General features: G+C 39.0%; 1 protein-coding gene across 1 annotated transcript; it reads left to right on the top strand.

Annotated features, from left to right (window-relative positions):
* The first annotated feature begins 12,511 nt into the window (after positions 1-12,511).
* LOC126191011 (solute carrier family 35 member B1 homolog) lies at positions 12,512-32,914 on the top strand. Its single transcript, XM_049931696.1, has 4 exons — positions 12,512-12,955; positions 13,507-13,658; positions 31,747-31,887; positions 31,990-32,914. The coding sequence occupies exons 1-4, from the start codon at positions 12,614-12,616 to the stop codon at positions 32,327-32,329; spliced, it is 975 nt and encodes a 324-aa protein (XP_049787653.1). The 5' UTR covers positions 12,512-12,613; the 3' UTR covers positions 32,330-32,914.
* Positions 32,915-72,089: the final 39,175 nt, after the last annotated feature.

The raw sequence follows: 72,089 nt of genomic DNA, 5'->3' as shown, positions 1-72,089 counted from the left end.
TCTGCATTCGAATTCTGGAATATTTACTTCGTCTACCACGTGTTCTTTGGTGAAGGAATTTCGGTAGGCAGTGTTTAGTAGCTCTGCTTTGGCAGCACTGTCGTCTATAGTATTTCCATCGCTATCACATAGAGAAGGCATTGATTGTGTCTTGCCACTAGCATAGTTCACGTTCTCTTTGGATTTTCTGCCAGGTTTCGCGAGAGAGTTTCGTCGTGGAAACCATTATAAGCATCTCGCACTGAAGTCCTCGCTAAATTTTGAGCTTCTGTAAAAGATTGCCAATCTTCGAGATTTTGCGGCCGTTTAAATTTGGCAGGCTTTTTTCGTTGTTTCTGGAATGGTGTTCTGGTCCGTTTTGTGTACCAAGGAGGATCAGCTCCGTCGTTTCTTTATTTGGTATAAATCTCTCAACTGCTGCCGATACTAATTTTTGAATTCAAGCCACATATGGTCTACACTTACATTGTTAATTTGGAAAGAGTGGAGATTGTCTCTCAGGAAGGTGTCAACTGAATTTTTATCTGCTATTTTGAATGGGTATATTTTTCGTTTATTTTTAGAGGATTTGGGGGCTACAATATTCAATCCCACTACGACGACCCTGTGTTCACTAATCCCTGTATCCATTTTGATGCTTGTTATTAACTCCGGATTATTTGTTGCTAAGACGTCAAGTGTGTTTTCACAACCTTTTAATATTCACGTGAGCTTATGAACTAACTGCTAGAAATAATTTTCAGAGAATGCATTCAGCACAATTTTGGATGATGTTTTATGCGTATCTCTGGATTTAAACATGTACTTTCGCGAACATTGTTGTTGTTGTTGTTTTTGTTGTGGCCTTCAGCCCAGAGATTGGTTTGATGCAGCTCTCCATGCTACTCTGTCCTGTGCAAGCTTCTTCATCTCCGAGTAACTACTGCAATCTACATCCCTGTGATTCTATTTAGTTTATTCATGCCTTGGTCTTTCGCTACGATTTTTACCCTCCCTACTTCCCTCCAATACTAAACTGATGATCCCTGTATGCCTCAGAACATGGCCTACCAACCGATGCCTTCTTCTAGTCAAGTTGTGCCACTAATTACTCTTCTCCCCAATTCTATTCAGTACCTCCTCATTAGTTACGTGATCTACCCATCTAATCTTCAGTAATCTTCTCTAGTACCACATTTCGCCAACATATTGAGGGGAAATTAAATTTACCACTAACTATAATTGGATGAGTTGGGTAGATGTTTGAAATTAAACTCAAGTTTTCTTTGAACATTTCAGTAATTTTATCACCTGAATTGGGAGGTCAGTAAAAGGATCCAATTATTATGTTATTCCGGTTGCCAAGAATGATCTCTGCCCATACTAACTGACAGGATCTGTCTACTTCAATTTCGCCACAAGATAAACTGCTTCTAAAAACAAAACAAAACAAAAAACATGCCGCTGCCAACTGTGTTTAGCCTATCCTTTCGCAACACTGTTAGTTTTTTCGCAAAAATTTCGGCTGACCTTACGTCTGGCTGTAGCCAGCTTTCAGTGTCTATAACCCTTTGAGAATCAGTGCTTTCTATTACCACTTGACAGTCTGGTACTTTCCCAACACAGTTATGACAATTTACATCTGTTATACCAATGGTTCCTGTATTTACTTTCTTCCTGTGTTCGGCCTGCACCTGCACCTTTTGAGACTGAAGCCCTTTTTGTGTTTTCCCGAGACCCTCTAACCTACAAAACCATACAGTTCATCCCACACAGGACGTGCTACTCATATAGCCGCCTCCTGCATGTAGTGGACTCCTGACCTATTCACCAGAACCTGAAACCCAACCACCCTATGGCGCAAGTCAAGGAACCCATAGCCTACACAGTCGTAGAACCATCTGAGCCTCTGATTCAGACCCTCCACTCAGCTATGTACCAGAGGTTCGTAATCAGTCCTGTTGACTCTGCTGCTGATGGTGAACTCTGCTTTGATCCTCCAAGCAAGACTGGTAGCCTTTATACCACTTCTGTTAGCCTCTCGAAACCAGTGAGAGAATCTCTTCCGATCCAAAGCGACTCACATCATTGGTACCAATGTGAGCCACCACCTGCAGTCGGCTGCACCCTGTGCTCCTCATGGCATCAGGAAGGGCCCATTTCATGTCTCGAATGACTCCACTCAGTATGCACACAGAGTGCAAATTGGGTTTCTTCCCCTTCTTGGCAGCCATGTCCCTAAGGGGCCCCATAATGCGCCTAACATTGGAGCTCCCAACTACCAAAAATCTCACCCTCTGTGATTGTGTGGATCTTGCAGGCTGAGAGGTTTCCTCTTAAACAGGACAGGCTACTGCATCTGGCTGAGCGACAGTATCAGCACAGACAGCACCTGGAATCTGTTTGTCAAACTGATGGGGGAGGCCTTATGTGCTGCCTCCTGGGAAGTATTTCACCGCCAACCACTCTACAGGGTGACTTCCCACTCGATCATGGGTGAGGGGTCAACCTCAGTGCGAGCAGTGACTGGGATGGCTACTGGTGAGGACCAATCAAAAAACTCATATGTGCTGGACATCTGTAGGATCCCCACAGTATGTTAGCTTTCAGACGGTGGCGCCTTCTCGACTCCTGATGCTAACTGGTGGTGGGAGAAGGAAAGTGGAGACATATATTTAAAGTGTTTTTAACTATTGTGGCATTGCTATAAAGTGGCGCAACAGGAATTTGGGTGTTTCCATGTGCAATTTTGGTGGTACAACTCAAGTAGCGCCCAAGTGGCGTCAGTTTTGTTCTATTTAGAAACTCAAATATAAGCATTAACTTCCTCTGAATGATATATTCCTGAGGAGATTAACAAACACTCAATACATTTTGCCAGAACGTTAATGAAATGCAAATACACTTACGCAACGTATGTGGATGTGGAATGAAACTTTCCTAATATTTAGTCAGTTGTCCTATGCTAATTGGATGAGACTCAGTGTTGAAATGTGTTTTTCAATTTCATGCATTCCAGAAATTTATGTAATCAGTTTCAGCACATCATATAACCTCCACAATCAAGACACAATCTGTAAGATAAAATTCTAGTAGCTGCGTAAGGATGACTTTTTCGTTTCTGAAACTGAACAACGTGTATGTTAAAAATAACATGGAATTACAGTAAATTTGTTTCTATTGCTACTTCTTCTATACAGTTCATATTCTGTTATTTACTTCAGTAATATACAGATTATATCTGTGATAAATGTTACACTGTGAACATGTTAATTGAACGAAAACTTATGGAAACAGTTAAAGAAATACCAAAATTTATGTGGCTGCATGGTTGCCATTTATAGTTTTCTAATTCTTACTTATTATTATGATGTAGAAGTAACTGTTAAGTAGAAGCAGCTTTAATCTGCATTTGCAGTGGCCATCTATGAAGGCAATATTTCGTTTTCTGATTGTGTAAAGCATTTGGTATTGGTACAGACATAAGAAGTTTACAAATTTCTCAGGAAACATTCATAAAATGAAGAGAGGCTAAAAAAATAGCATAGTTTTCCAGAAATTAATTGTTAAAGTGGGATACTTTTCAGTTATTTTCATGAGGGTATATTATGTGGATGGGTTCTGGCCTGACTACCTACAGAGAACACTCCAGCCAGGCAAAGGCATACATTCACAAGCTGACTGTAACAGCTGCCAACAACAAATCCAATATGACGTGTGTATTCACAGGTAAATCAATTGAAGAAGGCAAGACAGAAACGAAAAGAACCTCCATGAAGCGAAAAATAACAGAGAAACAGACTTCTGAAATCTAGGATGAAATGACGGAAAGAAACAGCATAGTCTGTAGATTTGTGTTCACATTCACATCTATCTTGAAATTAGATAAAGGATCATGTATATGGTGTTTGACCAGTAATAAATATTTTTAGATTTCCGAATATTGTATGAGAAAAAGTATGCAACAGTTTCCATTCACAAACAACTTCATGTAGATCGACAGAGCAGATATAATAGATGTAAGATTTTTTTCTTTTTTTTTTAAGAAATAAATACGTAAATATTATATCCACAAAAGTAGCAGCGGCTACAGGTTTATGGCGCCTCATATTTAGGATGTAAGTTCCAAATTGTGTACAACGAAATACACTATTTGATAAAATATTCAACTGGAGGACAACACCATCAGTTCGATTCAGATGTAACATTTCCAAACACAATACTATGCCATCAAATGTAGCTGTATGGTAGATAGTGAATTGTAGTTAAGCATGTAATATAGAAGGAACTGTGAAATGCTGTATGTTTTCTGAAATAGTCGGTCTTTTCAGTCTCTCGAATAAAGAGTGACATCACAGACGTTATGGAGATTGATTTGGCTGAAAATTCTGAAAGACATTAGTGGCTATCTTGCTGTTCTATTTATGTCTTAGAGTGATTAATTCATTATAACAGCAGTGGCTGCTCTACTGAAAACACTCCTGCTGAATTACTGAACACTTTTTGTGCACCAAATTTGCCGTTCTCTACAATGTAAAAATCCTGTTTCCAAATAATTATACTGAAGGTATACGTGAAGAATAAGATGCCAGCATTGATAACAAGCAACCATTATCTTTCTCATAATCCTGGAGTAGAAATGTACCTATGGCACATATCAAACTGGAGGCTATTGTTATTGATCTCACCCTGTATGTTTGAGGAATAGTAACAATATTATACATAATTTGGCTTATGCAGACATCTATAGTAGCTATATGTTATCTGGGAGGAAAGGAAAGTAACTGCAGACGTGACACCTTCACTGTCTTCTTCCTTCTTTTCTACAATCATCTCAGCTTAGAACAGTCAGTTTTGTTTTCAGAATAAAAATACCTGTTCTCAAATGTGAAAGTATTAGAAAACTTGCAGATAGTGCTGCTTCGAAAGTAGCTTGACAAGAACCAGAGAACGGAGGAAGACCTGAGTTTATTTTTTTAAAAAAAGTGTAAAGCTCAAAATATGATCAGAAAATAAAAACTGAAACAAATTATTTCACAATAAAATATATTAATCCTTATACATTGGTTTATTTTATTTTCATTTAATTGCATCACAGAACTGAAATAACTAAAAAAAGTGTCTCTCATGTATGTTGTCCAGTCTTCTTAATAATTCTGCTGGCTGCCCCCTTGCCAATAACAATTAAGTCTCCACTGGACAGAAGGAAATCACCAGAGGCCAAATATCTGAGTGGCAGTAGTAGCTTGGTAGAACAGAGTTGGTACTGAAAGAAAGAAAAGAATGACCTGAGACAATTCAAAAGAAATTTAAAAACATAACTTCCCAGCCACCCCTTCCACTGTTCTGATTATTAGATATAATAACTAACAATTGCTGTTACCTGAATGGCAGGCGCCTATGTTCTTGTAGCACAAAGATAACAATTACTTTATGATAAATACGGATAGTTACATGGATAATACTAATAACTGAGAAGTACAAGCTATCTGCTATAACTTTCTTTAAAAAATGAGTTTACTGTTAATTTTACAGTCTTAAATTTAGCTTGAGTAAGCAAAAATAATGTACATGTTTGTGGCAATAATGCTAGGTGGTGGACAATTTTGTTGCTCTGAAGCATTCGTGAAAAGATGGGAAGTTGTTGTCCTAATGGGAGATAAGAGTGAATAATATTTTCTTCTATATATGTGGCTGTGTGAACCCAAGACATTAGTTGATTATCAAACTTTTTGTTTCATTAAACAATCATAATAAGCCATGAACTTCAGAAAAATGGTACTTCAGACAAGTAAAATACAAGTTATTTTGATTTAAGTTAGCTTCAACTAGCTACAGTTTGACATTAAGGAGGACACTGGAAATTGCTTGATATTTAAGGAAAGTTCAAAATGTAGCATTCCATGCACTCCTCTTACACGCTTCAACCATGCAGATTCAATGACCAGATTCCTGTTCTGCTCTTATAACATACATATATAGCTGTTATTTTATGATAAATGTGGGTGGGCATATGTGGATACCACTAATAACTGAAAAACGCGGCAGCTGTGTTATATACTGGGAAATAATCACCTTTTTTTTAAAAAAGAAGTAACTTTCCTCTTAATCCTACTGTGTTAAAGTTAGCATCACTAACCACAAATAGTTCACATGCTTCAGTGCTTTAGTGAATAATGGTAGGTGGAAGTCAATGTTGTTGCTTTGAAACATTAATTGGCCTGTGATCCCATTAGTTTGACTAAAAGGCGAAATGTTGTTCTGACACTGTAGTGGTGTTTCCAAAAAAGGGCATTCACAATAGAAAACTGAGTGGAACAATGTTTCTGCTATTGGCATAATGTAGTGGAGTGAAATTGGGACACTACTGATTTATCAAAACGTTTTCCAACACGAACATCGATGTTTTATCTAAAGCTGAAAAAGGTGTTAAAACAACACATAAAACGTGTGGTTTTTTGATTTGCTTAAGTCTCTTATGACACTGTTTGGTAATGGAACTGAACAGTCCTTTCCACTACTGCAGCAATTGTAACACATGCCAGATAAAACAATATTTTTGCAAGAATCGTCATTTTTATGTGCCTGATTTACATAAATAACGCGATGGAGTTAACTAAATACTGAAATTAAATGCATATTACTATAAGTAAACAGTATTATTGGTGAAAACAGAGAAATAGTCTTACCTGTCCCTCATGTGCTCCAGTTTCTCATGTACAAGACTGAAACCACGAAGCACACTAGAAGAGTACCATACTTATATGGAGAACAACAAATGCTTTGTGAAATTATGTGAATAGAAATCAGTAAACATCTTATTGTAATTTTGTTGTAAATTAATTACGTATTCAGAAGAATGTGTCTTGTACAAATAACTTTAATCATTACTGTTTCTTTGTGCATGTGCAGTGTACCATTTGATGTTGAATAAAGCTATTATTATTATTATTATTATTATTATTATTACTATTATTATTATTAAGCCTTTTCCCTTTGATAGATGAAATCATGGCTTCCTTTGATAAGTGAAGTCTGGATATAAATTTGGAATCAGCGTAGTCTCGTTTTGTTCTCCATCATTCTTATGAACACTACAGCCAAAATATCGTCATCGCTGTCTGCATCTGTCACAGTTCCTGCCATCTTGAAAACATATTCCCCGGGTAAGCTCGTTAACTGGCCAGAAATCGGCGGTTAAATTAATGCGAGTTTTTCTCTGGTTACGAGTTGTTACGGTTTTGTAGAAAGCGTTTCTAGAGCTATTCTGAGAATGGTTGCTAACCAGAGATTGTACAACTGGCCCCTAATCTTGTTGTCGTTATCCCTATGGAAGTGATACATATGGAGTTGTAGTATATTTCTAAATTCATAATTTAAATTTGGTTCTTGAAACTTTGTAAATAGCCTTTCTTAGGATAGTTTACTTCTGTCTGGAAGTTTTTGGCATTTCAGTTTCTTCAGCATCTATGACACTCTCCAACAGTTCAGCAAAACCTGTGATCATATATGCTGCAAATCTTTGACCATGTTAAATATCTCCTGTTAGTCTGATTTCGTATGGGTCACACATACTTAATCAATATTCTACGATGGGTCACACAAGTGGTTTATAGGCAAATTTTTTGTAGACTAATTAAGTTTCCTTAGTATTCTACCTATGAAATGACAACTTGCACCTGCTTTACACGTGACAGAGCCTACATGACTGTTCCATTTTTTTCGCCCTAGAGTTTTATACCCAGGTATTTGTATGAGTTGACCGATTTCAATTGTTAGTCATTGCTATTGTAATCATTACATACTGTATTTTTCGTTTTGTTAATTGGAAACCTTTACATTTCTGAACATTTAAAGCAAGTTGCCAAATCTTTGTGCCACTTTCATATCTTATCAACATCTGACTGAATATTTGTGCAGTTCTTTTCATACCATGTTTCATTACAGATAACTGCATTATCAGCAAAAAGTCTGATGTTACAATTAATATTGCCTGTGATGGTTACTAAAATACATCATGAGCATCAAATGTGTCAGTACACTACCCTGGGACACACCCAAAGTTACTTCTATATCTATGAATGACTCTCCATCAGAGACAACATACTGCTTCCTTCTTACTAAGAAATCCTCAATTTAGTCACAAATTTCACTTGATTCCCCATACAATCGTACTTTTGATAACAAGCGTAAGTGTGATACAGAGTCAAATGCTTTTCAGAAACCAAGAAAAACTGTATCAATCGGGCTGCCTTGTTCCATGGCTTTCTAGATCTCACATGAGGAAAGTGCGAGTTTGCTTTCTCATTATCGATATTTTTGGAATCAATGCTGGTTGATCTGGAGATGTGCCTTTATTTGCAAATACATCATGAGAGGTACTGTGGCTGTGTTTCTTTCGAAGATATAATTTTGTTTTCTTGAAGGCATTGATAGGTGTCTCTGTTGTGAAGGTATTCAACAGAAGCTCATTATATGTTCAGATGGTTCATCCATTACCAATCTGGGAACTTTTGCTGTCTTTTCTTTCTTTGAAAGTGAGAACCTATCAACTACGTGCTAGTTATTTGCGTAGTGATATGTATCACAAAAATTACTGAAGTAGAAGCTAAATAAATGTGCTCATTGTTGGAAGAATAATCTAACATCCGCAAAAAATTCTAATTCATTGCCAAGAAAGTAAACTTCTTCTGTCCTCTTGAAAGTAAGAGAAACAACTAGAAAAAACATCAGCAGAAATATGCTTGCACCATTACTAGAACATATTTCGTGCACATATGTGCTTAATTTGAAGATGTTCTTGTTTGGAAAAGAAGTCTCCTAAAATAACTAATTTCTAAATTTTCTTTTATACTTTATAGGTGGCTGACAGTGAGACTAAGTCACCTTTTAAATCTTTCTCACATGCGTCAGTCTTGTTTAAGTTTTTTTTCTGACGATGATTTGTAGTTTTTTAACCAGATAATCAATGTGTTTTGAATATTTACTCTCACTTGCGTATTTCACGCTTAATTTGTAAATGATTGGCAATGCCAAGCTACATAAGCTGTCAGAAATGTGAATATGAATGTTAAATTTTTTTGCGGATGGCAGGATGCGAACAAAAATTCTATACAAACAACTTCATCAGACGATATTTCGTTATCCTCAACACCACAGAGTTGATTTATTTATTTATTTATTTATCCATATTTAAGCATTTACATGCAATCGATGTCGTCATGAGTAATGTACAATTTACATATTATGAAATGTAACTATTGTGAGGTATCACACAAAGCTAAAGTATACATTTTAAAAGAACATACATAATAAAGGAATACATTTAATACATAAAGATATCCCACATAACTAAAGTGTGCATTTTAAAGAATGTGCATAATAAAAGAATACATTTCATACATAAGGATTTCTCCACATTTTTAACAGTTAAATGTGGAACTACAGAGACAAAAAAAAAAACTTAGGAAGAGGTACAAACTGAGTTGCAAGTTGTTTCGTAAGTCAGGTCTATTTTGAAGAGTTTTCAAATTCTATAACACTGTAAAAAGCTTTGTCTTTCAGCCATATTTTAGTCTTACTTCAAAATATATTAAGAGAGACACAATGTGCCTGCACAGGTAATGTGTTGAAAAGCCTTATTCCTATGTATTCATACCTGTCTTGTGTTTGCTTGAGTGGAGTTGTTGTTATGTCTATCTTAAATGTTTGACAAGTGTTATGGTTATGAACGGACTGCTTAAGGTTGTAACTGTTAAAGTTTTCTTTTAAGTACAAAAGGCAGTTGTATACAAAAAGAGAAGGGACTGTCATTATCTGTAATTCTTTGAAGTATGACCTACATGATATGTTATTTTTGGTAGTCCCAGACTGCTCCTGATGGCTTTCTTCTGCAAAATAAAAATTTTCCTGGACCATGGAGAATTACACCATAGAAGAATACCATAGCTAATATGGCAATGAAAGAATACATAATAGGAATTAATCAGCAGGCTTTCAGAAACACAGGTGCATAATTTTTTCAGTAGATAGATAACTCGTAAAAGCTTTCGAGATATGTTGTCTATGTGACTCTGCCAGGTTGATTTCGTATCTAAGTATATGCCAAGAAATTTGGTAGAAGTGTACTCAATATCAGCATTGGATAAGCTGAAGGATATATTTACAGTCTTTTCATAGTTAATAGCTAACTCGTTGGCTTCGAACCATATATTGGATAATCTGAGAAAATCTTTACTTTGCTCCTTCAGTTTATTTATGTCCTTCCCTGAATTGATGAAAGTTGTATCATCTGTGTAAAGCACAGATTTGCATGGCATATTGCTGGTCAGGTCATTTATAAATATTATAAACAGTAATGGCCCAAGCACTGATCTGTGGGTACACCTCTAGTGACATTCAGTAACTGTGACTTTCGACCGTTGTAGCTTACAGTTTGCTTTCTGTTACTGAGATATGATTTAATGAGGGAGAGTTCCAGGTCCCTAATGCCATGGTTTATCCAGCAGTATTGTGTGGTTTGCAGAATCAAATGCTTTGCTTAAGTCCACTAGTGTGGCTTCAGTAAATAATTTGGATTCAAAAGAAGATTGCACAATAGAAACAACATTTTCAACAACATTAATTGTTGATAACTGGGCTCTAAAACCATATTGAGACTTAGTCAGTATATTGTTTTTTGACAAATGCATATTAATTTCCTTTTGTATACAATATTCGATTATTTTTGAAAAAAATAGGTATCAGAGAAATTGGACAATAATTATTAGTGCAGGATTTATCACCCTTTTTGCGTAATGGAATTACTACTGTCTTCTTCAGACATTCTGGAAAAATACCACTGTCAAATATCCAGTTTATGAGTGTGCAGGGAGGGAATGATATCAAGTCGATTATTATTTTAATCACAAAATTTGAGAGGCTATAAATATCTTCTGATCTGGAGTCACTTAACTTTGCCACTGATTTAATTGCATCACTTATTTCCACATGTCCCCAATTACAGGTTTTCACAGTATCAACAAAGTTCTGTAAAAACTGGTTTATATAAGTATATTGTGAATTTGATATTGAACTCTTCTTATGAGGGGATGAGGGACTAGGGTTTGCTGCATTGATAAAAAAGAGGTTAAATTCATCTGGGGTGACATTAACATCAGTTGTAACTTTTACACTATGACTGCCTGTACCTAATTCTGCTTTAATGACCCTACACGCAGTACTCCTGATTTCACATGACTGCATACTTTCAGATCGTAATGGTATCGCAGTACTTCCGCCAGTCCACGTCCGTGGCTCTCTGAGTAGATATTAAACTCAGTGAGATTTCCTGAAGATTTCTTATTTATTCTTGGAGACAAATATTTCACTTCGGCACAGACTTTTGCTTCGCTGGTATGCATTTTCTGTTGAAATTCATCGATCTCAGCGTGTTTTCTATGTGAGGCGTGTCTTTGTAGTTCATTAGTTAATGAACATATTATTATTTTTGCTTCTTCCAGTTCGCTTTTATATTTTAATATATCAGTCTGTAGGTCTTCTTGTCTTAAGGCGTCATATTTACGTTTTAAAATGCAGATCTCAGTTAGCAACGTTGCAATCACTTCACTTTCGCATTCTGCACTGATCGTTTTTTTTTTTTTTTTTTTTTTTCAATGTCGTCTACATAACATTCCCGACAAGTCCAGAATTTTCGTTTCGGAATAGCACTTGCACAACTGTAATGGTGTAAAGTTTTGCATTTAACACACTTATACCTTTCGCCGCTCGCTTGTTGCAGTAGCACTTGTCTGAGTATACACGAGGTTGATCGGAAGACGATGTGGACGCCATACTCACGATTGCGTTAACGAAATTTCTCGATTTTCCCATCCTTTCTTCTGATATTTTTACAATAATATGGCATGTAACACATTTCTCTTCACCATAAATGTTTTTCACTTACAAGTTGTAGTCTTGTCTTGTGTCATGCAGCTACTGGAACCCTTAAACACTAATAACTCATTATTTGACATTATAAATAAATTGTACCTCTTCGAGAGGTCCTCAATGCGCTAGCATTTTGGAACAGTATTTATTTACAGAACATAAATTATAAGTTGGTTATAATATAAAACACGCCAAATATAAGATTGACGAAATCGAATATGGCCTTATGCAAGTGCTTCTGCCAAGGTATATCTTTGAAAGGAGCGCAGCCACAGTGCCTCCCGGCTCCCGCTATGTATATTTAAATAAAGGCAAGTAATCTGGAGGACCTTATTCTATTGCAGAGATATTACTACGTTCAACCTTAGAATATGGTGTAAGATTATACGACAAATTGATGTCAAGGTTATTAAATAGTAGGTTCATTAATCATTTCTACTGCCATTCATGAAGATGGGTGTGACCTATGCTTTATTTCAACTATTGGACATGGTGTTTTGTTCAAGGGATGTGTTTAGCTGGGGTGTTGTAATGTTGGTAGTTATGAAAGCTGACAGCAGAGTGTCTGGTCGGCTGTGATTGGAGTTTGCGATGTGACGTGGGTTCGTGGGAGTGAAATGAGTGTCTGCTGTGAAAGTTGTTTTGGTGGGAATGTTTATTGTTGATACGACGGTGCTGTTGGGGCAGTGGACATCAACAGCTGGAAATGACGATCTTTAACCTGGGACTCAATAGGAACACAAAGCTTATTTTATATTCTTTAGGGATTTTCGTGTGTTATTTTTACTATGGTATTATACAGGAAAAAATTACTAGAGGAACTTACGGTGAAGGCGACGAAAAAGAAAAGTTCACCTTTGCCTTGTCGCTCGTTTTCGTGCAGTGTGTTGTGAATTATGGCTTTGCCAACATTTTATTGGCAACAATAATGAAAAACCAGGGAGAAGACCATACCCGGACGATATATTACGCCTGCAGTGCTTTGACATATTTACTAGCAATGGTTTGCAGCAATATGGCATTGCAGTGGGTTAACTATCCGACACAGGTCTGTAATCACACAATTACTTCATGTATTGCTTGACTGAGTTTACTTGCCAGAAGTGCCATATGTCGTGACAGATCCCATGTTGTTAATATGTGGCTGCTCGTGACGTTAATAATTTGTAGTATTACTCGTTTTAAGAGAATCATTATGATGCCACAGGGCCCTTGATTACATTATATCGCTGTTAGAGTAGGATTTTGTGTGTAGGTCTTGAGGAGTACATTGGAGAGTCCACATTGGCATATAACATATTTCCACAGGAAATACTTTTGCCAAGTATTGCGTTACTATGATGCATTGCCTATATATTTTCATCCGTTTATGACGTTTTCAATTTCTGTAAAGTAATGAGTAAGCTGCTCCTATACATAGCTGTTGTTGGATTAACTATTCCGCTATTAATAGCCAGGGGTCAGTTCTTGTTCATAATCAAATGAGAAGATTTTTGTTGGTAAAAGTTAACTTGATTTGTATGTAACTCTCTCATAGTGACCTGCCTATGAGTATTCACCCATTATCCAGCAGTTTAACATTATTTTTATTCATCACAGGTCGTTGGAAAATCAGGAAAACCCATTCCTGTAATGGTTCTTGGTGTGTTGCTGGGAAGGAAGACATATCCACCACGTAAATATTTATTTGTGTTGTTGATTGTCATTGGTGTTGCGGCTTTCATGTACAAAGACAGTGCAGCAAAGAGTAGGTGAGTCAAAATAACAAATACAGTATCTTTTTTTTTTTTAAGTCCGTTATGTATTAGCAGGAAAATAATATTTGAAACTTTGTGGTAGATTAAAACTGCACTTAGCTGAGGCTTAAACACAGAATGTTGCCTTGTGTGAGCAATGCTGAGCAAGGTGAGGTTCAAGTCACTGCCCTGCACTCAGCTGTAGTCTGCTAGGAAGTTTCAAAAAGTGCACACAGAACTAAAGACTGAAAGTCTCATTATGCAATCAGTCTGGTAACCATGACTTAACCATATTTTATAATATATTTTTTTTCTTTCCAAATGTGCTGCGTCTGCAGGAGAGTGTCTATGGCATTTAGGAATGGTTGTGAGGGTTTTTTTTTTTTTTAAATAATGAGATTAAGATTGTCATTGCACATTCATTGCTTTGCAGCAATAGTGTGACAGTGGAAACCCCCTCCCCTCACTGAAATCTTCGTTGTGGTGACAGATAGTTCTGTTTAGTAGCACAAGGTCTAGGTTAGACTGGAAAGTGATAATAGGTTGAGAGGTGGTGAAGCCAACAAATACTACTGTAATACAAAATAAAGATTGTGGTAATGCACTTGAATGTCATGTAACCTGATGTCTATGTTCACATCATATTAAATGCCCTCATCATGTTTAATACAGTTTTTGCAATAAAAACTAAAACTGTAAGATCAGTTCAGTAAAGACCTATAATATATAATGTACAAATCTCTGATGAGTATTTTGCTGCATATTAGTTATGTATTGCGCTTGCACAAACAAACTACAAAAAAATTCAGGGTGTGGTGAGTCCACAGTGTGACTTTTATTGGTTTTGCTAACTAACAACCAAACTGTCACCTTCCATTATAACGTAGACTTGGGCTATGCTACAGATAAAGCGCTACAAGCATCATAAAAAAAGTTAATTTTTGTGACACGATCTATGCCACCTCGCAACTAAGTTATCACTTTCCAACCTAACCTAGACATCAACCTATGCTGTAGATCATCTGCCACTACAGCCTTTATTTTCTGAAGATAGCTTGTTGTTGTGGCATATTCACTGATTTGGCTAGTTTGCAACCAAGCTATAATCTTCGAAGCTATGCTACAGATCAGTCTGTCATCACAGCCTCCACTCATTATGGTCAAAGCAGAATGGCTGTATTGCAGCCTTCAGTATGTATCTTATAACAGTATTAATCCAGTTTTTCTTTACAAGTGGATTAAGAACAATCCCAGTAAAAGCTGAAATAAAAGGTGAGTAACATATGCTATCAAAGGAATCTGTGCCATGAGGAGAGAGATTTTATTTTACGCAGGTAGCTCTGATCAAAACTTAAAGGCAGAGTACAAGCAATATTGAAGTAGTCCACCGTGCCATAAAAGAAGCCCCAACAGTGCATTATAAATAAAAATTTGAAGAACAAATTAAAAGCAATTTGGAGGATTATTAGGCATGAAACAAATGGCATTAATCTGCTTGATGACAGTAGCAGTGATACAATCAATTTTGCCAAATCAGCTGGTTTCTTGTGGTTGTGATGGTATTTCAGCCAAAATGCTGTACTCTTATTCTGATTTGATATTGTTCTCATGAACTATCTTTGTGATTAGTCGATTAAAAGACTGAAATATGCAGTACTAATACTGATTTAGAAAACTGGAGATAACCAAATGACCTATAGGCCCTAAGTCTCTCTCTCTCTCTCTCTCTCTCAATGTTTGGGGTGGTAGCTTAGCATATTGAACCATCTCCATAACAATAACCTTTTAAAAACTGCTCACTTTGCATTACAAAATATTTTTTCTGCCTAGAAAAGAATATTACCCAGGCTCTTTGGTGATGGAACTCATCATCATCATCAGGATTTCCTTCATGCAAGCTGAGTAGGAACTTGGTGGACAATATGCCTCCATTGGTTTCTGTCCTGGTATAGCTTTTCCCTCTCCACTACATCCCATGTTACTCCTCTCCTCTTGAGATCTTCCTTAACTTGGTCTATCCATCTCTTTCTATGCCTCCCAATTGGTCTCCTTCCTGGTACCTCCATCTCCAGATACTGGCGTAGAGTCAGAGCCGGTGCATTCGTTTTACATGACCAAACCACTTCAATCTCAAAGCCCTCACCCTCTCCTCTGTAGTCAATGTCACCTGCAGGTCTCTCCTTACATAATCATTCCTGACTTTGTCTCTCCTAGTTTTTTGTAAAGCTGACCTGAGGAACTTCATTTCACATTCTTGTATTTGACTCTCTTTTCTCTTATTTATGACACAGGCCTCTAGACTATACATCATAATTGGCAGGAGATAAGTTTCATACATGGTCTGTTTGGCTCTTAGAGAGACTTCATCGTACCAGATTAGATTTCGTACTTGGTGGAAGAAGCTAGATCCTTTTGTTATTCTATTTAAGACTTCTAGTTTGGAACTTCCATCACATGATGTGATGCAACCCAGATAATTGAAGCTTTTCACGCATTCAACCTTCTCCCCCTCGAGTATGATGTTACAAGGTGTGGGTGTCCTGCTCTTCTTCATAGCCACTGTCTTATTCCTACTCACAGTTAACTTGAATGTATTAAATTTTGTGTTCCAGTAATCTAGTCTCCTCTGAACCTCCATTTCTGTCTCTCCCCAAATGGCAATGTCATCAGCAAAAGCAAAATCATTGAGATCTTCATTTTCTTCTTTCTTGATTTCTTTCATGATTGTGTCCATAAGTGTAATGAAGAGTAAAGGGAAGAGTGAACTGCCTTGCTGAACACCTCTCTTTGTCTTAAACCATTTTGATCTTCCACCTCCTACTTGTAGACTGCTCTCACAACCATCATACAGCATCTGGACTTTTTTAATTAATGAATCAAGAACATGATGTTTTCTCAAGCATTCCCATATTTTATCCCTTGGTACACTGTTATATGCTTTTTCCAAATCCGCGAATACTACTATCAAGTCCTTTCCTTTTTCCCAATATTGCTCCATTAACTGACAGAAGGAGAAAATGAGATCTATTGTTCCCGTATTACTTCTGGTCCATGCTGTTGTTCCTCTAATTGATGTTCTAGAATTTTCCGCAATCTTTTTTCTATGACCTTTTCCATTATCTTAAGGCAGTGTGATTCCTCAGTTGTTGATTACCCCTGGTGTAGATCATAAAATAATAAAATAAAAATGCAATAACACCAAAGGACCCAATTACATATGTATTAGACACAGCCAGGGCATTTGTGGGAACAGGCTTACAACTGCTTCACAGCAAATAGTCTTAATCTTACAAAAACTCATTATGGTATTTCGAGCAAATCAAAATGACTTAAAGGGTTCCAGACATAGAGAAAAGAGGCACACACTAAATGAAAAATTGTCTCTAAAATTACTAGGCATCCAGATTGATAAGCTGAGGTAGGTCGAGCACTTTGTTGACAAAAAGATGAATTCTGCTCACTGTCCACAAATAAATTTGTCTGCTTGTGTTGATCTGCAGGTGAGATTCCTAACACACTTTGCATTTCTTCACTTAGAATAGGCATGTGGTATGTCCATTCAGACCCTTGCAGCTAATATCAAAAAAGTATTTATTTTACTAAAGGTGATAATTAACCATACTGCAGAAGCCCCTTCAGTAATGTTGAGTCTTAATGTTTTGAACATGGCTGTGATCAGCAACCGTAATTAATTACAGTGTTACATATTTCCAGCCAACCGGTTGCAAATAGAATTCAAAATTCTGTCGCTGTTACTCACTTGTGTCCTATACCACTGTAGTGCCCTTAGTGCCATATCTACATATTGTTTTAAATTTTTGACTATACCTATTATGTATTCAGGTGGAAAATGTTTTAATTGTGGTTTTAATGTTTTGACTAGAGCGATGTCACTCAAATTTCCTTTTAACCACATGTAAGGCATCAGTTTCTTCTGAAGGAGGGCCCCTAGTTGGTGTTGAAAACTAGTTAAAGAATTTTGGTAAACATTATTGGAAACATTGATCAATAGAGTATTATATTCTAACTAAAGTTCAGTCTTGATCACAACACTGTTGTCTCAATAACATAGGTGACCGGTTTCGGTTATATGTATATAACCATCTTCAGACCCATGGCTTACTTGGAGGATGGTAGGCGGAGCTCTCCTCAGCTGCTACAAAGTCTGATCAGTTGCCTTCGTAGCAGCTGAGGAGAGCTCCACCTACCATCCTCCAAGGAAGCCATGGGTCTTAAGATGGTTATATAAATATAACCAAAACTGGTCACCTATGTTATTGAGACATAAGTGTTGTGATCAAGATTGAACTTTAGTTAGAATTTAAAATTCTTTAACTATATTCTATTTGCAACCGGTTTGCTGGAAATTTGTGACATTGTAATGTTGGGTCTCTTACACACAGGTGCCATTATACTTACAGCTTTTTGATATTTCTGTTTGGTAATAGCAATAAATTTAAGAAAAACTATTAAATTCCCAACCACTGTGCTAGAAGTAAAAGTATTTCCCATATGTTGTAGCCCTGCTTAGAACCCAGAATGAGGTTGTAATTTTGGTCAAACACATAGATTGCCAGTACACATCGGGCAGGGAACAAGAAATCTCAAGATATTCACAAACTAATTTTAAAAATCCCATGGCCATTCCTATAATCCACTGGAATATTTAGACTTGGGGGATGTAAATTCTGGGTACCATTAACATTCATGCTAAAGAATTTTTTTAATCTGTTACACTATATTCTCTGAAATCAGTAAATTTATAGAAATACTTAGTACAAAGCAATGATTAAAACAATTACTGACTAGTGTAAAAGGAAGGACAGTGCCCCTTTTTTTCTTTGAGTGAGTTTTTCTCCTTATATGCTGGGAAAGTTAAACGTTTTTGAAAGCTATTTGTTACTTTACAGAAATCGCCCATAGTGGCTGCTTTTGCCTGTTAATATATAGCCCTGACTTGTTCTGCATCCCTGGAGATTTTTCATGATGAAATTTGTGAACACAATGTTTGAGTGAGTGACTGAAGCTTTGATTGTTTGCTTTTAGTCAGCAAGTCTTTTGGATGTTTCATGTCAAACATTGTTGGACAACATGTGAACAGCTTCTTCACACCAGTCAAAGAAAAGACATCCCTGTACATTAAACAGACGTCAGTTCATAGTAGAAGTAGATTGTTTATATTGTATGTACTAATTGTGCATGCCAGGAAGACAGTTGGTATGGTGAGAAATGGGAGTATTAGAATCAGCAAAAGTTGCAAGACAGTGCATGGCTCAGGATCAATATTAATCTGTTTCTGGTCACTACCTACCTTAGCCAAGTTTATAGTGAAGTCTAAACTGACATTATTGTTGCCACTCTGTGCTGTCATCACTGTACTGAGTTTCGTTTCTTGTGTTGTTAACTCCAGGTGTCACATATGTTTTCATACACAAAAACAGCCAATGTTGTAAATTGAGTGTCATCTGCTAAGAAATTCAGGCTAGGTTGACAATAAGGTCAAGCTGTCAGTGCCAGTTGTGGGTACCTTAGATTTAAAATCGATTCAGCAATCCCCACTGCAGCAAATGTATTCAAGAAGTACACATATAATATCTGTGCCTGATGTGTGACAAAAGTATAATGTATATGTGTTGAATGTTGAGGTATAATCACAAAGTAATTTATTGAATTAAACAAAGGAAAATGCTGGATGCAATGTAACCATATAATGAGAAGGAAAGTTGCCACTAACCATATAGCGGAGATGCTGAGTCACAGATAGGCACAACAAAAAGACTCTCACAATTAAAGCTTTCGGCCATTAAGGCTCAAACACACACACACATATGTGCGCGCACGCATGTGACTGCAGTCTCAGGCAACTGAAACCACACTGCGAGCAGCAGCACCAGTGCATGATGGGAATGGCGACTGGGTGGGGGTAAGGAAGAGGCTGAGACAGGGAGGGGGAAGGATAGTATCGTGGGGGTGGCGGACAGTGAAGTGCTGCAGGTTAGATGGTGGGCAGGGGAGGGGGGGAGGAAGTAGTGGAAAACGAGAGAAATAAAAAGACCGGGCGTGGTGGTGGAATGACGGCTGTGTAGTGCTAGAATGAGAACAGGCAAGAGGCTGGATGGGTGAGGACAGTGACTGACAAAGGTTGAGGGAGGCCAGGAGGGTTATGGGCATGTAGGATGTATTGCAAGGAAAGTTCCCACCTGCGCAATTCAGGAAAGCTGGTGTTGGTGGGAAGGATCTATACGGCACAGACTGTGAATCAGTCATTGAAATGAAGGTTATCATATTTGGCAGTGTGTTAAGCAACAGGGTGATCCACTTGTTTCTTGGCCACAGTTTGTTGGTGGCCATACAGCTTTTTGGTTGTTGTGCCTACATAGAATGCAGCACTGTGGTTGTACCTACAAACCAGTCCGTGGTACGGCTTTGGGCACCTGCATGGCACCATTCTATGCCAACCTATCCATGGGCCATCTAGAGGAATGCTTCCTAAAAAGCGAGAATCCTAGACTGCTCACCTGATTCGTTGATGACATCTTTGCTATCTGGATAGAAGTGAGGACACCCTATCCACATTCCTCCGAAACCTCAACAACTTCTCTCTCATATTCTTCACCTGGTCCTACTCAACCCAACAAGCCACCTTCCCAGATGTTGACTCCCACCTCAAAGATGGCTACATCAGTACCCTCATCCATATCAAACTTACTAACCACCAGCAATACCTCCACTTCAACAGCTGCCACCCGTTCCATACCAAGAAGTCACTTCCGTACAGCCTAGCCACCCATGTTACTCACATCTGCAGTGACCAGCAGTCCCTCTCGAAATATACCGAGGGTCTCACTGAAGCCTTCACTGACCGTAATTATCCTCCCAACCTTGTACAAAAACAAATCTCCCATGCCTTATCTTTCCAGTCTCCCACCACCCCCAAATGTCTCACCGTCCAGCCACAGAGGAGCATTCCCCTCATAACTCAGTGTCACTCAGGACTGGTGCAACTGAATTACATTCTCCGCCAGGGTTCTGATTACCTCTCGTCATGCCCTGAAATGAGAAAAGTCGTGCCCACTATCCTTCCCATCCATCCCACAGTGGTATTCCCCCGTCCACTGAACCTACGCAATATACTCATCCTTCCTTGCACAATCCCTTACCCCATGGCTCATACCCCTGTAATAGACATAGATGCAAGACCTATCCCATACATCCTCCCACCACCACCTACTCCAAACTGGTCACTAACATCACCTATCCTGTCAAAGGCTCTCTCCTTTTCCACTACTTCCCCCCACCTCCTGCCCTCCATCTAACCTGCAGCACTTCACTGTCCGCCACCCCCACGATACTATCCTTTCCCCTCCCTGCCCCAGCCTCCTCCTCACCCCCACCCAGTCGCCACTCCCATCATGCACTGGTGCTGCTGCTCGCAGTGTGGTTTCAGATGCCCGAGCCTGCAGTCGTGCGTGTGTGTGTGTGTGTGTGTGTGTTGTGTTGTTGACAAAGGCCTTAATGGCCGAAAGCTTTAATTGTGAGAGTCTTTTTGTTGTGCCTATCTCTCACTCAGCATCTCTATATGGTTAGCGATGGCTTTCCTTACTATAATAATTTATTGGATTAAATACAGAAAAATATACAAGTCCCTTGAATAGGAAAAAGAATAGCTGAGACATTGGCAAGTCATCGTGAGCAAAGAGAAAGTATGTTTGGAGAACAGAACCAGTAAAGTCCAGAACCAGAGATTGTCAACAGTGCAGCAATAAAAGGCTACAGGACTTCAGGCAAATGACACCAAGCTGCAATAAGCAGTGCCTAAACACAGTATGTACTAGAAGAAGTGTCAGTGTCAGCACATACACTAGTCAAATGGCTGCCGATTTGGGTCAATGGAGGCGTCTGAACCAACCTGTCTGCTTTGATCCGTGACAAAAGGATGTTGTGGTGTGTGACATCATTAGGGTGCGGAGTTTAGTTTATGAGTTGGTTGTGTTCGTAGATGTCGTCTTGTTTTGGTTGATGGTGCCATCTGGTGGTTTGTAAGTGCTTGGCCTAAGTGTTATGTGGTGCATTGGGTTCATTTGAGCTTTGGTTGGCAGTGTCTGTAACTGAAGGATTGAAATTGGTTTGAGTGAGTTATATATATTTTTTTTTGGGGGGGGGGGGGGCATGTGTTATCGGTTTGCTGTTTGTGGTGTGGTAAGACATTTAATTTGTTGTGTGGCTTCTTTTGTTAGGTATGGATGTGACTATGAAGTTCAGTAGTGCGAGGTTGCAAGCAGAGATGGCAGAGGACATGATGTCATTGATTTAAATTTCTCCAGATGTTTGGATTGATAGCAGAGAAAATATGAGGGGGTGTGAGTTCCGCCGTCCCGGACCAGGGACAGGTACATGTGGTGGTGTCAAAAGGAAAACCTTTGGTGCTCTATTAGACGTGGTACCTACTTCGAGAAATATAGGTTGGCCATGAGAGAGATTGTTTTGATGACTTAGTATTTCTTTATAGGTCCTCTATCAGTTTTTGTGTGCCTGAGACTGGAGTGTTTGAGAGGATGGTGTTTTCGCTTTGTAGGGAAATGTGTTCTTAGTATGTGGAGTATAGGTATAAGTTGGGTGGGCCGGGGATGGTGGTTGAGATAGACGAATTGCAGTTTGAGAAGAGGAAGTATGAGAGGGGAAGTCTCCACTTGGTTTATGGGTGTGGGGGGGGGGGGGCTATTATTTCGGGGAGTGGGTATGCTGATTGTGTTTTCAGGGTTTTGGAGGGGTGTACTAAGAGGGAATTGGTGGGGTTAATTGAAGAGTATATAGAGGAGGGGAGTACTGTAGTGTCAGATGCTTTTTCATCATACAGATACAGGGGTTCGGGGAAGAGGGGTTATGATCATTTAGTTGTAAACCATAGTTTAAAGTTTAAAAACTATGAAACTGGAGCGTGTGCTAATACAATAGAGGGGTTTTGGGAGGTGGTTAAATCAGTCACAGGGATGGGGAAGAGGCGCTCTTCTAACCCGCAATCTCATTTAGATGAGTATCACTGGCAGAAGAGCATCCCTGGGGATTATTGTATTATTCACGTTTTTTTTATGGGAATGAGTAAGATGTACAGGCCAAGGGTGGTTAGTTGAGGGGGTTTGGTATATGTGTGTGTGGGTGGGGGGCAGGTTGTGGGTAATGGTTGTGGATTTAGATGGGTGGGAAGGGGGGGTTGCTTTACGATTATGTTGCAGAGGATCTTTTTTGTTGCAGTTGTTTTTTGAGTTGTACTCCACTGCAGAGTGAAAATCTCATTCTGGAAACATCCCCCAGGCTGTGGCTAGCCCATGTCTCCGCAATATCCTTTCTTTCAGGAGTGCTAGTTCTGCAAGGTTCGCAGGAGAACTTCTGGAAAGTTTGGGAGGCAGGAGGTGAGGTACTGGCAGAAGTAAAGCTGTGAGGACGGGGCGTGAGTCATGCTTGGGTAGCTCAGTTGGTAGAGCACTTGCCCGTGAAAGGCAGAGGTCCCGAGTCTGAGTCTCGGTCCGGCAAACAGTTTTAATCTGCCAGGAAGTTTCATATCAGCGCACACTCTGCTGCAGAGTGAAAATCTCATTCTGGATTCATATGACATAATCGAGAGGTCAGTTTGTGCATAAAATACTGCACTGCCAACACTTTCATAATTATGGATGGCTATAGAGGCAACATTGTTCAGTTTTTCTGCAAAAAACTTCCAACAACTTGTTGAGTCCATGCCACGTCGAGTTGCTACACTACACTGGGATAAAGGAGGCCCGACACGATATTAGGAGGTATCCCATGATTTCTTTCACCTTTGTGTATGTAGGGTTTGGTTTTAAAAGGTGCCAAAAGAATTTGGCCATCATGTGCGAACAAGAAGACACTTGCAAAAAGGGCATACTCCAGCAATTTTTGACAAAAACGTGCAACAGAATTAAAGCAACCAGTGCTTAATTATACAAAATGTGGATTCATAGGCATTACATTGTCAATAAATGTTGGCAAAGTCAGTTTGCGAGGAGTAATGCTAAAACAAAAGTGCTGTCATTTTACTGTGGTGCATGTAGGTTCTTATGTGACTATAGAAGCAAATCATTAGACCGTCACATAGAAATATATAGAAGAAAATTTTAAAATACTTAGATGCAAGGGAATCTTATATTTTGCCATTAATTAAGGAGCAGCAGTCTTCTCCTTTTTATTTTACTGACAAAATTCTGCAAGAAGACTGTTCCTGTCATACTGCTGCCATACTGCCTAGAGCTAAATCATATACACTGAAGCCCCAAAGAAACTGGTACAGGTATGCATATTCAAAATACAGAGATATGTAAACAAGCGGAATATGGCACTGCGGTTGGCAATGCCTATATAAGACAACAAGTGTCTGGTGCCGTTGTTAGGTTGGTTATTGCTGCTAGCTACAATGGCAGGTTATCAAGATTTGAGTGAGTTCGAATGTAGTGTTACAGTCTGCACACATGCGATGGTACACAACATCTTTGAGGTAGCAATGAAGTGGGGATTTTCCCATTGACCATTTAATGAGTGTACCATGAATATCAGGAATCCAATAAAACATCAAATCTCAGACATCGCTGCGGCCGGAAAAAGATCCTGCAAGAACTGGACCGACGACGACTGAAAAGAATTGTTCAATGTGACAGAAGTGCAACCATTCCACAAATTGCTGCGGATTTCAATGCTGGGCCATCAACAAGTGTCAGCATGCAAACCATTCACCACAACATCATTGATATGGGCTTTCGGAGCCAAAGGCCCACTCGTGTACCCTTGATGACTGCACGATGCAAAGCTTTATGCCTGGGCCTGTCAACACTGACAATGGACTGATGGTGACTGAAAACATGTTGTGTTGTTGGATTAATCTCATTTCAAATGGAATCGAGCGGATGGACATGAACGGGTATGGAGACAACCTCATGAAGCCATGGACCCTGCATTTCAGCAGTGGACTGTTCAAGCTGGTGGAAGTTCTGTAATAGTGTGGGGTTGTGCAGTTGGAGTGATATAGGACCCTTGATATGTCAAGATATGGCTCAGACAGGTTACACGTACGTAAGCATCCTGTCTGATCACCTGCATCCATTCACGTCCATTGTGCATTCTGATGGACTTGGGCAGTTCCAGCAGGACAGTGTGACACCACACATGTCCAGAATTGCTACAGAGTGGCTCCAGAAACACTCCTCTGAGTTTAAACGCTTCCACTGGTCACTAAACTCCCCACACATGAACATTATTGAGCACATCTGGGATGCCTTGTAATGTGCTGTTCTGAAGAGATCTCTATCCCCTCATACTCTCTCAAACTTATGGACAGCCCCGCATGATTCATAGTGTCAGTACCCTCCAGCACTACTTCAGACATTAGTAGAGTCCATGCCAAATTGTGTTATGGCACTTTAACGTGCTTGTGTGTGCTGTACAAGATATTAGGCAGGTGTGCCAGTTTCTTTGGCTCTTCAGTGTATCTGGAAATGTTATTTGCTACAATGCTGGAATGTGGGGCAAAAGTGATATTCACTGAAGCTTAATGTTTTCTGTGCAATATGGGCTGTTTTCCTTTCGTGAGAGGACTGCGACATGTACCTCTTCCCATGATAAGTTGTAGTTGTGGTTGCTTCCACAACTGACTGCTGGTTACAAGAATTTCCTCTTTGAACTAGATGAGGCATCACCTCATTTGAGCATAGTTGTTTTTTGTCACCTAAACAACAACCTTCTGCATTGTTGATTGAGCATAATGAAGAAGATGATATGGCTCTGTTCTCTTGGCCTACCAGGCTGTCCTATGTGGGCTATGTTTACATATCCCTACTGGCTGAAACAGCCCAGAGACCACATCACTGCTTCTGTGGTGACCATAGACAGGATGTTGGTACATAAGATATAGAATGAACTTTATTATTGCTGGGATGTGTGTTGTGTGACCAGAAGGGAACTCGTAGAACATGGAAAATTGGTGATTTGGCGGTTCTGTTCATGTATCAATCACATTTGTATATGTAATACTAGAGCGTTGAAATGAATGAATCATTTATAGTAGTCCTGAAGAATAAAATCAGTTGACGGTATTACTAAAGAATGTACTTTTACTGATACTGTGACCAAAGTACCACGAGCAGCAAAGGTGGAATGTACTGTATGTCCTGAAACTTTGTAGCAGTAACTTTGTGCTGGACCAGGACCAGGGCTTGAACCCAGGACCTTTACCTTTTGTTGGCAAGTACTCCAACAACTGAGCTACCCAAGCATGACTGAGAACCTATTCTCACAGCTTTCTCTTTGCCAGTATCTCATCTCCTACGTTCCAAGCTGTCTGACTTGTTTCCCTGTTTCTGTTGTTATTCTAAATAGTCTTTTCATTCAGTGTTGTGTACAGACATGTAGCACATGACAGCACTCCACTTCAAAGAATACTGCAATGTACCCTGTTACTGTGTCCATTCCCCACTTCTCAGATGTAAACACGATTGGTGATGCTGGCACCTTGACTTGTTTTTCAGTTCACTTTGCCAGGTACTAACTGGCGAGGATTTTCAGAAGTCCACCATTGATTGTTCTGCGAGATCATGCACCCATATAAATGCTGCTACACATATCTGAGGGAGTGGGAGAGGGAGGGGAGAAGCTAGACATGTGGCACCGGTTTGGTGAGAATATCTACAGCTTGCTTATTGCCCTGTACATGCTCAATGGCTAGCTGGCCTCCCCGAATTTTCTAACATATGTAGTGCATGCGAACATCAGTATGCTTTGATTTCGTATGAAATTCAGGATTTTTGACCAGTTACTAACAAGAACAACAGTGGCACTCTCCAGTGATGACATTTCTTAATGTAGCTTTGATATCCATATTCCTTCTCTTACCCATTCACTGACCGCCACATTTTCTGACTCATTTGTTGACAGTCATATAATTTTCATGTGTTGGTAGCCCAGGTAACTGCTACTCCACAAAATACTGCAGTCACTCTGCTAACTGAGGATATAGTTGCTGCATTACTGGAATAATCAGCATCAGTATATATCTTCAGTCTTCCATTTGCATGAGATATACTGTATACCCCATGATACTGAATCTTTTATATAATTTATAATTGTTTTTATCAAAGACCATGATTTTCTTGAGTATTCTTTAAAAGTTTTGACACACAGCTCACCATAAATGCTATATTGGGCCTTATACCAACAGATAAATACCTAAGACAGCCAACTGCTTCTTGATATGGAGCATTAGTTGGTCTACCCTTGTTCGACTCACCTGGCTGTAGACATTGCTCAACTGGAGGTGACACAGGATTTGCCTGTCTCCTGTTAAACTGTCAAAGAGTGTCTTTAGTAGCATAACTTTCTTGATTAATCTCTATTGATTCAGTCTTATGACATATAATATTAATATTTATAATAGAAGGAAACATTCCACGAAGGAAAAATATACCTAAAAACAAAGATGATGTGACTTACCAAATGAAAGTGCTGGCAGGTCGACAGACACACAAACGAACACAAACATACACACAAAATTCAAGCTTTTGCTTTGTTTTTAGGTATAATATTAATATTTAAGAATAATCCCACTAGCTGAACAGTAATCTTAAACTCATCTTGAATTTTCCTTAGGAAAAGTTCAGTGTCTCTGTGCTTACTTGCAAGTATTAATCTATAATTGACATACAGAACTACCAGTAACTTGTTGTTATAATCTTCTTGATAGAACAGGTACAGATTTGCCTTACTTTCCACAAGATTCATCAGGACATCCATGAACCACTGGTTCCACCACCTCGGTATCTGTTTTCATCCATATAAACTTAAATGAACCTTGTACACACACTCAGTCTCATCACTAATTTCCTCAGTTCAGAAAAGTATATTTTACATCGAACTGTGCCAACTGCAGGTGCTTACTAAGAGCAGTACTCGACATTGCTCTAATTGTATCATATCAAGCAACAGGACTAAATGTTTCATTATAGTCAATGCTTCCTTGTTGAACAAATCCATGAACAACCAGTCTTGCTTTATAGTCAGCTGTACGCTTAATTCTATAAACCCAACAGTTTGTAATGGGCTTATGATCTGATGGCAATGTTCCAAAGTCCATGTAGCATTTTTCTCCAATGAAGCCATTTCTTTCTCCACTGCTCTTCTCCAGTGTTCATGGTGTACTGAATAATAGCCACTGGAGAATTCATAGGCTCATTTATTTCAGCCAGCATCATTTCAGTAAGATGCTCTGGTTAGTTCAGTTGTTGCCACTTCTTCAATTCTCTTTCACTAGAACTTGCTTCTTAGTTTCTTTAAACAAACTTGCATCACCTTCATGATGACTTGTTGATTCTTCATTGCCAGTTTTACGTGAGAGTAATAACGTTGCCCTTCCATTTTTCTCGGGCTCAAAAACAACATCCTTTCTCCAAATAATCTGTTTTTCGGATTCAACCCACACTAAAAATCCATCAGTGCCTTCCTTTTGGATCACACTTCTTTCGCTTTCCCCTCAAAATATGAACAAAACACTACCCCCCCCCCCCCTCCCCCTCCCATAAAAATGGAGTTTAATTTCTTATTGTCTTTCCAGTGAATACCTTTTAGGGTGTACTCCATGACTTGTCATAGTCCTCTTTAACACACAAACAGCCGTGTTTACTGCTTCTGTCCCCAAAAACTTAGGCAGATCCTGAGCTAGCAATGTGGTTCGATCTAGTTCCACAACATTTTTGTTGGTAAGCACAGCACATCCGTTCTGCCCTGGATTGTAAGGATTTGTGATGGTTAGTTGTATACCATTGAATTTTGTCAAATCTTTAATTTCATTATTATTGGACTCTCATCCGCTATCACGTAGATATGGTTTTGGTAGTTGAACTCAAAACTTATTTACAATGCTCACCATTTCTGCAGTCTTCTCTGTAGTCTGAGACTTCTGCCTGAGACAATATACTGTTCATAATCTTGACAAATCACAAGTCAAACAGAAAATATTCAGCTTCTACCAATGATTTGCACTCCATAGGTCCACACAAATCAGCATGAATCACTTCTCCATTTGCGTGGCATGCTGCTGTTGTGACTGAAAACTGCTCCTATGCTGCTTCCCCTTAATCCATACCTCACAAAATTATTCCCCAAAAGTCTTCACTTCAGCACCGCATTACTTCAGGAATTGTTAGACATGGCCTTTGTTCTGATGACCAAAGCGTTCATACCATTTGCAGAGATTCCTTTGATGTATGATTTACCTCAGGAGTAAAAGGATTTATTTGTTTTGTCAAACAAATCAACATCTTCAGTAAGTTGGCACTGTATATGCCACATGTTTTTACAATGCCATTGTTCCAAAACTCAGGCTTGTCTTTCAGTGAATAAAACTCTAGTGCCTTGTCTGTGTTATCTATGATACATAAAAAAGATTTCTTTGCCCTCCTGGGGTATACAGAACAGTACCGATGTGGCGTAACTTCCGTTCTCCTTCAGCAAAAGTGTTAAATAAATAGTCCCATTTCGTAATGCATTCATAGTTGAATCATTGTCCATGCACATCTGCTGTGGTTTTGCAAACTTAATAAATGATGTCTACAACTCAGTTTTCTTGGCCATGTGATTAGTAGCTCCACAATCAATGATCCACAAGTCGTCATCCAATTCTTCGCTCATTACTTTACCAATGAAAGCCAGGTAGTTCACTTTTACTTTGATTATGGAGTTTTTTGTTTGTGTTTGACATTTGGACACTTTTTTTATATGATCAAATTCACCGCAAAAAAATTTCAGCTTCCTTTTGTTTGTCGACTTTTCATATTTATTTGGTGAAATAACATTCTTGCCAGTTGTGTTCTCTGCATTTTTTGTTTCTTGGATGTTTGCTTTGGTAGTGAACAATGCAACTAGCTCATCCCATTCCTCCCTCTGATAAGCATGACGTCTTTCATCAGATGTTAATACAGCCATTAAGTGTTTTAGTGTCTGTTGATCTTCAGATCTCGCCTAGCATGACTGTCGCAGACTTTCATAACTGTTAGGCAGTGTGTCGGGTAATCACACCACTAATGATGACTCATTAGTTTTCACAGTGAGCTGCTGCATTTGAAGAACCAAACTTTCAAATCATGCAAGATGTGTCACCATGTTATCACTTGAACTCATCTGAAAATTGAAGAATTCTAATTGAACAGAATGTCCAGCTTGCTTTGTTTTCTGTTGAAACACGGCATGTAGCATGTCCCACATATCTTGCACACTGTCACATGCAATCAGCAGTGCCATGACTTTTGCTTTGACAGTACTGACAATGATGTGACGCTCTACACGATCAGCTGTGTCCCATGTTTTTAGGTCAGCATTAAATGCATCTTTTTATGCTGATGTCACATTCATTGGTAAACCTGCTGGTCTTGCTACATCGCCAATATTCATTTCATATGCGTGGTCTGATGCACATAATAATATTTGTACTGTAGACTTCCGTATGGTCCAGCTTTCACCACCACACAGTTTCTTAATACCATGAAAATACATTGCAGTCCTGTAAAAAAGTGCAAATTAACAGCTGCAAAAATTCCACATGAGAACATGCAGCAATTGTTCACATATACTCAATATGAACTACACATGTCCCACAACATATGCTAATGCTTTTCTGGTGTCACAAAGTACAAATTTGCAGCTGCAAAGATTCTACATGAGAATGTGCAGCAATTGTTCACATATACACGATATGAACTACGTGTATTCCACAACACATGCTAATGCATTTCCGGTGTCACAAAATACAAAATTATGGTACCCAGTTTTTTCTTGATCTGTGGTCTGGGCCTGTAACCTATTGCAGAATGTTCAAGAAAAAGGGCACAATATAAAGCTTACTCTCAATCTGATTGCTACAACAAGACACACACGTTTTAGTACAATAACAAAAGACAGAGGTATGTTACATGGCATAGAGATTAACATAAACATTTCACATCTACATTAAGGTTTGAATCTGTTTACAACTCTGTAAGTATATGCTAGCAACACACCAGTCTGAAGTGCTAAATGGCACAGTGACTTTTCTGGATTTATTTGATGACCGCTCCAAACTCTTTTAGTTTATTTTGTTTTAACTCTGATACAACACCTGATGATGATGATGTTTGGTTTGCGGGGCGCTCAACGGCGTGGTTATCAGCGCCCATACAATTATCCAATCTTTGCTCAGTCCAATTTCGCCACTTTCCTGGATGATGATGAAATGATGGGGACAACACAAACACCCAGTCATCTCGAGGCAGGTGAAAATCCCTGACCCCGCCGGGAATCGAACCTGGGACCCCGTGCTCGGGAAGCGAGAACGCTACCGCGAGACCACGAGCGGCGGACTGATACAACACCTGACACATTGTCCAGTCAGTGGGCCAGAGTGCCTTTGCAATGATTGGAGCCTATCTACAAGTGTATTGGTTCTCATGCAATGCCAGAAATGGCACTTGTGACATACATCAAACATCCTTTATACGAATTGACAGAAGTGACTTCTAGAGGGTACTTTTATAAAGTGTACTGAAAACCACTTATGACCAGTGTTACTCTACCCACATTGATGATAATTTATGGGAATTACATTTAGATAATTTTGAATATAATCCATTTGAACAACTGGCCATAGAAGCCTAGGCACTTAATTTTAGATTATTTTATAAGCAGAAAAGTGACCATTTAAAAACTACTGTTTTTGCTCTTATACCGCTCAGCTGCTGTTTTTACCTAATCCCACAAGCTAAGCATTTGTCCAACTTTACACATAACACTATCAGCTGTTTATATACTGGCAAAGTTAAATCTTGTGTAATGTGACTGAGGGATATGAAGTTACACCCCATATTCCAAATATATTTAATATGAGGTTACATTTTAATTAGGATGTTGTGGATGATTAACTGTTCTTATTACTGTTCTGGGGAATGTTAATAGAAAGATCTCATTAATTAACACCAGCTGTAGTTCAACGTAATAGAAATATTCAATGACAGTTGTCCACATATTTCGCTCTACAGTAGTGTGACTTAATACTATTGGTTTTTCTCTTTTGTAGCCAGAGTGAAGGTGGAGGGCTAGGAGAGGTGCTGTTACTGTTGTCATTGACAATGGATGGGCTTACGGCAGCAGCACAAGAGCGAATGGCAGCTGAGCACGGAACAAAGTCAGGGCACATGATGCGTGGAATGAACCTGTGGTATGATTCAGAATTAATTGTAAACTGTTGTATTGGACGTAATGGATTTTGTAATCAGACATTTCACATTCTCATGTTGTTATCATTAACCTTCAATTCCAGGTCAACAATGTTCCTGAGTGTAGCTGTGTTGCTAACTGGTGACGGGCTGGCTGCTTTGCAGTTTTGCCAACGTCATCCAGCTGCTGCATCGCATTTGGCCACATTGGCACTTTCTTCTGCCCTTGGTCAGCTCTTCATCTTTCTAACTGTTACTGAATTTGGCCCACTAGCCTGCTCTGTAGCAACGACAACTCGAAAATTTTTCACGGTTTTGGCATCTGTGTTATTTTTTGGGAATCGTCTTGTGTGGCCACGTCAGTGGCTTGCAGCCATTCTTGTGTTTACTGGTTTAACATTAGATGCAATGTATGGGAAGTCACCAGCACCACGTAAAACGTAGCATCCTGGGTTACACATGGTGGCGTGCTGTGCATCCTCAGAATAACTTTTACTAATGTGATATGTAAAATGTACTGATAATGTGAAACCTATAACAAATACAGTCACATCTTACTCTCACATTAGCAGAAAACCATTCTGTCAAAGTATCCTAGGTGTTTTACACCAATGAAATGTATGTTTATATGAATATCTTACAACATGATTATGAATGTGTCAATCAAATAGATGACCTTGTTCATTTTGTATATGTTAGCTATAAATGGCACAATTTATGAATGTGTGCGAAATTTATGTTTGAATTTGATATCAGTGACTGACGATATTTAACTATTTGGCAAATTACACGTCCTTATGTATGTGCCAAAGTATGGAAAAGAATCAAAATAGGTTTTATGTTATTACTACAGGCAATTTTTCTGCAGTTTGTCATTATTTTTATGGTTTCTCATCCCATGCATAAAGGAACTTCATATTTACTTGTGTGCTGAAAAAATATCATACATATACCATGCATGAAAATAGAAACATTAAGAAAAAGTTGTACACTAGCAATAGCCATTTAATTTATTTTACAAAAAATAAACTGCAGAAAAATTTGAAATCTGTGAAATGTATTACCCTGTTATCCTTTTTTGCCTTGTAAAAATGTGTAAAACACTCATTTAGTATCATCTTTTGTAACTGTTTTGGATTTTGGTACCAGTCAGACTTACTATTTTAGCCCTTAGTCCCTTAGATGTTAAAATCTCTTGGCTTAATTCTTGACTTTTGGTAACTTTTTTTATCTGTGCTGTTTTCTTGTTTTTGTGTGTGTGTGTGTGTGTGTGTGTGTGTGTGTGTGTGTGTGTGTGTGTGTGGCGGGGGGGGGGGGGGTTCAGGTGGTACTTTACACTGATTACTGACAATATTGACATTTATGTTTGATTAATGTTGAGCTACACACATTTTCTTATACTATTTTTTTAAGAAAGTAAAATTGTCACCCTGAACAGTTGTCATGTCCTGAGAGGGCATGAGAAAGACACGTCATAATTAAAAGAGCTTACCTCGATCAACGTAATTGATGGGCTAATTTCGCATACGCAGCTTTCAGAACTCCACCCTGTAAAGAAATCTACAAGCTAAAGAGGGTGTTCAGGGACAGACACACAACTCGGTGTACAGCACAGGGAAACTCAGGTCTAATCAAACTCAGACTAATAAAGTTCATTGGAAGCTCACTTCTGGCACCACTGACTTTAGCTTCTTCTATTCAGTGCATAATGTTATGATGTACAGCTTCACATAACTGTCAGCTGCCTTCTATCTCACAGCCCTGAGACTAGCTTCCCAGTATTATCTTGATCCCGACATGACTCTAAGTATTCTAAGTCCTCAACTTGTTGACGCTCGGCACAGGGTTAGCAGCCCAAACGACTACCAACTGTGCTCTCCCTTGGGTTGGGGTAGGTTCCCTTTTTATAACACTGGTTGAGTTTCTAGAATATTCCCTCTGATGCACATCGTCAATGAGGAGTGTACATTACCATATATGGGAAACTCATGAGGCACTTGTGTCACTGTCACAAGTTGCTATACGGGACCTTGGTCACGCGCTGGCTGATCAGAGACTGTTTCCATGTGTACTTAGCCTGTGTACCAACTGTCGCCAATCTGTTGGTGTTAGAATACCCGATTGCAACGACTCCTCTGTTGTCTTCCCAAGTAGCCCCTCAGTTACAACTTTGAATTAAATGCCGTATTCGATACCTTAATAGTGGATTTCGGAACTCCTCCCATCCCCCTGGAAAATCTTTTATAGAATCTGTCCTCAGGTACTATAAAATTTTCTATTTGCATGATCACTAGTGCCACCAGATCACTGGTTCCGTTTATTACATTCATTCCATACTGTCAGCAGAATTATGCTTGACATACATCAGTACATGTGATCATCCATTTTTCTCATTATCAACAGGATTAGGCAACATTGCATACATTATTACATGTGACCATTCATTTTCTCATTGTCAACGAGATTAGACAACATTACGTACATCTTTCCATCATTACAAGTATAGCTGGTCTTATTTTTTTATTTACGATGTAGTTACACATTTATAAAATAATTCAACATCCAAATGCTGCAAGCATCATTGTCCAGTCTGTTTTGGGAATTTATCGTTTATTGATGCATAATTGTGGGGAATCTATTATAGGGGCAAGGGAGTCATTCTCCCTAATCCTCCCTGGCAGAGGACTGGTAGCCCTTCTTGGTCGTCATTCAGCTGACACAGGATACTGGATTGACCCAGTGTCATGAGTCCAACTCATTCTCCTCATAGTTCACATCAATTTGCCGAGCTAGGCTATATCAGACACGTGTGCCTGGGGCATGTTCATTTACAACGGTATTTGTTACACAAATTCTTGCACAACAATCTGTACTGGCTATTTGACAACATTTCTTACCACAAGTCCTACAACATCTACAATAAACACACAGAGAACACAAAATTGCAATTAAAATTAATTTAGTGGATCGTGAGTACCCCATGTGGAATACTCACTCATCAACCATCCCTTGAAAGACGTTCTTTGTTGGCAGTTAATTTCATCTTGCAACTCATCAATCTTATGCCCTGTAGCTTTAAAATTATCCAGCTGATGAACTACATCCTCTAAAGGCAACATTTCAGGTATTTCTGATATTTGCTGTTTTTCATCTTCTATAATACAATAGTCTACTTCAATGATTGAGGCAGGTACTATACCTGCATTACTTATATTGGTACGTAGCATACACTTTGTTTGTAGTGTGATTTGAGCTCCATAGCCCTTACATTTTCCTAGAAATGTTAACTTGCCAGTACCGTGTACTATGACATCGGTCATGTGCAACTCATTACACAGATCTGTTAATCCTTAATTCTTGGGAGCCACAAATAACCACTCATCTCCCATATCTGCATCCAGATAATTTCGTTCAGAATTATGTATTTTTTATTGCAATCCTTTGGTACCTCTCGAAACAGCTGCAGCATTCGTGCTTCGCATCTCTCATGATCGTAGGTAGACATAAGTACAAAGCTCTGCTTACATATGTGATGCTTATTATTAATGTGTTTACATTTTAATTATTCAAGAGACAGGTGCGCATTCTGCCTTTTGGCTTCATCGACTATTATGAATTCTGTTGTGGGAGTAATGTATGTAAACAATCTGTTAGTTGTATACATTTAGAACATAGCTTAAAGTACTGCTGGCTAAAAATACATGTAAAACAATAATACAAAGCAGTTGGTAACCCTGGTCCTCAATTAGTGCAATGGGGAACCTCTTGTCTTTAATATAATCTTAAATTAACTCTTTAAGTATCGCACTACCTGTACCGGGTTTATTACGTGAGGCTCTAACAATCCTTTCTGTGCATTCAATATGGCCTTAATTAGCAAATCATATTCCCTTTACAATTCATTAAGCTTTGCTGTTAATTGTACCAACTGTTCAGTCATCATTAACAGAACTGAGGCTTGCTGTAACTCTTTATGTGTACTATTTTCATAATCTGCCGCATGTTTACTTAGCTTTTGAATTCCTTCAGTGATTATTTTCTCATTCTTTGTAACCACATTGATTGTCTGATTAAAACTCACTAGGGAGGCCTGCACTACTGTCACTTGGTCCTTGGACAGCCTTAGTAATTCCCGTTTCTGTTCCTCCAGAACATCTGTCTTAGTGTTGAAAAATGACGCGTCCTCCTCATCTTAAGTGCCAAACAAAATCTTGCTTGCTTCCTGTATAAAATTCAAAATTCCTCTTTTCCATCTGACGTTTCATGTCTCGCTAACTGCCCTATCAATTCTTTCGCTCTACTTATTTTTTCTACATACCACCTTATGGCTTGCTGTGCATGTTCACACTTGACTGTGGCCAACTTCACTGTATGTAATCTTGTTATGCAGGTTCATGGCTTGGTGAGTCTTGTCAAACTTATCATGCAAGTCCTTCAAATTCAAATATGTCACTATGTGCTAAATAGTACTTTATAAACTAACCATTCCTTGGTTGTCATAATAAATCCCAGGTGCAGACTGGACTCATTGTAACTGTATGTCCCTTGCCATCCCCATTTCTCCTGCAATGCTGGTTACCATACTGCCGAAGATTAGCCATCTCCACAAGTCTCGTACTCCTGCCATCTGTAGTTAGAAGAATTCCTTCAGCCTATTTGCATGTATCTTCCTACATTTCTACCCCTTTATTCTAATTATTACATTTGGTCTATCCACAATGACCACTTGATAAGGTCCTCTCCATTGGCTATGTAATTTCCTCGATATACCCTTTCGTACGCTCTCCTCATAACATAACACCTGATCATTAACCTTAAATGTCTTGGGATTTTGTGTCCTATCGTATTGAATCTTATTCCTTTCTTTACTTTCTTGTGTGGCTGCCCAGGCCTCTTGGTGTAACAGTTGAATCCTCTGGCATATCTCTGTGATGTAATCATGGTAGTTATAGATAACATTCACCGGCTTCTTTTGCAGAAGTCAGGGTAGGTTGCATTTTCTGCCGAAGAATAATTCAAACAGCATATACCCTGTAGTACAATGGGGGGTAGTATTAAATATGAATGTTGCGAATGGCACCCACTTACCCGAAATTACTGTGCATATCACTCAGCAGTGCAGTTGGTATACTGAATTTTAGTGTAATGTTCTCTACCAACTTCCTCATGAAGGTATCTGTATCCTGTTCGTCCAGTGGCTCCGCCACAATGAATTTCGTCAGGGAATCTTGAAATGTCAAAAGGTACTTGCTACCAGTCTTTCTTGATTATAAATTCTGGGGTGGGCATTATCTTCAATGTTTGCTTAGTCTTAGCCTGTGTAATTGTTGTTCAAAATCTGGGTTCTGTAATGTAGGTGGACTAGTTATTTTCTCCTTAAACTGTTGAAAAGCTTCTTCCTGTTGTGTCCCCCAGCTATATGGAACTCCCTTCTTCAGCAATTCGCACGACAGTTTGGCTGTCTTACTGAAGTGGCTTGAAAAATGCCAGTAGTACCCCACCAGGCCTAAGTACGCTTTCAGCTGTGCTGTCATTTGTGGTTGTGGGTATTTCCTGATGGCTTACACTTTGGATAGATCTGGCTGAAGTCCCTTGACCGTCAACATATGACCCAAAAAAGTGACTTCTTTTCTCAGAAATTCGCACTTATCTATCTGTAGCTTTAAAGTGTTGCTGTCTCAGTCGTTCGAACACTGCCTCTAATTGAGCGTTATGTTCCTCGAGCAAAGTTCCCACGATGACTGTATTGTCTGAATATATGGAAACTTGGTTACCATGTATTCCTGTTGACACTGTGTTCATCAATCTTTGGAACGTGGATGGTGCAGTCTTCAATCCCATGGCCATTTTATTATATTCAAAGTGACCTGTGGGTGTGCTAAATGCGATTTTCTCATTATCTTTTTTGTCAATAAGCACTTGGTAGTATCCTTTTGTCAGGTCCAATGTGGAAAAGTATTTTGCTTTTCCGAAGCTGTCTAGTTTTTCACCGATATGGGGAAGAGGACACACCATGTTGAGTATTATCTCATTTAACTTTCTGTAGTCGACTACCACTCACCACTTTTGCTGTCTGCTCACATCTAATTTGTTTGGCAACATTATTAAAGAAAAGTTGTAAGGACTATTACTAGGGGATATTACTCCATCTGCTAACATACTGTCAACCTCCTTCTTCAGTGCCTCTTGCTGAGTGTGCAGAATTCTGTACTGCCTTTGATTGATTAGCCTGCCTGCTGCCTCTTTTAGTAGCAGTATCTGGTGCTTCACTACTGTCACAGGCGTTAGTTGATCACCAGGTAAATGGACTACATTGTTGTAAGCAACACACAATTCGGTAAACGATTAATTCTATTCACTATTAATACGACCTACTTGCATTTTCTTTAACAGAAGGCTTTTCCTAGACTTGAAAGTAGCGGTTGGGTCTCTTCATGTCTGATTTTGCAGTTGGTTGGTTGAGCCACAGGCTCCACAATTAACTCTGGTATTGGCATTCGCACTTCTTCGCTAGTGTTCATCACGCTCATAATACCGATTCCGTCCTTCAAGGTCACTATTGTGATTGGAGTGAACACAACCAGTCGTATTTCTTGTCTCAGAATAATAGTTCCGGTCCTTTTTATTCGAGTTAACCTTACTTTCACAAAATACTCTTCTCATGGACCTATCTGCACTTCTATGTTAATCGCTGCTTGCCTTTGCTGCTGGCTTCTTGTCATCCGACTACTGTGGTTCCTCTGCTGCTTGGCAACAAGTCACTCTGGCGAAATTTGCGGTTATAATTCTTTTCTTTTTTTGATGCTGATAGCCTTAGTTTGGTCAAGTACAACATGTGCTAATGGTCTGTTTGGCTGCTTCTGCCGGTGGCCCATATTTCTAGTTCCGTTTGTGTTTACTTGCTTGGTTAAACATACCCTCTTGACTGTGCGGCTGCTGGTTTCTGCACTATCACTTCCCTGTTTGTGTACCTGTGATTCCTTATAACTCTTGTGTTGGTACTTCTGTTTGGCAATCTTTCCAATTTAGCTATATTCGTCAGCCTCTTGCAACTTGACCCACTCATTCCACATCTTAAGTCTTTGGCTGGCATAGTCAACAATTACGCTGTGCTGGTTCAGGAAGTCCCTTCCCAATAGCCTATCAAACGGTAAATCATTGCTTGCCCCAATGACCTGGAAATTTTCTACACATTCTGTCATCTGTAGAGTGTAAGAGACTAATCTCGCTCTGCGTTCAGTTCCGATCTCCCCATTTGCAATTCTTCGAATAGTGACAGCTTTCCTTTTATTCCAGTTTTTCCTGGGCTTCAGTGCTTCTTCTTTTATTAAACTCACATGTGCCCCACTATCTATTAATAACTACGTGAAGGTTACACAAATCTGCACAGTTCAGTTGAATAAAATCATTCTTGCTGGTGCAGTCCGCGGCACATATAATGCCGGATGCAGCATAACGTGACTGCTCCATTAAGCATTGCATTCGTTTCCCTGCCCAATCTTCTTACGCATATTCAGCCATCGGCTCTCTCTACAGTCCCTGGCATAGTGTCCTGGACAGTGACAGGTAAAACACCTCCCTTGTTTTCGTTATGTACACGGAGTGGGAGGGGGTGGGGTGGGGGGGGGGGAAGTAGTATGTCCTATCAGGTTGCACTGACTGCACCATACTGCAGGTGGACACTGTGATTTGGACCCATGTCCTCTGAAGTGACGAATATCACACTCTTTAATGGGAATTCTATTCTAACGTTGTCTTGGTGGAGGCATCTGAGGTCTGATTGATTTGTCTTACTTGATATTTGCACCTACAATTGAGTGCCAAGTGACCTTCCCAACCACATGGAAAACACTTGGTACTCACTCCATGGCTGTGTTTTAGAGAGGGGCTGCCCCCTGGCACACTTTTCGATCTAAGGTCATGGCACTCTTTTCGATTGCTGCTAATTCGATGGCTTGTGACAATGTTAGACACTCTCCATTCTCATAGAATATAAACTGCTTGTCTGGGATTTCCGATCAATGCATTACTTCCCCAGACATCTTCTGCATTCATTATTCTTTTCATGGCCTCCCCTAAATGAAATTGCATTGCATCTATTCTGGTGCCCCATTGAGCCACACTCTCATCGCATGCTTGCTTACTGCCAAATAATTTGCAAACTTAACAGTCTAAAGTCTTATTTTCGTAACTTTCAATGAAAATCATACGAACTATGCACCAGGTTTCCATATGATCACATACTAATAATTTTCTATTAACTGATCCAGTGACTTGCCCTACAAACATTTTAAAAATAGTTTCTTACAACTAGGATCCACTAACTCATATGCATTATCACAGTTGTTTATGAATTTGGACAATTGTTCGTGATCATCATCAAATTTTCCTGGTACTAATTTGGTTGCCTCAGTAAAACTTGAAAATTCTCAGTCGCTATTGTGTGGGAAGTCACTCCCTGCCTCATTAGGTCGACTCATGTTCACTAACCTTCCATTACTGTCATTGTCGTTCTCTCTGTGTCTGCTTCCGAGTTAGCTGAGCCTTTTGCTCACGTTGTGTGTGTCAGCGGCGGCAGTCACAGCCCCTGTGGTATGGTGAGCCTCTAACTCACAGTGGTACATCTGTAGTGGCAGCAGTGCCCCCTTTGGTCTCGAAATTGTTCCCTCAACATGTTCCTAGTTGGCGATAGTGACCCACTGAGCTTACCTGCACCTATTCCAGTGCTCAGATTCACAAAAGTACTCGACTCAATTCATGTACTCAGTTCTCAAAACACACCCTACCCTACACCTGGCATCAAAAAGAGTTCACCATGCTTCTCGTGTCTTGAGGGAGTGAGGAGGACATGTTGTAATTGCAAGGGCTCACCTCGATCAATGTATTCGATGGGCGAATTTTGTATAGGCAGCTTGCAGAACTCCACCCTGTAACAAAACCAACAAGCTAAAGAGGGTGTTCTGTGACACAGAACTCAGTGTACAGCAGAAGGAAACTCAGGTCTAATCAAACTAAGACTAATAAAGTTCATTGGAAGTTCACTTCTGGCACTTTTGACTTTAGCTTCTTTTATTCATTGCATAATTTTACGATGTCTGGCTTCGTGTAACTCTGTTAGCTACCTTCTGTCTCATGGTCCTGAGATTTATCTTATCAATATTATCTTGATCCTGATGTGACTCTTTACTGTTCTAAGTCCTCAGCCTGGTGACACCCAGCACAGGGTTAGCGTTCCAGATGACTACCAACTGTTCTCCCCCTTCGCCTGGGGTGGGTCCTCTTTTTATAACGCTGGTTGAGTTTGTAGAACATTCCCCTGATGCACATTGCCAACAAGAAGTGTACATTACCACATATGGGAAACTCACGAGGCACTTGTGTCACTGTCACAAGCTGCTGTACGGGACCTCGGTCACGTGCTGGTTGATCGGAGGCTGTTTCCATGTGTACTTAGCCTGTGTACCAAATGTCACCATGCTGTTGTTGTTTGAGTACCTGATTGTGACAACTTCTCCGTCATCTTCCCGAGCAGCCCCTCAGTTACAATTGTGATTTGAACCCCATGTTCAATCCCTTAATATTGGATTTCATGACGCAGTGTTGCTGTCAATCTATGTCAATGTGGTGTCCAAACTAGGCTGATTTTGGCTTATGTGGAATTTGTGTGTCAAGGACAATGTGTGTCAAGGACAACAACTACCACTGACAAAAGATAGATTCCAAAATTTGATACAAGAATGCTTGGTGGCATTTGGTCTTCTAGTCATTTTAGACTACAGTGACATGCAAATTTTATGTAACTGATGTCATGAAACTTCTCAAAGTAAGAAACAATTTGTAGCATGTGGTTCTTTCTTCATGGGATCTTTCCCATACAGTTATCTCAGCCATTCTGAATCCACGGCTTCTGTTCAATGGAAGATCAATTTAGAAAAGTTATGGTTCCACAGAGGCTGTGTATTATTTCAATAAGATGCTTTATTCACCACTGTTGACCAATTTCAGCATAACAGTAGTTTTAAAGTCTACATAGTATTAACATTGGTCATGTATGATGGCATGAATGCGGAGAGATACCTGTGTACAAAGTCATAACCAAGAGGGGTATACAGTGTTGAGTATACTAAGAGAAATAACTGGTGCTTATGTGGAGATATGCTTGTATATATGCTACTGGTAGTGGTAATATGAAATCAAAAATAAAGAGAAAAACTTTGTAAAGCATAGATTAGTATTATGATGAGTACAGTATCTAAGCAAGCTAATACATAGCATCAAATTACACCAGCTGAATATTAATAACATTACAGAACATAATACTTGGTAACTGTGCTCATACTTGATGCGCAACAAACTATACAGCACAGATATGCTATCCTGCAGTCATGCGAGTCTATTGACAGTGTCGAGTTATTTCTTTGTCCTGTGTATGGGAATAGGCCTAAAGTGGTAGGTACACAGGAAAATGATGTCTTGGATAAAAATTACCTAATATTGCTGATGAAAGCACCTTATTCGAATAACATACAGAATCAAAAGAACTATAACTTATTCTTAATGAAGGTTTAATGGTTGTGGACCTGAGCATAAGGAAAACTAATGCAGAAGTTTTTATTGGAACCGTTATTATGCACAATTTTTGATGAAGAAATGTTACAATTTAGATTGTATTCTTCCCCTATTCTTCGTAGAACAGAATATTTTTTTCCCCCACTCTCTTACAGACAAACTTGATGTTTTGCAGCATTATTAGCAGTAGTCCTACTGCCACTACGCAATTGTCCGAGAACTCACGCTTTCAGATACAAATTATTGTATACATTTTTATTGCTTTCATCTTCTTTTGAGTTGTAAATGCTTATTATACAGCTATAGATAGTATTGATTCTCTCCTTAAAATCCATTCTGGCATCCCTCACATCAGCTCAGTAGAAGTATTATTCTTCATAGATACAGCAATATGCAGGTTAAAAGTTTATCCTTTACCAACAACTTTTTTGTACTGTGTGCACTATACAGGTATCAAATTTTGGCCTGTGTGAATAATTTACAGCCATTTAGAGAATTCCAGTGTCACCAGGCTAAGGACTTGCATATTTCCAGAGACATAAGATGGAAGAAAAAACAAATATTGGTTATCAAGATTTAATATTTTATTCCTGTTATTTATTGTCCTTGATATTTATTATCGACCAGAAGTCTGTGACTGACTAATTTTTGCAGTTTGGTGTAAACTTCATCGGAAGTGTACTGATCTTTCTGTTCAGAATAATTTACACTAATGTTTTCAAACTAGGAGAGTTGCATAAAGATTTTTGCTCACATTTTTAGTTTATAAGTAAACCAGGAACAGTGTACGGAAATAACCATTGCTAATAACCTATTTTCCTTGAGTGGATAGCATGGACTCCTCGTCACAGCTACTACACTAATGAGGACCATTATAATTTCATTCATTTTTTCTGTTGGACATGTGCAATAGATTCATATAGTGAATTGTTTTAGGTTAAATGTACAGATGAATAAAAATCTGTAGACACATAGTACAATAATCACACATTCCATATTGAAGTTCTTGGCAATAGACTTGTCACAAGGTTATTGAAATATCAATAAAAGATTAAAAATGTGTTGGTCAATAATATTTCCAATTAGTTGTTGTTCAGGTATTAACAGTGCCTGTGTCTATTGTTGTACAAACATGTCGTCCATGTCCTCCAAAACTGTGTCAAGTGTCCTAACTCTTACATTTTTTTCCCTATAAAATTACTTGTATAATACAGAGACAGTGAAATTGCTGCCACTTTCATCAGTTTCTTCTGAGAGAGATAAAACATAAAATCCTTTTGTTCACTACATTTGCAGTTTTGAAATCTGCAGGAGAATCCCAGCTTTAATTTGATACCTTCTCTTTGTAGATGTGAGCTGCTCGTAGACATAGAGATTTGTGGAATTTGAACATAATTTTGCTAATACAAGATAAAGAAACAAATATTTCCCAACTCAGAAAGATGTCTTTGTTATCTGGAGCTGTACACACTAGATATGTTTTACTCAGCATATGTGGACTTTTGTTGAGCTTAGATGCTTTGCACTTCTTAATAAATTTATCATTTGTAAATCACGTAAATAGTCACAGATTTCTTGCCATTGTTATTTATTAATAATACATTACTATTTTGTGAGGGAATCTCAAAGTGCTAATAATAGAATTGAAACAACCTTCATTACTATCAACATTATTTATGTTTCAGTTTCATCTGCATCACTAAAAATTCAGATAATTAATTGTTTAAAACATCCTCAATTATGGATAACAGTGCAGCATGTCAACAGTAGGTAGCAGATAAGAAAAGAATGAATATGAATAAACGATTCTCATTTAATGTAAAGATACCTCCACAAAAAATTATAAATTGCTTTCCCGGACTTTCTCCCTGCAATAGTTTCACATTTTGCAATACTTATTTAGAACACTATTGGAATGAACATAATGCTTAACAGAAATGCTGTTGATCCTAATCCCTCCCTCCTAACACTTTACTGGCAACTTAATTTATAGATTGACTTTTTCCTTTAATATTTACATTATGTGGTGATGTAGAATGCAGTGAAGAAGAAAGATTAGTGTGCACTTTTGTTGTTACTTGTCCAATTTTTGTGCTTTGGATCTTTTAGTTTCACAAATTGTGCTCAGCTACCTGAGCTTTCCAAATCTGTCACTTACTGCTTCTGTGCATCAAACTGACAGTCTGGTCATACAAACTCGGCATAGCCACTAAAAAAAGTAGCAAATGTGTTTCCAAATGAGATGTTGCTAAGCAAGGACCCAGAAAAGTAGCCTGTGTGTGTGTGTGTGTGTGAGGGGGGAGGGGGAGGGAAAGGGAGGGAAGGAGAGAGAGAGAGAGAGAGAGAGAGAGAGAGAGAGAGAGAGGAGGGGGGGGGGGGGAAGGTGTGTTCATGTGTTGCATAAATTCATTTCTTCCTGCTATTATAAAATGCCTTTTTTTTTAACACATTCTTTGTACAGTGGTTAAGGCACTGGATTCATATTTGAAAAGAGCAATGCAAAAATAGTGTTTCTGTGAATTGCCTAAGCCAATAGGTACTGAAACTGTTCCTTGAAAAGGACACTTCCCCATTCATGTTCACGTAGAGAATGTACTCAGCATCTAATGACCCTATCATCCATGCAATGCTAAACTCTTGATCTTCCTTTCTTCTCATGGTACCTATTGTCTAGAATTTTAGTGCAATTCTACATGTCAGTATTTTATGCACAATATTATTACAGTTCCTTATGTACAAATTATTCAGTTTTTGTATCTTTATTTCTGAAAAATTTAAGTGAACCATTTTACGTTAGTTAATTTTATATCTCTTTGCCAATTGTACAAAAACCCTACACAAAATGTTGTAAAACATAATTTTTATATTACTGCATTTCCATGTGGATATGCAAAATACATGTATTTTAATTGTAAGTTGATTCCATAAAATATATACGCTTTTGGTCTTCCATTTTCAGTCGTACCATCGTTTGTAGGGAATAAAGTGCATAGGAGAGCAAAATACCTTCTGAACTAGAATCTGTTGGCTTAGAATTATATTTATTTTTTTAGAATATAATAATTTATTTTTGAAAGTATAGTCACTGCACAGGAAAACCTGTTCTTCTTGTGAAGTGCACTGACTGCTGTGGCCACTCAAACTGCTGAAGTCAAATGGTGAATTACATTCTTAGTTTAACTGTTTGTTTCATATTTGCAATATATGTTATATGCGTGACTTATATTACTGAACATAGATTAGGGATCTAAGCAGTGTGAATGGCAAGTAACCATTTATCCCTACCTCACTGTTTATTCAAACAATTATCAATGCTCCTTAAATGGAAGCAAATAAAGGTAAACCATGTGTCACTTGGGGAACTGCAGTGCCACTAACAGCAGAACACAAAAGAACAGACAATGTAAAGTATCAAGACAGACTTTCCTTTTAGAGAGGAAAATGTGAGATAAAAAAAATAGTACATCATGAGGTGATTTTTGTACCCTCTGATTTATACGTTGTGTTTTGTCTGTTATTTTCGTTAATTTCAGTTTTGATTTTAAAATTGTTTATGAAAATATCTCTGTGATATCAAGTTACCATGTCCATTAACTGGTTTCATGAAATATGTTCAAGAATTTTTCTAAGTTATCAAGTCATAAATTAAGACAGCACACTAAAGACTAAAGAGCTAGTGAATTCTGTAGGCCACAAATTGGAGGTATTTGAACTTTCAGTTATGGTTTTTGGATTCACAATTATTCTTCAGATGACAGTGAACAAAACTCATTAATCTACTATACTGTTGTTTTGATGTGGTTGTTGTAAATAATTAATTATGTTGTTGAATTTTATTTCAATTTTCAAAAATGCAGTTGTTTCTTGTGCAAGTTTTTTATGTGAAAAATTCTTAAAATTCAATCATTGGTTTCATTTGTCAATACTTATGGGTGTGTGGTTCCTGTGAAAAATAAAATTATATTCTTTCTGTATTTACACATTTTGCTGTATAAAATAGTGTGATAAATAATTTTTTATTTTGTTTCTTGTAATCATCAATTTTATATCCCAATCACTGTTTTTCCTTAAGATTAGAAACAGTTTGTTAAGCAGCTAAATTTTTCAGCGTTTCATGACACTTTTGTTTCCCATTGGAAATGAATATTTATAAAAAGTTTTTCACTCTTATTGCAACAGCTTTTTTTCTGTTGTCAGTTACGTTGATTGATGATTGTTATGCAGAACTATTGCTATTAACAATGCATTGGAATTCTGGAACATACTTTCTCTAGTTTTCATTTTAGGTGGTCAGTGTATTTGCTGCACAGTCCAGTTTGATCCATTTATTCGCTCATTGTATTATTACAAGCTATCACTATGCAGTGCTGTATGTACAATTAGAAGGCTAAAATGGTCACAAATTTTTAGTTGCAGGTTGTCTGTCTAATGGCTTCCACAGGAAACAAAAATTTGTTTTTCAGTATTTCATATAATTATTTACTGAAGTAAAAAGATTAAGATGCTATCATAATCTACTCATTAAGAGGTATTATCATGTGCTAATGGTTTAATGCAGTAAGTATTAAATTTAGAAACTTTATATGTCTTGTGGCCACATAATTCAGGACTTGCAAATCATCCAGTCTTTGAGACTGTAAACACTTAGCAATTTCAAAAAACTTTACACATAATTCAAAAAACTTTTTGTTACTTATTCTCACTAACATCACCCAAAAAATAACAAAAAGGGAAAAAGTTTATCAGTTACTGTATTTTCACTGTTTGTTTAGAAAGACTTCAGCTTGTGGCATGACAATTTATTATTTCTTTACTACTAATTCTATTTGCAACACATTTTGCAGACTATATCCAAATATGCCACTGAATATACCTGCAAAATTATACAACTATAGGACACTTTGTTCTGTAGATATGAAGCAATAAACACTGTGATGCATGAAATGCTGGACTTCCTTAAAATGGAGAGCAGACTGCCCAGATTGTACTCATCCAGTACATCATACAGAGAGCACTCGGTGACTTTGTTTTAGGGCATGGAGGTTTGATTCTTTAAACAATCAGAGATGGGTTGGGGGGGGGGGGGGGGTTACTGGTGGCGTCACAAAGCTGTACAATCTAAAATCAGAATTCTACATCTACATTTATACTCCGCAAGCCACCCAACGGTGTGTGGCGGAGGGCACTTTGCGTGCCACTGTCATTACCTCCCTTTTCTGTTCCAGTCGCGTATGGTGTGCGGGAAGAACGACTGTCGGAAATCCTCCGTGCACGCTCAAATCTCTCTAATTTTACATTCGTGATCTCCTCGGGAGGTATAAGTAGGGGGAAGCAATATATTCAATACTTCATCCAGAAACACACCCTCTCGAAACCTGGCGAGCAAGCTACACCGCGATGCAGAGCGCCTCTCTTGCAGAGTCTGCCACTTGAGTTTGCTAAACATGTCCGTAACGCTAACACAGTTACCAAATATCCCTGTGACGAAACGCGCCGCTCTTCTTTAGATCTTCTCTATCTCCTCCGTCAACCCGATCTGGTACGGATCCCACACTGATGAGCAATACTCAAGTATAGGTCAAACGAGTGTTTTGTAAGCCACCTCCTTTGTTGATGGACTACATTTTCTAAGGACTCTCCCAATGAATCTCAACCTGGTATCCGCCTTACCAACAATTAATTTTATATGATCATTTCACTTCATTCCGTACACATACTCCCAGATATTTTACAGAAGTAACTGCTACCAGTGTTTGTTCCGCTATCATATAATCATGCAATAAAGGATCCTTCTTTCTATGTATTCGCAATACATTACATTTGTCTATGTTAAGGGTCAGTTTCCACTCCCTGCACCAAGTGCCTATCTGCTGCAGATCTTCCTGCATTTCGCTGCAACTTCTCTGTATACTACAGCATCACCCGCGAAAAGCCGCATGGAACTTTTGACACTATCTACTAGATCATTCATATATATTGTGAAGAGCAATGGTCCCATAACACTCCCCTGTGGCACGCCATAGGTTACTTTAACGTCTATAGAAGTCTCTCCATTGATAACAACATGCTGTGTTCTGTTTGCTAAAAACTCTTCAATCCAGCCACACAGCTGGTCTGATATTCCGTAGGCTCTTACATTGTTTATCAGACGACAGTGCGGAACTGTATCGAACGCCTTCCGGAAGTCAAGGAAAATAGCATCTACCTGGGAGCCTGTATCTAATATTTGCTGGGTCTCATGAACAAATAAAGCGAGTTGGGTCTCACGTGATCGCTGTTTCTGGAATCCATGTTGACTCCTACAGAGTAGATTCTGGGTTTCCAAAAACGACATGATACGCGAGCAAAAAACATGTTCTAAAATTCTACAACAGATGAACATCAGAGATATAGGTCTATAGTTTTGCGCATCTGCTCAACGACCCTTCTTGAAGACTGGGACTACCTGTGCTCTTTTCCAATCATTTGGAACCTTCCGTTCCTCTAGGGACTTGCGGTACACCGCTGTTAGAAGGGGGGCAAGTTCTTTCGCGTACCCTGTGTAGAATCGAATTGGTATCCCGTCAGGTCCAGTGGACTTTCCTCTGTTGAGTGATTCCAGTTGCTTTTCTATTCCTTGGACACTTATTTCGATGTCAGCCATTTTTTAGTTTGTGCGAGGATTTAGAGAAGGAACTGCAGTGCGGTCTTCCTCTGTGAAACAGCTTTGGAAAAAGGTTTTTAGTATTTCAGCTTTACACGTGTCATCCTCTGTTTCAGTGCCATTATCATCCCGGAGTGTCTGGATATGCTGTTTCGAGCCACTTACTGATTTAATGTAAGACCAGAACTTGCTAGGATTTCCTGTCAAGTCGGTACATAGAATTTTACTTTCGAATTCACTGAACGCTTCACGCATAGCCCTCCTTATGCTAACTTTGACATCATTTAGCTTCTGTTTGTCTGATAGGTTTTGGCTGCGTTTAAACTTTGAGTGAAGCTCTCTTTGCTTTCGCAGTAGTTTCCTAACTCTGTTGTTGAACCACGGTGGGTTTTTCCCGTCCCTCACAGTTTTACACGGCACGTACCTGTCTAAAACGCATTTTATGATTGCCTTGAACTTTTTCCATAAACACTCAACATTGTCAGTGTAGGGACAGAAATTTTTGTTTTGATCTGTTAGGTAGTCTGAAATCTGCCTTCTATTACTCTTGCTAAACAGATACACCTTCCTCCCTTTTTTTATATTCCTATTAACTTCCATATTCAGGGATGCTGCAATGGCCTTATGATCACTGATTCCCTGTTCTGCACTTATAGAGTCAAAACTTTCAGGTCTGTTTGTTATCATTAGTTCCAAGATGTTATCTCCACGAGTCGGTTCTCTGTTTAATTGCTTGAGGTAATTTTCGGATAGTGCACTCAGTATAATGTCACTCGATGCTCTGTCCCTACCACCCATCCTAAACATCTGAGTGTCCCAGTCTATATCTGGTAAATTGAAATCTCCACCTAAGACTATAACATGCTGAGAAAATTTATGTGAAATGTATTCCAAATTTTCTCTCAGTTGTTCTGCCACTAATGCTGCTGAGTCGGGAGGTCGGTAAAAGGAGCCAATTATTAACCTAACTCGGTTGTTGAGTGTAACCTCCACCCGTAATAATTCACAGGAACTATCCACTTCTACTTCACTACAGGATAAACTACTACTAACAGCGACAAATACACCACCACCAGTTGCATGCAATCTATCCTTTCTAAACACCGTCTGTGCCTTTTTAAAAATTTTGGCAGAATTTATCTCTGGCTTCAGCCAGCTTTCTGTACCTATAACGATTTCAGCTTTGGTGCTTTCTATCAGCGCTTGAAGTTCTGGTACTTTACCAATGCAGCTTCGACAGTTTACAATTACAATACCGATTGCCGCTTGGTCCCCACATGTCCTGACTTTGCCCCGCACCCTTTGAGGCTGTTGCACTTTCTGTACTTGCCCGAGGCCATCCAACCTAAAAAACCGCCCAGTCCACGCCACACAACCCCTGCTACCCGTGTAGCCGCTTGCTGCATGTAATGGACTCCTGACCTATCCAGCGGAACCCGAAACCCCACCACCCTATGGCGCAAGTCGAGGAATCTGCAGCCCACACGGTTGCAGAACTGTCTCGGCCTCTAATTCAGACCCTCCACTCGGCTCTGTACCAAAGGTCCGCAGTCAGTCCTGTCGACGATGCTGCAGATGGTGAGCTCTGCTTTCATCCCACTAGCTAGATTGGCTGTCTTCACCAAATCAGATAGCCGCTGGAAGCCAGAGAGGATTTCCTCCAATCCATAGTGACACACATCATTGGTGCCGACATGAGCGACCCCACCTGCAGATGGGGCCACCCTGTACCCTTCATGGCATCCGGAAGGACCCTTTCCACATCTGGAATGACTCCCCCCGGTATGCACACGGAGTGCACATTGGTTTTCTTCCCCTCTCTTGCTGCGATATCCCTAAGGGGCCCCATTACGCGCCTGACATTGGAACTCCCAACTACCAGTAAGCCCACCCTCTGCGACTGCCCGGATCTTGCAGACTGAGGGGTAACCTCTGGAACAGGACAAGCAGCCATGTCCAGCCAAAGATCAGTATCAGCCTGAGACAGTGCCTGAAACCGGTTCGTCAGACAAACTGGAGAAGCCTTCCGTTCAGCCCTCCGGAATGTCTTTCGCCTCCTGCCACACCTCGAGACGACCTCCCACTCTACCACAGGTGAGGGGTCAGCCTCAATGTGGGCAGTATCCCAGGCAGCCACAGTCGTAGTCCGATCGGGGGATGCGTGGGACGAGCTGGCCGTCCCCGACAAACCCCCATCCGGACCCCCACAGTGATGCCCATTGACAACAGCCTCAAGCTGTGTGACCGAAGCCAACACTGCCTGAAGCTGGGAACGAAGGGATGCCAACTCAGCCTGCATCTGAACACAGCAGTTGCAGTCCCTATCCATGCTAAAAACTGTTGTGCAAAGAACGTCTGAACTAATCTACAGAGAGCACAAACAATTTGACACAAAAGTTAAACAGTTATTAAAATACAAGATTGCCTAGTAAATGCAGTAATGCTGCTACTTGTGCACTGCTGACACACTCTTCGGCGGCGGAAGGAGACTACGCGATTTTACACTATTCAGGTACTAAAACGCGATGCTACAACTCTCAAATACTATAATACGCCCGAAATTTATGAATTAAACAATGCATGTACCCAAAAACACGCAAAGAAATTAAGAATTAAACTATGTAACAAATAAGTGAGCTAAGAGTATACGACTTGCTGCTGGCAGCAGCTTATCCAACGGCAGCAGGGAGCACACTGAGTAATTAATTCTGAACACTCAAAAAGCACCTTGTCGTTGATGTGTATGTCATAGGTGCACTGTTTCAGTTTATAGTTGCTGTCAAACAATAATTTTAATGTTGCTGGTAGACCTCTGGGGATATGAGGTCGTGGTCCAAGAAACTCTTCTGTTCCTAATGTTTCATCCAGGACTGCGCTGGACATCTTCAGAGACACTCCTCCGCTGAGTCTTGCCGACTGACTGGTCAGACATCCGAGAGTGACATATATACTGTAGGAAAGGGGGTGTAATTGAAGTAACACATGATGAGCAGAGAGAATCCTTGTCAAAGATAAAACTTAACCATCTTTCTCAAGACAACAATCGATAGTTAAGCTTTATCTTTGACAAGGATTATCTCTGCTCATCACATGTTACTTCGACCACGCCCCCTTTCCTACAGTATATATGTCGCTCTCGGATGTCCGACCTATCAGTCGGCAAGACTCAGCAGAGGAGCGCCTCTGAAGATGTCCAGCATAGTCCTGGAAAAAACGTTAGGAACAGAAGAGTTTCTTCGACCACGACCTCACTGATCAGTAATTTTAATGTTCATTTAGTTGGTCCAGATTACATACTTCCATCTAATTCATTGGTGTTCAGAATTATTTAAATCATTATAATGATATAATCATTACAAGTTTGTAAATGAACAGTTCTGAATACACTTCCGTATTTTAATACAATTTATGCTGATTGTTCATTCCACTAAGCTGTGACATAGTTCCTTCCACTGACTACTTCCATCTTTTATTCTTTGTCTTCATACAGTTCTGATCCTGCTGTAGCTTTTCTGCCTCCAGTGAGGCAACCAAAACATTCTCCTTTTTTATATAAAAACAATTTGTGAACCTTTTAATTTATCTTGCTGTTTTTATAATTATTTTAGAAATGTTGAATATATAAAAAAGCTGTAAACTGTGGTACTGTAATGTTTTACTTTACTAGTCCCTTATTGTGCATCAAATTATATGGTGACCCTCCTGATCTATCTGTTGTAATGATTGCTCATTGCCAGACCACTGTAGATTTTATTACATAGATCACCTTAAAAATAAAGAACAGTTGGCTTGGAAGTGCCCCACACAATTCTCTCTCCCCCCCCCCCCCTCCTCCCCCCTCCCCTCCGCAATGTCATTGGCATGTCACAGACCTTTCTAGTTGTTGACTCCAGTGTGATGCTAACAGTAAGTAAGAATATCCCTTTACTGTTAATTTTGCACTTTTAAAATGTGTGACCAAATTAACGATCCTACCAGGTGCAAGGTTCCTAGTGCAATACAGTTTCTGAATGCATGAGGAATCTGCTCTATTGAAATTTACTGACAGATAATTGAAATATGAAACATAATGAAAGAAGCTTCAGTTTGTAAATCATCTTCTTCTTTCTCACCCTTGCTTTTTCTCGTTTTTCCACAGGGACTGCATTTACTATATGGGTTGTAGCATTCCTCCAGGACAGAATCTGTGTACCCCACCAGTCTGCATCTAGAGTCAACCCCTGTTTGAGTATGAGGATGATTTTCAAATGTTCATGTAGATTGTACCCAAGGCGGTATGTGGATATGAGCCCAGTATTTACGTAGTGGGTATGGGAAACAGCAAGTGACAGAGGAACCAAAAGCAATGAAAGAATGTATTGGTACAAGTCAAATATCCCAGGAGTCTGAAGTGTCTTGTGGCTTACAACACTAGCACATAAACTCCTGTTTGATGTCACCTGATGGTAGTAATGAGTTTCGAGTTTTATGGGCTATTGTAGTGGGCCACTTGTGGCTTGAGACTACAGGCGTATTTAGGCTTGTACCAACATATTTGTTTGTAGGCTTGGGTTCCTCCATCACTTGCTCTGTTTTGAGTAATGTTGTTCCACTCCATGATTAGTTTATAATATGATGCCATTTAATAAACCATTTTTGCCCACAATTATTGCCCCCTTTTTGTGTGCAAGTTTGTTACTTAATTAGTGGGCTTATACTTTGGTGTTTTGTTAGTCATCGCACACTTACCTATCTTTTCAGCTTTATCCATCCCTGCATTATCTATCAGGATACAACTTGCTATGTGTATGATACCATATACTCCCAGGGAAATATTTGACCTTGTCAGCTGAGATTTTGGAGGACTCCCCTTATTAAATAGGGATTGAGCCCCTTATTTGTTCCACGTTTGTATTGCCAGCTTGTTAAGTAATGTATAAGATGCCAAGTATTTTTACTTTGATTTGGTATATAACATATGCCCTCAAGGTGTTTTTTAGTATTATTCGCATGTTCTTTGCATTCCATTTTTCACTTAATATGTTGTCCATCCTTGGGTTTTGCACCAGGTTGCAGTCTTGATGTTGTGACAACTAATGATGGAATATCACCAGTTGTGATAATACTTAGGCTGTAGATATGAACACTGTTTCATACTTTATAGATTATAGTGTGACATTTTACTTCGAATGAGGATAGGACCTCATATGAACTAGGGTTTTTCTCATCTATAAGAATTATGTATGTTTTTATATTTAAGAAATTGACCGGCTTTGTTTGGTTGAGCTTCTGATTGTATATCGTCTATTTTTGGCTTTTTTAATGTTGGGGATTTTCTCTTATAACTCTATGATGCTAAAATAGTTTGACTTCTGACCAGTATGTTCACACATTCTATTTGGTGGTGCCGTATGTATACAGGGATTTGTCTTAACATTGCTACTTGCATTTTGTAGTTTTTAAGCACTTTTATTAATTCTGTCATGTTCAGTAAGTCTTGCTGCGGTACAACTTGGTATACACTACATGTATAGAGGGGCCTGAAGATAGCATGTTGAATTGCCAAAACTGGTAGTGAAAGTAAAATAAAATAACTTCTAAATCAGCATGGCATTCAGCAAATTTATTTATTAACTATCTGACCATCTGCTGCCCCCCATCCACAATGTATCAACAGATATGTTGCTACTAGTGGGCAAGAACTATGTTTCACATAAAAGAAATAAAGTCCTGTCAGTAGAATAACAATATACACAATGACCCAAAAAAGTCAAACAAATTCTGAGCATCAAAAATATGTTTTGAGATCCAAAGGGCATCGTACCTAACAACTTCATACCTAAAGGAGAAACCCTTAGTGCAGTGGACTAGTGTCAGACTCTTCAGTGACAACACTGTGCCACTCAAAACAATTGGCATGGATTGTTGCCCAGTGGTACTGTGTTTCTTTACAATAATGCTCACCAGCTTTCTGTTGTGTTGACAAATGACTTGCCTCAGCAGTTTAAGTGTGAAATTTTGGAAAATCCATGCGTAGCTTAGACTTGGACCTAGTGATTATCGTCTTTTTCCCAAACTGAAGGAACTGCAGGGCTGGATGTACAATGGCAATGGCAAGAATCTGAAAGAGAATGTTAGTTATCCGACACAATAACTTAGTAGCAACTGATATGGAGAATGCGTAGGAAAGCAAATTTTGAGTGCCAGCTACATAGAAAAATAGCTAAGATATAAAAATATGTTGCAGAATAAACTTACATTTGTTATCTTGAATAAAATTCTTTGAGAAATGGACTCTCTTTTTTTTAACCCTCACAATTTATATTTTCAATGAAATGAGGAAATTATATTTGCCTTGTACATTTCAAAGCACACGATCTTGATGGAACATAAATCATTTATTGTGTATGTGATTTTTTTGTGATATATATTATTAATGCTCAGTGGGCTGCTAAGTGAGGTGTCACTCATGATGAAGGTCAGAAATTCTTCTGTCATGGTTGTATCAGACAACCTTATTTTCCTAGCTGTTCATATAGGTTTTGGATGCCATTAAGATATTAATTAGGTAGTGGATGGCCGACCACATGGTGTATTGATGAGATCTGTGTCCATGGAATGTCATAGGTACATCTGCACTATACTCCACAAGCCACTTCACAGTGTGTGTGCTGGGTTATTTGTACAAATAATAGTGATTTAATATCCTACTTTACTTTGCACATTAAACAAGGGAAAAATATATGTTTGCCTCTATGTATATACCAATCTCTCTTATTTTCTTCATTATTCCTGCATAGGATATAAAGATATATGGGTGAGTCATGTAAGACATAACACCCCTTTAATTTCATAACGGTTGCACATACCAAAACACAGTTTTTGGCAAATGTTAGAGCATCGAGGGGCATGTACTTTTTTGTTTAGTTAATGTTTTTATTACTGGTATAAATGGAGACATTGAAGCAAATAGTTTTTTTAAATGGAATTGTATACTTTTTGTAACTGCATTCAGTGTCTCTTAAGAAGACAATTACAGTGATCTTGTTGTTGTTGTGGTCTTCAGTCCTGAGACTGGTTTGATGCAGCTCTCCATGCTACTCTATGCTGTGCAAGCTTCTTCATCTCCCAGTACCTACTGCAGCCTACATCCTTCTGAATCAGCTTAGTGTATTCATCTCTTGGTCTCCCTCTACGATTTTTACCCTCCACTCTGCCCTCCAGCACAAAATTGGTGATTCCTTGATGCCTCAGAACATGTCCTACCAACCGATCCCTTCTTCTAGTCAAGTTGTGCCACAAACTCCTCTTCTCCCCAATTCTATTCAATACCTCCTCATTAGTTATGTGATCTACCCATCTAGTCTTCAGCATTCTTCTGTAGCACCACATTTCGAAAGCTTCTATTCTCTTCTTGTCTAAACTATTTATCATCCATGTTTCACTTCCATACATGGCTACACTCCATACAAATACTTTCAGAAACGACTTCCTGACACTTAAATCAATACTCGATGTTAAGAAATCTCTCTTCTTAAAAAACGCTTTCCTTGTTGTTGCCAGTCTACATTTTATATCCTCTCTACTCCAACAATCATCAGTTATTTTGCTCCCCAAATAGCAAAACTCCTTTACTACTTTAAGTATCTCGTTTCCTAATCTAATTCCCTCAGCATTACTCGACTTAATTTGACTACATTCCATTATCCTTGTTTTGCTTTTTTTGATGTTCATCTTACACCCTCGCTTCAAGACACTGTCCATTCCGTTCAACTGCTCTTCCAAGTCCTTTGCTGTCTCTGACATAATTACAATGTCATCGGCGAACCTCAAAGTTTTTATTTCTTCTCCATGGATTTTAATACCTACTCCGAACTTTTCTTTTGTTTCCTTTACTGCTTGCTCAATATACTGATTGAATAGCATAGGTGAGAGGCTACAATCCTGTCTCACTCCCTTCCCAACCACTGCTTTCCTTTCATGTCTCTCGACTCTCATAACTGCCATCTGGTTTCTGTACAAATTGTAAATAGCCTTTCGCTCCCTGTATTTTACCCCTGCCACCTTTAGAATTGGAAAGAGAGTATTCCAGTCAACATTGTCAAAAGCTATCTCTAAGTCTACAAATGCTAGAAATGTAGGTTTGCCTTTCCTTAATCTTTCTTCTAAGATAAGTCGTAGGGTCAGTATTGCCTCACATGTTCCAACATTTCTACGGAATCCAAACTGATCTTCCCCGAGGTCGGCTTCTACCAGTTTTTTCATTCGTCTGTAAAGAATTCGCGTTAGTATTTTGCAGCTGTGACTTATTAAGCTGATAGTTTGGTAATTTTCACATCTGCCAACACCTGCTTTCCTTGGGATTGGAATTATTATATTCTTCTTGAAGTCTGAGGGAATTTCGCCTGTCTCATACATCTTTCTCACCAGATGGTAGAGTTTTGTCAGGACTGGTTCTCCCAAGGCTGTCAGTAGTTCTAATGGAATGTTGTCTACTCCAGGGGCCTTGTTTCGACTTAAGTCTTTCAGTGCTCTATCAAACTCTTCACGCAGTATCATATCTCCCATTTCATCTTCATCTACATCCTCTTCCATTTCTATAACATTGCCCTCAAGTACATCGCCCCTGTATAGACCCTCTATATACTCCTTCCACCTTTCTGCTTTCCCTTCTTCACTTAGAACTGGGTTTCAACCTGAGCTCTTGATATTCATGCAAGTGGTTCTATTTTCTCCGAAGGTCTCTTTAATTTTCCTGTAGGCAGTATCTATCTTACCCCTCATGAGATAAGCCTCTACATCTTTACATTTGTCCTCTAGCCATCCCTGCTTAGCCATTTTGCACTTCCTGTCGATCTCATTTTTGAGATGTTTGTATTCCTTTTTGCCTGCTTCATTTATTGCATTTTTGTATTCTCTCCTTTAATCAATTAAATTCAATATCTCTTCTGTTACCCACGGATTTCTACTAGCCCTCGTCTTTTTACCTACTTGATCCTCTGCTGCCTTCACTATTTCATCCCTCAAAGCTACCCATTCTTCTTCTACTGTATTTTTCCCCCATTCCTGTCAATTGTTCCCTTATGCTCTCCCTGAAACTCTGTACAACCTGTGGTTCTTCGGTTTATCCGGGTCCCATATCCTTAAATTCCCACCTTTTTGCAGTTTCTTCAGTTTTAATTTACAGTTCATAACCAATAGATTGTGGTCAGAGTCCACATCTGCCCCTGGAAATGTCTTACAATTTAAAACCTGGTTCCTAAATCTCTGTCTTACCATTACATAATTTATCTGAAACCTTCTAGTATCTCCAGGGTTCATCCAAGTGTACAACCTTCTTTCATGATTCTTGAACCAAGTGTTAGCTATGATTAAGTTATGCTCTGTGCAAAATTCTACCAGGCGGCTTCCTCGTTCATTTCTTAGCCCCAATCCATATTCACCTACTACGTTTCCTTCTCTTCCTTTTCCTATTGTCGAATTCCAGTCACCCATGACTATTAAATTTTCATCTCCCTTCACTTCCTGATCTAGCAAATGTTAATGTTTACGTAGAAATCCGTCATAAGGAAATTCGAGAAATGTCATAGAATCTGAGAGCGTGGTGTCTGGTATCGACATTACTGGTGCAAATTGCACCAAGCACAGTTCTTATGCTATGTTGTGTCAGAATGTCAACACATTTTACTGTTTACTTGTGTGCTGTGCAGGCTGCTCATTTCTGCATCAACATTTTTTGCATGCAAACATGTGCACCAATGAGGAGAAGTTACATATATTGCTTTTATGTGGTGAATGTAAAAAAATGCTGTAAAAACAGAACAGCATTATAGGGCTATCTGTCCAGATTGCCATTGTCCAATGTGTCAGGTAATTACACGAATTATTAAGATGCTAGTGCATACAGGCTGCTTACAGAGAACACAGAGAAGTTGTTCTGGCTATGACACTAATGAATCAGGATAGTGGTATGAGACAGGTTGTCAAGGAATGTGGAATCAGCCAGACAAGTGTGATTCACATCCTGCATTGACAGAATTTGCTTCCCTATCATCTGTCGCTATGTCAGGCACTTGATGACCATTAGTTTAAACGTTGTACAGAATTTTGTCAGTCTGCTCTTCAGCAACTGATAAACGACCCTACGCTTTTCCGATATGCGCTCTTTACCAATGAAGCAATGTTTACTAACCACAATAATGTAAATTAGCATTACAGGCACTACTCGGCAGCCTAAATTCTACACTGCCACGTACAGGAAGAGCTAGGTCAAATCTTCCTTCTAATATTTATATATTTAATACTGCAGTTGCTTTTTGCATTGTATTAGATCTTTTTATTTTTGAAGAATGAATGATTGATTTCTGTGTTTCAGCTCACGTAAATCTGGAAGGACACACATATGTGAATAGTTTTCCTAAGCCCTTTGTGGTATGCTAGATTCTATCCTATGTCACATTTCCATATACTGTACAACATTTGTAGGTGACCCTACATCTAGATCTTAAGTTGGTTGAAGGGGAAATAAAGCTTTGTTTTTGTAGCACAGGCCTACCTTACGGTATACAACTATGTAGCCTGGTTTGAGAAGCCCGCTGCACAATGTTCACCCAGCAAATGCCATTTTCAGCCACCGTGCTCTCACATTCTAGGACATTTCTCAAAATTTTTTTTATTAGAGGTATCAAAATCAATATTAACAAAAGCTATACTGCTGTAATTGTCTTCTCAAGAGCTATCGAATACAGTTATAAAAGGTATATAGTTCTATTGAAAAAAACCTATCTGCTTCAATACCTCCCTTGATACCAGTTCTAGAAACATTAACAAAATAAATAAATAAATAAATAAAAATAAAAACATACATTTCCCTTGACAGTCTTAACATTTGATGAAAACCAGTTTTCGATATGTTTAACTGTTCACAAAATAAAGGGGGTGTTATCTTACATGACTTACCCTGTATATTGGGTGTTTCAGCAGGATGGTCACATGGTTTTCCTCAAATACTTTACCCATTAGGACATTGCAAAAATAGTGCCATCTTTCTTACAAAGATTCCCCATTACATTTCCCGAGTAACTGTGTTACACTTTTGTATGGGCTATACTGAGCAACAAGTTTATGAGTTTGTTCAATGTCTGTTGCTACATGCTTGCTTGATAAGAACTTATTGACGCAATACTCTAGAATTGATCACCCTAGTATATTGCGTACAATTTACTTTACAGAAGCATTACACTTCACTAAAAATGTTTCAACAATTCTAATCCCGTTTTCTTTACTTAGTACTGATTGTGTGTATTAGCAATGCTTTCTTGTAGACAACAGTGTTGCCAGTGAACAATTTTATAGTGCTGCTGACCCTGTCTTCTAAATAATTTATGTATTAGGTTGCTGCATAAGTTTGTAGGTTTGTGTGTTGGTATTCCAATTGCTAGGGATTTGGCTATCAATTGTCATTTTTTATTTGTAGTTCTCTGAAGCTATTTGTGTTCACATGTTGTCACTGTGTCATTTGGAGATAGTGAGTGGATCTGTGGATGCCAGGGAATGGAATGCCAAGTGTAGAAATCTGAACATTTCCGAAATATTCTTCTGTTTAAGTTCAGTAGAGGGATAATAGCAGCAGAGGCAGACAGAAACATTTAGGGATAATGCCATTGGACAGAGCATGGCAAGAAAATCGCTTTCTCATTTTAAGGAGGATAGTTTTGACTTTAGTGACTCTCCATATATATGGACCTTTTAAGGTATTTGATGAAGATCGTGTAAACGAATTAATCCATAATGGTCCACATCAGTGTACTCGATAGCTATCAAAAGTGATGAACAGTGATCATTCCACCACCGTGCAACATTTACATGCAGTGGGGAAGGTTCAAAAATTGGGTGAACGAGTATCACATGCTCTAAGCCAAAATCACAAAAATCAATTGATGGCCATATGTGCATCTCTGCTTGCTCATCACCAGTTGGTTAGTTAGTTACAAGTTCCATTGACCAGTCTCATGGTAACCATTATGATGCAGAACATGTCAAGTGCATAAGAAATACACACATGAATCAAGGTTTTTTTCATTTTTTTGTAAAAAAAAAAGCTTAAAATTTTTATACCTACCCTATTCCGTTAAATGGCTACAGAATTCATATATGATATGTATAGATTTATTTATTCCTATTCAAGAATTCAGCTATGGTATATAAGGAGTTGTCAAGAAGATACGATTTCAATTTATTTTGAAACTATTACTGCTTTCTGTCAGACATTTATTTTAGATGGTAATTTATTGAAAAGTTTTACAGCAGCATATTTTACCCCTTTCTGTGCCAAAGATAGGTTAAGTAGAGGATAATGTAAGTCTTTCTTTCTTTTGATATTCTAATCATGAATGTCACTGTTGTTTTTAAACTGGTCCATGTTGTTGAGAACAAATTTCATTACTGGGTAAATGTTCTGTGAGGCTGTTGCAGGAATTCCTAACCTTTTAAACAGATGCCTACAAGATCTGCGACTATGATCCCATCACATTATTCTAACCACTATCTTTTGAGCAATGAACACTTTCTGCCTAAGTGATGAATTACCTCAAAATATTATTGCATATGACATCAGACAGTGAAAATATGCAAAGTATATTGAGCAAGCAGTAAAGGAAACAAAAGAAAAATTTGGAGTAGCAATAAAAATCCACGAAGAAGAAGTAAAAACTTTGAGGTTCGCTTATGACATTGTAATTCCGTCAGACAGCAAAGGACCTGGAAGGACAGCTGAATGAAATGGACAGTGTCTTGAAAGAAGGATATAAGATGAACATCAACAAAAGCAAAATGAGGATAATGGAATGTAGTTGAATCAAATCGCGTGATGCTGCGGGAATTAGATTAGGAAATGAGACGCTTAAAGTAGTAAAGGAGTTTTGCTATTTGGGGAGCAAAATAACCGATGATGGTCAAAGTAGAGAGGATATAAAATGTAGACTACAATGGCAAGGAAAGTGTTTCTGAAGAAAAGAAACTTGTTAACATCGAGTCTAGATTTAAGTGTCAGGAAGTTGTTTCTGAAAGTATTTGTATGGAGTGTAGCCTTGCATGGAAGTGAAACGTAGATGATAAATAGTTTAGACAAGAAGAGAATAGAAGCTTTCGAAATGTGGTGCTACAGAAGAATGCTGTAGATTAGATGGGTAGATCACATAAATAATGAGGAGGTATTGAATAGAATTGGAGAGAAGAGAATTTTGTGGCACAACTTGACTAGAAGAAGGGATCGGTTGTTAGGGCAAATTCTGGGGCATCAAGGGATCACCAATTTAGTATTGGAGGGCAGCGTGGAGGGTAAAAATTGTAGAGGGAGACCAAGAGACGAATACACTGAACAGATTCAGAAGGATGTAGGTTGCAGTAAGTACTGGGAGATGAAGAAGCTTGCACAGGATAGAGTAGCATGGAGAGCTGCATCAAACCAGTCTCTGGACTGAAGACCACAACAACATATTAGCTTACTAATTTCTTTATCCTCATAATTGGCAATTATTCTGACTGCAAGAGTTGCTGAACCTAGTCATTTTAGGGGGTCCAAAATATGAATTTTCCAATTAAGATTCTCATCTATAATGGAAAATCCAGGATGGAATGTAACAATATTTTGAGAAGGAATGTTGCTGCTCACCATACAGCGAAGATGCTGAGTCTCAGATAGGCACAACAAAAAGACTCTTACAATTAAAGCTTTCAGCCATTGGCCTTCATCAACAATAGACACGCATGCACCCACACTCACGCGAATGCAACTCACACACGTGACTGCAGTCTCAGGCAGCTGAAACCACACTGTGAGCAGCAGCATCACTGCAGTGTGGTTTCAGTTGCCTGAGACTGCAGTCACATGTGTGAGTTGCATTTGCGTGAGTGTAGTTGTGTGCATATGTGCGTGTATTATTGACGAAGGCCAATGGCTGAAGCTTTAATTGTGAGTGTCTTTTTGTTGTGCCTATCTGCGACTTAGCATCTCCACTATATGGTGAGAATTAGCTTTTCTTCTCATAATATTTAATTGTTCATGCAAGCCTTGAACCAATTACAGACACAAAGGCAAAAGTTATGTCAATAATAGTAATTTCAAAAGAAGTCCACAAGAACTTGAGAAATGTCAACATTCAGAAACTAAGGGGTTTCCCTATTTTAACACTGAAACGAGATTGCCCTACAAGATGGTATTCCATGTATGAAATGTATGACAGGCTTTTGAAAATCAAAGAGCCTTTAAAAAGCACTCTTGCTGTCCTCATTGTGGATTCACAAACAAAACTGTCCAATGAAGACTGGTCAGTTTGTGAAAAATATTGTGAAATATTAAAGTATCCTCTTTTGGTGAAGTAATGACAGAAATTAGAAATGTAACCCTTTCAGAAGTTGTCTTATTAAGCACAGGTTTAAAAAGTCATTGTCTGAGACTTAAAAACTCAGGTTACACCAACGAAGCCATTAATACAGTAACCGCTAAACTTGAGGAACGAATCTGCGCCTGCCACATTCAAAAGCTTGCAGATAAAGCTATTGCTTCGGCAGAAACATTATTTGATCCCCTCTCCTGGGAGCATGGATTTCCAAAAACTGAGCATCAATTAAAAGAAACAAAAGGTGCCATAATTAACAAGTGCTGTGCAATATGCCCATCCAGTTGTGGTGAGCACATTAAACTCTAGAAGAGGCAACATTTGGCAAGATTTTGACCAAGCAGTAGGAGGGTTGCTCCGAAATGTAGACAATCCATGTGCTGGAAATATAGTCGAGCTTGATAAATATAGGAAGATGCCACTTACACACACATCACAAGATCCATTGCAGAGGGGGAAATAAATTCATGTGCTGTTTCCTATGCTGTTGAAATAATGAAATGACATCTTTTTATAACTGCTACCTCTGTTCCATGTGAGTGCATATTTCCAAAGCAGGGGTAAACAATAACATACAGATGATCCCGTTTTTCAAGTGAAAATGTATCAAAAATGATATTTCTAAACTACAGCTTATAATAGGTGAGGCAGCTCTAGTCTGAAATCAAACCATAAAAACGCAATTGATTTTGTTGTTCTCTGGACAATGTGCACTGGATTTGTATTTGACTATGTTTTATTGTGTCCACAAAATCTTACATGTAACTATCCTACAAGGACACTTTTCTCAAAATCGCTGCACATAGAAGCACACTTATGTTTTTACTCACCATTCAGTCTCTTTAATTTTTTTTGAATATGTTTAATTATTTATGTGTTTGAGAATTTATTGCCTTATTTATGTAAGTATATACACTATGTGATCAAAAGTATCCGGGCACTCCCAAAAAATACTTTTTCCATATTACGTGCATTGTGCTGCCACCTACTGCCACGTACTCCATATCAGCAACCTCAGTAGTCTTTAGATATTGTGAGAAAGCAGAATGAGGTGCTCTGCGGAACTCACGGACTTCGAACATTGTCAGGAGATTGGGGGTCACTTGTGTCATATGTCTATACGTGAGTTTTCCGCACTCCTGAGCATCCCTAGGTCCACTGTTTCGAATGTGATAGTGAAGTGGAAACTTGAAGGGACATGTACAGCACAAAAGTGTACAGGCCGACCCCATCTGGTGACTGACAGAGACCGCCGACAGTTGAAGAGGGTCGTAGTGTGTAATAGGCAGACATCTATCCAGCCCATCACATAGGAATTGCAAATTGTATCAGGATCCACTGCAAGTATTATTGCAGTGAGACAGGACGTAAGAAATTTGATTTCATGGTCAAGCAGCTGCTCATAAGCCACACATCATGCCGGTAAATTCCAAAAGACGCCTCACTTGGTGTAAGGGGTGTAAACATTGGACAATTGAACAGTGGAAAAATGTTGTGTGGAGTGGCAAATGACGGTATGCAATGCGGCGATCTGATGGCAGGGTGTGGGTATGGGGAATCCCCGGTGAACATCATCTGCCAGTGTGTATAGTGCAGACAGTAAAATGCAGAGACAGTGGTGTTATAGTGTGGTTGTGTTTTTTGTGGAGGGGGCTTGCCCCCCATGTTGTTTTGCATGGCACTATCACAGCGCAGGCCTACATTGATGGTTTAGGCACCTTCTTGCTTCCCACTGTTGAAGAGCAATTTGGGGATGGTGATTGCATTTTTCAACACGATCAAACAACTGTTCATAACGCACGGCCTGTGACGGAGTGGTTACACAACAATAACATCCCTGTGATGGACTGGCCTGCACAGAGTCATGACCTGAATCCTATAGAACACCTTTGGGATGTTTTGGAACACCGACTTCATGCCAGATCTCACAGACCGACATTGATACCTCTCCTCAGTGCAGCGCTCCATGAAGAACGGGCTGCCACTCCCCCAAGAACAATTCCAGCACCTGATTTAATACATTCCTGCGAGAATGGGAGCTGTCATCAATGCTAATTGTGGGCCAACACCACACTGAATTCCAGCATTACCGATGGAGGGCACCATGAACTTTTAAGCCATTTTCAGGCAGCTGTCCAAATACTTTTGATCGCATAGTGTATTTATTTGTGTGATTATTTTTGTAAGTGTCATATGTTTGGTTATTACACAATATAGATATCTTAAAACTCGAGTATCATAAAGAAACTCTTAATCACATCAACAATGGTTATTTGATGCTTCTGTTTTTGTCATGTAGATACTGTGATAAAAATTGCATTCTAACACAAACTGAACTTCATCTCTGATTTTTTGGATAGGTTTATAATAAAATGATAATGTATCTGATTTCTGTGAGTACTTGTGGCAATTCCATATACCTGTACATCATACAAACTGTTTTGCCAACAACTGTGAGTGATGTAGAGCCAGATCTGCAAGCACATCGTGATGATATACGTATCACAAGGCATTGTGCTGTATGAATGGTATTAAAATTTAGTCGGGTTTTATACTTGTAGGAGAGATACCCTTCTCTTCATTTCAGTTACCTTGAGATGTTTTAACATGCTTTCCAGTTCTTTCAAATGTACATATTATGAACTGTAACCAGCTGACTTCTAAATGTTTGATCAAATACTGCCATACATGACAGTTGTATTTTATGCTCCAATCCATTATGATGCTCCAATCCATTACGGTAATTTTTTGATCTGTGTGCATCAGTTAGTCAGCTTGCAGTCCTGCTCTATGTGGCAAATAATGGAAAATGTAACTGTGAGTGAGAAAAGTGTGAGTGGCACACTCATAAATGGATATCGTCCACAAGGAGTGCTATAGTTCAAGGACCACGAGTGGTTAGTTTAAAAAAAAAAAAAAGTAAAATAATAGTGATTCAACTGATTTCTGAGCTGACTCCAGGTCTTCTGGTAGCCCCATTACATGTCTTTAATGTGTTCGCTGTGCTGTGACTGATTGGCACACTTATTTATCTTCTGACCACTGTCTAGAGTGATACTGGATACATTGAAATAGTTGTGAATAAAATGTAATTCACGATTGGAGCCCTTGAAGGTTCTACAGTTGTACGTTTAAAATTAATAAAATATACCAGGTGTACTGGTATGAAATGAGTGTTAAGATACAAATGTGTCAATAGGGAACATAGTTTGTGAACGAGCCTTAATTTTTTTTTGTGTGGTTGGTATGACATCTGTCAAAGATACTTAGTGTACGTCAAGTCATGGAACAAACAGCATCATATGTTTTCATCATGTTAACAATGTCGAATTTTGTACCAGAAAGTGATGATTTGCGGAAAGCATTAATTTTTCGTTTTCATTTGAAAAAAAGTGCTGCAGAGTCGCATCGAATGCTTGTTGAGGCATATGGTGATCATGCTCTATCTGAAGCAACATGCTAAAGATGGATTCAATGGTTCAGAAATAATGATTTTGATGTAAGAAATGAAGAACGTGGAAGACAACCAAAAAAGTTCGAAGTCACTGAATTGCAAGCAATATTGGATGAAGATGATACTTTGAGTCAGAAGCAAATGGCAGCAATGCTAAATGTTGCACAACAAACAATTTCTGACCGTTTGAAAGCTATGGGAAAGATCCAAAAGTGTGGAAAATGGGTGCCACATGAATTGAATGAAAGACAGATGGAAAACCGACAAACCATTTGTCAAATTTTGCTTCAAAGACATGAAAGAAAATCAATTTTGCGTCGAATTGTTACTGGCAATGAAAAATGGATTTATTTTAAGAATCCTAAAGGGGAAAAATCATCGGTTAATCTGGGACAACCATCAAATAGACTGCAAAACCAGATCGATTCAGCAAGGAGACAATGCTCTGTGTTTGGTGGGATTAGAAAGGTGTGGTGTATCATGAGCTTCTAAAACCTGGTGAAACTGTGAATACTAATCGCTACAGACAACAAATGATCAATTTGAACTATGCATTGATCAAAAAAAGACCAGAATGGGCCAGAAGACATGGCAAAGTAATTTTTTTTACACGACAATGCACCTGCACACAAAGCAATACTGGTTCAGGATACAATCAAAACACTTGGCTGGGAGCTGCTACTCCACCCATTGTATTCATCAGACTTGGCCCCTTCCGACTACCATTTGTTTTCATCAATGGGACACGCATTGGCTGAGGAACACTTCGGTTCCTACTACGAAGTCAAAAATTGGGTGTCTGATTGGTTTGCTTCAAAAGACGAAATTTTTTATTGGTGTGGTGTCCACAAATTGCCAGAAAGGTGGTCAAAATGTATAGAAAGCAATGGTCAGTACTTTGGATAAAATGTTTTTACTTTTCAATTCAAAATTAGTGTTTCATTTTCACAGAAAAATGCTCATTTCATACCGGTACACCTGGTAAGCTTCATACAAAATCTACAAATTTTTAATCAACACTATAAATAAAAATATTGTTCTAATTCTTTTGGACTGGCCTCCAAGTATTTCCCCATGCTGAAGAAAAGAACTGCGTTCAAGTAGCTGCTAAGTTTTCTTTCAGAGTCTGGTAATGCTTCCACATACTTCATACTCTCAGGTATACTGCTGAATAATACGATTAATACCCATGTCGGTCTTGATTTAATAATTATTTTTGTTTCTTGTCTGATAATTGCGCCCTTCTTTGTTTAACATAAGCACACCATTTACTTTTAAGAGCATGACCCTTTTATATAGGTATATGAAGGGAACTGTTAGTATTCAGTATTCACTGAAATTATTCCTGCAAGACTGTCTGGGTAACAGCCTTTCAATAAATCTTACTGATTTATTCTGAAGCTTTTATAGCCTGTCAATACATGTATATTTGCTGCTGTTGTTAATGTTATTATGCAGTGTAACAAATGTGGCTCAATTAAGCCCACTGAACAGATGCCAAGTTTGTTCAGCTTTCTGACATGTAATTGCAAGTTTACAAGAATCCATAGCTCTTGGCTGCTGCCAATAGGAAGAATTTTTAAAAGTACATCATGCAAAATGGTGCAAGCTGATATGTCTCCCTATTGTTATGTTACCATCCAGTCACTAAGTAAATGATGGATAAAGTACTGCATAGTTTCCTAATTCAGTGCCTCTCTTCCTATGATGCTATCTCAATAAATTTTCAAGAGCACATACAGATTATCACACACAAAACCTTTCCAAACCAAGCACTAGCATACAGGAAAGTGAGTTTGGTAGAATCTAATATGTTAAACATACAAACGTCTGTTATCAGCCAATAGGAAGTATGAAAGTCACATGACACGAAAGCTGCACATTTGGTGCAAGAAATACGAAACTGCCAGCACACCTGACTGAAAGTTTCATACTTTCAGCAGTTTAGTTGATGCTCTCACACCTTATTTGTCTTTTTATGGCAATATTTGGACAGAACACACTCCAGATGATATAATATGTAGCCCCATACATTTACAAAATACAAACTGTTACAAAACATTACACTATGCTGTTTTCTCTGTTTTGGAAAGAGATGATTCAGTTGACCCTTTTCCACTTCGCCAGATGTCTTTGTCACTGCCTTACATACTGTGCTCAGCCCTGAACCGATTAACAGATCACTATGTATGTAGATGACCTATTGATTGCTACTGCAACTTGGACAGAACACACAGAAATATTACAACATGAGGGTCAATGGAAGTGTCCGATTCCACCATAAAGCTTTGACCCGTGACGTAAGGGTGTTGTAGTGTGTGACATCATTACAGCGTGGTGTTTACGAGTTGGTTGTGTTTGTAGATGTTGTCATGTTGTGTTCCATGGTGCTCTCTGGTGGTGTGTGTGTATGTGCTGAGTAGAAAGTGTTGATTTGGGTTTATTTGAGCCTTGGTGTTGGATGTGTGAAGTTGTTGACAGCAGTGTTTGGAATTCCAAACGTAAGGTTTTGAAGTTTTTTCAATTACTTATTAATTGTTTTGTTTATGTGTTTGGCGTTTTTGTTAGGTGTTATTGGTTTTTTGTTTGTAGTGTGGTAAGACATTTAATTTGTGTGTGTGTCGGGGAGGGGGGGGGTTGGCTGATCTAGTTTGCAGTGCCGGTATTTGATGGTAGTTTAATTATTTTTTTTTTTTGTCTATTCTTCTCGAGTTGTGATTTATGGTGCACTGAATGTGTGTTAAGTTTTTAGGGATGTTTAATTTGTGGATTTTTGAGGTTATGGTTTTATTTTTCGTAGTTGTAGGTGTTGGTTTTTTGGTATCAGTGGTTGTGGTTGATCTATATAGATCACGGGAAATGACTGACACCCATTCTTTTAGTTGTAGGTGTTGGTGTTTTGGTATTGTCATCTGTGATTGACCTATATAGATCAAGGGAACTGTCCGATTCCATTTTTCGTAGGTTTTTTTTTTGGTATCCTCATCTGTTGTTGAACACTGTGAGTCAACGGAAATGTCCGATCCCAATTTTCGTTGTTTTAGTTATAGGTATTGGTTTTGGTATCGTCACCTGCGGTTGACCTATATAGGTCAAGGGAAGTGACCGATTCCGGCAGAGGGGTGTTGGTGTAGCGGAATGTTATAATTTTCTTTTTAATTTTGTGTTTTGGGATCGTAGTGTCTTTTTTTTTTTACTATTATATTTAGCTTCTCCTCACGCTGAAACCTCCTATTTCCCGCGGTTGTCCCGTTAGTTGGATTGTATTTTTGGAGGGAGATGTTATTGTCTATATGTATTTTAGTGTTTGTTGCCGTGTGTATGTAGTGACGTGATAGGCGCCGTATTGGAGACGCTTAGAGCAGCCATTTCCGCTATATTGATGACGGCTTGGGTCAAAGCAGACGGGTGGAATCGGAAACTTCTGTAATTCAGTAATGTGGGGGTAACCATAAACTTGAAAAAGTCAAAATTTGGTAGAGAAGACTATCTAAAAAGTATCTATCAGTAATTATTATGGTGTCAACACCTGGCAAATTGCATTCAAATTCCAACACTTAAAAATATTTTTACACAATTTTTTTCAGAGACGTCACTTTCTTAATTTGATTGAAGACATATTTAGCCACAGATAATTTACATTTGATTCACGCATCAATTTGAGTCCATGCATTTTGAAGACCAGCTTCACCTCGATAGCCCGCCCTGAGTCAATGCCTAAAAGCTCTGAAGAGGCACAGATACGTCACTTTCTTAATTTGATTGACGACATATTCATAATTTACATTTGATTCACGCATCAAATTAAGTCCATGCATTTTTAAGACCCGAGTACACCTCCCTGAAGCAATACCTCAAAGCTCTAAAGAGGCACAGATTACATTTCAATCGGCGCCTGCTCAAAAATTTTAACTATTATGTATCTTGATCGTCACCTCAAAACGTATGTTGGTAGATTTATATATAGCATTTGCCACAGACCACGAGAACGAGTATTAAACATTCTCGGAGTAAGTATTACAAATCCTCGTTCGCTTACATCAAACTGATTAAAGAACAAAGAATATGCCGTAGTTGGGACGAGTTCTACTTCAAATACTGGTCAACAAGACGTAAAAATGCGAAATAAATGCGACTGCCAGCTGTTAGCTGGAACTGCATGGCGGATGCGTAGCCGCACAGGTGTTGCCTGGCGTCGCCAAGAGATGGCAGGACGGTAGTCAGTCCTTTGCAGTTGACGCACAGTCTAACGTAATAACATTACAGTCGCGACACTTCACCTCGATTTTGTTTCCTACTGTCCCAGCAGCGCCCCAAGCGGCCAGTAAGTTAAACCGTGAATTCGGTGCGATCGTGTAAGCGAATAGTGGTTGTTTATTTTGATTTCTACAATGGTTTTTACAAGCGGGAGCGTTTTTAGCACAATGAAGTGCAGCAACAACAGGAAGAAGACACCACAGCTGTCTTTTTTTAGGTTTACTAAGGATCCTGAGAGGTATATACCGGTACCATCATGTTACTAAACTGTATCGTCACGATTCAGTTGCAAACTACATATGTATTAATGATTAATGTTTCGTTTTAGGAGCACCATCTCCGGCGGTACACCGCGAGGTTACCGCCCTTCGATTGTGCCATTCCAGCACTAATCTAAGTACTAGGTTTTTCAGGTGCCAGCCAGCCAGCCCAGCCGAGCAGAGCCGCAGCGGTCCAGCAGCACCGGCAGCAGCAGCAGCGGTTCCGGTCCAGCCGGCAGCAGCCAGCCAGTCCTCCTGCAGCAGCAGCAGCGGTCCAGCCAGCCAGCCAGCCAGCCAGCCAGCCAGCAGCAGCAGCAGCCCCATCCACGGCAGCAGCAGCAGCAGCTTCGGTGTTCCTGCCGTCCACCGTCGCCGTCCGACCCTGGTCTATGTCCGTCTTCATCTTCCTCCATCTCTGTCTCCGTCTTTGTCTTCGTCTGTCCCCAGTTTGTGTCCTTTCTTTTTCGTCCTGTTTCTCCCTGTCGTCATGTCCGCCCCCACCACCGCCGCCACCACTACCACCACCGCCATAGTTTATACTTCCCCTTCCGCCGCCTCCACCACTATAACATGGTGTGCCCAGTCACACCCCCCTCCTTCCATCCTACCTCTTCTCACTCTCCCTTCACCCTCGCTCTTTATC

The sequence above is a fragment of the Schistocerca cancellata genome, chromosome 6 (assembly GCF_023864275.1).
Source record: "Schistocerca cancellata isolate TAMUIC-IGC-003103 chromosome 6, iqSchCanc2.1, whole genome shotgun sequence".
NCBI classification, from domain to species: Eukaryota; Metazoa; Arthropoda; class Insecta; order Orthoptera; family Acrididae; genus Schistocerca; species Schistocerca cancellata.
This window is presented reverse-complemented; position numbering and strand designations above follow the sequence as displayed.

What these genes read in the sequence shown, in the direction of transcription:
- LOC126191011 (XM_049931696.1), top strand. Translation starts at nt 12,614, where the DNA reads ATGACGATCTTTAACCTGGGACTCAATAGGAACACAAAGCTTATTTTA. An exon ending in GGGTTAACTATCCGACACAG is followed by an intron (nt 12,956 to 13,506) that starts GTCTGTAATCAC and finishes TATTCATCACAG; the next exon opens with GTCGTTGGAAAATCAGGAAA. An exon ending in ATGCGTGGAATGAACCTGTG is followed by an intron (nt 31,888 to 31,989) that starts GTATGATTCAGA and finishes CTTCAATTCCAG; the next exon opens with GTCAACAATGTTCCTGAGTG.